We start from the raw sequence: 72,089 nt of genomic DNA on the forward strand, positions 1-72,089 counted from the left end.
ATACGGTGGATTCAAGGGAAAACTCAAACAGTGTAATTCCTTAAAAAGGCAAAGTCAAAACCCAACAAATGAACACCAGGAATTGGGTACTTGCAAGGGGAGAGGAATAGATAAATGAAGAGAAGGAGGTGGCGGGGAGAGAATACAGTCAAGAATTCAACGTGTATCCTATAGAATTAGAAAAATAAGGGAAGGAGTGGGTCAGGATCGATGGGTAAGAATGTTGAAAGGGGTGACACTGATCAAGATTCATAAACTGTTCTGTTAAGTAGTAACTCCTTTGTACAACTACTTAAAGATAATGCAAAATTTTTAAAAAGAAATTTTAATTAGTATGTAATGAGTCAACAGTCACTATACTTTTTCCATTGAAATATTGGATTTTTCTTAATAGGGCCATTTATGTTCTGCCCTCAGTCTTTATGTGCACCAAGTAAAAGTATCATTCATCAACTTGAAAAAAAAAAGTCTGAAAACTGGGAGAAGATCTTTACCGGACATTCAACAGACAAAGGCCTCATCTCTAAAATATATGCAGACCTAAAAAAATTACCTTCTTCCAAAACAAAACCACAAAGAACCAATAGCCCCCTCATCAAGTGGGCTAAAGACTTACAAAGAGACTTCTCTGATGAGGAAATGAGAATGGCCAAGAGACATATGAAAAAATGCTCTACATCACTGGCCATAAAAGAAATGCAAATCAAAACAACATTGAGATTCCATCTCACCCCAGTAAGAATGTCATATATCAAGAAAACTAACAATAACAATTGTTGGAAGGGATGTAGCCAAAAGGGAACCCTACTTCATTGTTGGTGGGAATGTAAACTGGTTCAGCCACTCTGGCAAGCAGTATGGAGATTCCTCAGAAGGCTAAATATAGAACTCCCCTATGACCCAGCAGCCCCACTTTTGGGTATCTATCCAAAAGACCACAAACAAAATCAGAGTAATGCCACCAGCACAACAATGTTCATTGCAGCACAATTTGTCATAGCGAGAATCTGGAACTAACCCAGATGCCCCTCAGTAGACGAATGGATCAGGAAAATGTGGTACATATACACAATGGAATTTTATGCCTCTATCAGAAAGAATGACATTGTCCCATTTGTAAGGAAATGGAAGGACTTGGAAAAAATTATACTAAGTGAAGTGAGCCAGACCCAAAGAAACATGGACTCTATGGTCTCCCTTATTGGGAATAATTAGTACAGGTTTAGGCAAGTCATAGCAGAGCATCACAAGGCCCAATAGGTATACCCTTATGAACACATAAGATAATGCTAAGTGAAATGAACTCCATGTTATGGAAACAATTGTTATATCACAGTTGTAACTACTTTCAACGTCCCATGTGTATCTGTAGCTTCTATTATTGATGATGTTCTTGTATCACCTTCCTGTGGTTGTACCTACACTATCTCTGTAATCTTATCTGTGTATACTGGTATTGGAAGTAGGAAATTGAAAGGGAATACCAAATTTGAGAGACACAGGGTAAAAAAAGAGAAACAACTACAAAAGCAATACTTGCAAAACTGTTTGGTGTAAGTGAACTGAACACCTCCGGGGGGCGGGGGGAAGGGAAAGGGGGAGGAGGGATGGGGGTATGAGGGACAAGGCAACAAACAGTACAAGAAATGTATCCAATGCCTAACGTATGAAACTGTAACCTCTCTGTACATCAATTTGATAATAAAAATTTGAAAAAAAAGAAAAAAAAAGTCTGAAAACCTAAATTTTAAATCATGACACGAAAATTGAGGTAAAAGCTAGCATGATGTTGCATGCCTGCACTCCTGGCACTTAGAAGGCAGTGGGGGTTGTTTATGAGCAACCAAGGCTAGGAAGTGACACTCAATTGCAAGTAAACAAATAAATAAATAGTTGGTACATTTATCTGTACCAAATGAAATTAGTTTCATAGAACAGCCTGACGATTTTTATAATAAATATTTTAGTATTTTCAAAGGCATAAAAAAAGGAACAATTTCCATTGAAATCAACAAACACTTACTTAAAAAATAAGTAAAATAGCTGGGTACCAGTGGCCCAAGTCTATAATCCTAGCTACTCAGGAGACTGAGATCTGAGTATCAAGGCTCAAAGCCTTACCAGGTAGGAAAGTTAATGACATTATCTCCAACAAACTACTAAAAGAAAAGGCTGGAAGTGGAGCTGTGACCCAAGTGGTAGAATGCTAGCCTTGAGCAAAAGAAGTTCAGAGACAGTGCTCAGGCCCTGAGTTCAAACACCAGGACCAACACAAAACAGACAAACAAACAAGTAACATTAAGACCACTGAGGTTTTAAAAATGAAAAAACTTGAAGCCAATTGAATTTAAAATTTTTATATGGCCATTGAAAAATTAATTAATAGACTAAATTCTAGGTACTGCTGAAGAGTGCCTTTCTAAATTGAGACACAGTGCATAGATGTATCTAGGCTACAATAGAGAAAGTCAAAAAGATTATGTGTATAATTACAAAAAGATCTCACATATGATGTTAGTTGAGAGATATGGAAGACAGATTGAGAGGCTCCAATCTGAATGCAATAAATTTTTATTTGACAAACAGCAATTCACAAATTTGTCTTTCCAGTGAACCGTTTCTCCAAAGCATATGGTACCACACTGGATAAAGATAGACATTCTCCTTACGTTGATGGTTCTAACCCTTTCCCCCTCTTTTCTTTCATCAAACCTTCTGTTTTGATTAACATGTCATCTTCTTGTACCACTCACTTTGGCTCCTTGCTGTACTCATCCGATCATGAGACACTTGTTTATTTTTCCTGGAAAATTTTAGCTGGTGGTTCACTGTTACTTTTCACTCTTTGAAAGTGTTCCAATCTACCTGCAATAAAGTTCTATTGAAAAGCACTGCTCTAGATCTTGTCATTACCAGTAACTTTAACTCCTCCATGTCATTATTGAGCATCAGACTCTCCATTTAAAACATTCTACTTTTAAGGCTTATTCCTTTTTTCAGATTTCCCTGAATTTACAAGCCATTGATTCTTCAGTCATTCTATTTGCCATAACCCATTTCATGTCCCAACTTCTGTTTACTATCTGATCTAAATTTCCACGCTCAATAATTATGACCTTTCATACATCATGCAAACTTCCTTGGTCAGTCCCTCTTGCTTGTTTTCCCCCCACTCCCTTCTTTTAGCTTAGAAATACTGGTTTGATCTAACTTTCTTCCTTACTCAGAAAATCTAATTGTCCAGCTAACATACAGTTGGAGGGGGAAAAAAACACAGCAGTCACAGACCTCTCGTGATTCCTTAATGCTACCACCAATCACAATTGTTCCCAGTTCACTCACGTTTTTGCTCTTTTCCACTTTTCATATTTTCTCCTATCAAACCTCTCCCCACCCTTAGACATGGCTAGTGACTTGTATCTTATTTTGACTAAGTAATAGAAGCAATCAGAAAAGTATCTGCACATGTTCCCACAATTACATCGACTTACCTAGCTTACTGTCTGCTCTATCTCATGCTCCTTTGTTACTTAGCCTTATCTCCATGAACTCTGAACACTGGGGTATCTCAGACTTTGGATTTCTTCTCTTTAATCTTTACACACACTTTGGTAGATTAATGATGGTTTACAACTCTTTGCTCCCTCTCCTCTATGAAGATTGTATAGCTATACTCTTTGGATTTGCCTTAAAAATCCCTCTTCTAAGAAGAATGTATGTCCTTGCCCTATTGCAGGGCTGACCTATGTGGTTATTTTTGTCAATAGAGAAGAAGTATGTGACATATGGTACATGAATGTACCACATGTAGCAAGTCTGCATTGTTTAGTTTGGTTCCTTGCTTCCATGAATATAGCATGTATTTGAGAGCAGCAGCTGTTACTTCAGTAAAGGCCTTCACTGAAAGCAATTGAATTGGGCCTACAGCTGACATACACACTACAGTAGAACCAGAAGCCATTTTAGCCCATATATAACAAATGCTTATAGATGTAAGCAATTTCAGGGTTCCTTGTTACCCCAACAAAGTTAATTAATAAAACTCTTTTAAACTCTCTTTAATTCGAGCTCATATATCTAGTTGCCAACAGTATCTACAAGGCTTATTAAACTCTATTGACCAAATATAAGCTCCTACCAAGGTTAAATATGATCTTTCCTCCCAAGTATGGTCTTTGTGTCTTTTTGTACTGGAAACTCCCAACATTCTAAGACAAAAAAACTGCAGTCACCCCAATTTTTCACGTTTTCTCATATTACATGCCAATTTATCAATGCATCTTTGTTGGTTCTATTGTTGGAAGTTTTGCTTTCTTCATTATAGTCTCAGTTCTTTGCTCAGTTTGTTGCTTGAGAAGGAGAACGAAAGTTAATCAACAACTATGCAATGAATGCTACTCAACTTCAACAAGGTCATAGACAGGGGTCTTTTAGCTATCTCTAATCACTTTTACCACCTCCATCACTATCACTTTAGTTCCAACCACTATTGTTTATTTTGAAAGCCATTGAGTTTCTTCCTGGTTGTCCCTCCCAGTGGGCTTTTCAGAATAGTAGGTTGGTTATGCCACTCATTTGCTCAAATTTTCATCAAATAGCTTCTTACCTCACCAAGCAAGGGAAAAAATGTGTGTGTGTCTATTATAATAATACAGACCACTAGTACTTTCCAGAAGAGTCTTTACATTTTGCTTATACCCACTCCTACTTCACTGTTCAAATCTGTTATCTCTGTTATTTTTCCCCATTTGGTTGGGCCACAAAGGTGTCATTGCTGTTTCTTAAACATATCATATATGTAGCCAGTTCAGGGTCTTTGAAATTGATGTTCCCTCTAGTTAAGATGCTTTGCCACCAAATATTTCCATTGTTTTCTTCCGGATTTTACTTAGAGTCACCTTGCCAGTGAGGCCTTTCTTTTTTCTTTTTTGGTGCTGGTCCTAGGGCTTGAACTCAGAGCCTGGGCACTGTCCCTGAGCTTTTGTGCTCAAGGCTAGCTCTACTACTCTACCACTTTGATCTGCAGCTCCATTTCCAGCTTTTGAGTAGTTAAATGGAGACAAGAGTCTCACAGACCTTGAGATCGCCTTGAACCTCGATTCTCAAATCCCAGCCTCCTGAGTAGCTAGGATCACAGGCCTGAGCCACTGACACCCAGCTAGTGAGGCCTTTCTTGATCACTGTTTCAAATTGTTCTAAATTTTTTATTCTACTTCCGTATTTTATTTTTCTTTGTGGTATTATCATCAAGTATGTAAATGTAACACACAATAAATTTTGCTTGTCAATTGTGCTTATTCTTTCTCTCCCTACACAAGGATGCATACTTTATGAATTTAGACATGCTCTGGGTCTGTTTTATGATTGTTATGTACTCCAAGCATGCTATATACTGAAGTAATGTTTCTTGGAAAAAATCAACATAATAATCTCATTTTAGGTATCAAGAAACCAACATCAGGGGCTGGGGATATGGCCTAGCGGCAAGAGTGCCTGCCTCATATACATGAGGCCCTGGGTTTGATTCCCCAGCACCACATATACAGAAAATGGTCAGAGGTGGTGCTGTGGCTCAAGTGGCAGAGCGCTAGCCTTGAGCGGGAAGAAGCCAGGGACAGTGCTCAGGCCCTGAGTCCAAGGCCCAGGACTGGCCAAAAAAAAAAAAAAAAAAAAGAAACCAACAGACATGATAAAGTATACAGGACTCTAGGTATTCACACACACATTGAGACCACAGGAAGTTATTCTTAGGGGAAGAACACAAAGGATCAATGTCTATGTGCTTCTGATCATAAGAAATAATACTTATTGAAAGAACTCCAGGAAATGAAAACAAACAAACAAAAGAAATCAACAAGCTGCGCTCCAGTGGCTAATGCCCGTAAGCCTAGCTACTCAGGAGGCTGAGATCTGAGGATAGCACTTCAAAACCAGTTTGGGCAGTGATGTCTGTGAGTCTCTCATCTCCAATTAACTACAAGAAAAACTGGAAGTGGCACTGTGGCTCAAAGTGGTAGAATACTAGCCATGAGCAAAATAGCCAATGGACAGTGCCCAGGCCCTGAGTTTAAGCCCCACAACTCCCTCCCCCCGCCCACAAAAAACCTAAAGAACAAAAAACCAACCAGTTCAGGAAAGAGCTAAAGGCATGAATTAGCAGTAAAGCACTCCACCTAGCAAACATGAGGCCCTGAGTTCACATTCTAGTACTACCCCTGAAAAAGTGAATGAAAGGTGAAAGTTGTCAAAGTCAAAATGCAGTCACTGTGTTAACCTTACCACCACCAACAACCAATGTAAGTAAAACCAAGAATTTATGAAGAAAGAGTTGTTATGTATGTATAACATATATATGTATGACTGGTTTTATAATAATTCTCAAAAGATTCTGCTACATCACAACCTTGTACATGAATCCCTGTAGCCTTACACAAAAAGTACTTTTAGGGGGCTGGGAATATGGCCTAGTGGTAGAGTGCTTGCCTTGCATACATGAAGCCCCAGAGTTTGATTCCTCAGAATTAGTGCCAGAAGTGGCACTGCAGCTCAAGTGGTAGAGTCCTAGCCTTGAGCAAAAAGAAGCCAAGGACAGTGCTCAGGCCCTGAGTTCAAGCCCCAGGACTGGCAAAAATAAAAAATAAAAAGTACTTTTTTAAGGACACCTCCCAGTAATTTTCTGTATACCTTGGGCTTATGATACTCATGTTATTAATTGCTGCAACCAAGGAGATATTGTTAATCAAAATATCTGATGTAACCTTGGTCAGTTTTGCCTAATTCTTTAAATGTGTCCATAATTTACTATGGCATGCATATTCCCAGTGCAATACTGTTCCCATTTCAAATAAACATCAAAGGCACCAGTATCAATTTTCTAGTTGTTATAAAAATATTATTTTTTAAAGAGATGCATTCTAAAATATTTGTGGAGAAGGGCACCAGTGGCTCATACTAGAATCCTCATCTCAGTTAACAGGCTGAGGTCTGAGGATACCAGTTTAAAGCTAGCTTGGGCAGTCAATTTGAGAAACTGGCATTATTAGATGATAGAAGGCAGAAAGGAGCAAGTAGGCATGTTTGTTGTCATTTCTGGATCAGTGGAGGGGGTGTAGTGGGTAGAAAGTATGGAGGGTAAAAGTTTGGCTTTTGGAAAGTGAGGTTGAAATCCCAGGTATGGACGTGGAGGCAAGTAACAAGTAGAAACTAGACAGCCAAGTTATTGGATGTTCCTAGTGGACATGGATGTAGTATTTACTAATGAAAGCTGTATGTAGCCTCTAAAACCACAATGAACCCCACCTCCTTTGATCATACACTTGTATTATCCCTTCTACTTGAGGATAGGCTAGGCCTATAGACTTCTGTTTCTGTTTAAAATGTGTGCGTGTGTGTGTGTGTGTGTGTGTGTGTGTGTGTGTGTGTGTGTGTACCTATAGTAGGGCTTGAACTCAGGGCTTTGAGCTCTTAGGTTTTTTTTTTTTTTGTTCTTTTTTACTCAAGGCTGGTGCCCTACCTCTTAAGCCATGCCCTCACTTCTGGCTCTTTTCTGGTTACTTAGGGATAAGAGTCTCACCAATTTGTCTGATTGGCTGGCTTTGAACTGTAATCCTCAGATCTCAGCCACTTAAGTAGTTGGGATGACAGGTATGACAAAAAAAAAAAAAGACAGCAACAATGATAGGCCTTCACTTTTGGAGATTAAGTTACAAAATGATACTGTGTGCTCTACTGAAGCCAGCTGCCATGTTCTGAGCTGCCTAATAGTGAGACCCACTAGGCAAGGATCAGAGGGAAGTCTCTGCTAGTGTGGAATTAAAACCTTACAACAAACACAGACACCCACGCTTGATTAGAGGACAACCACAGAGTGCAAGAGAGCTCCTCCCCAGCAGGGTTTTAGGTGACTGCAGCCCCAGCCAACACCCTAATTGTAATCTTCGGAGAGACCCTAAACCAGCCAATCCAGACAAGTCTCGCCCACATTCCTGACTCACAGAAACTGTGAGATAATAAATATTTACTGTTTTAAACACCAAGTTAGGATGATCTTATACACAGAAGTTATAACAGACATCGATGTCTTAAGAATAGTAAGAGTCAGGAGCCTGTGGTTTATGCTTGAAGTCCCAGGTACTAAGGAGATTGAGACCTGAAGGATCGTGGTTTGAAGCCAATCCAGGCAAAAAAGTTCGCAATATTCCGTCCTCAAAATAACTAGCAAAGAGAGCACTAGCCATGAGCAAGAAAGACTAGCAAGAACATGAGACCATGACTTCAAGCCCCAATATAAGCATGGACACACATGCACGCATGCACACATGCAGGAGAGAGCTGGAGGTAGAGCTCAGAGGTAAAGTACCTGATTAATAAACAGGAGGCCTTGATTCTAAACCCCAATACCTCAAAAATTATATATGTAATATATATGAATATATGTATATATTGTGATATTATATGATATATAATGAAACAAGGGAGAGGGGGAAAACAGTGGTGTCATTGAAGGTTTATATCAGGGCTTCTTCCTCAACTTCACTGTGTTTATGGACCAATTAGGTTTCTTATCAGAAGGCAGATTTAGATTTGTTAGACCTGAGGACTGATACTCTACATTTCTACTTGATTCTCAAAGGGCTAGCTAGAAATCTGAGAAGATTCTATAGTACTTGGATAGCAGAGAAGAGCAAAGAAGAGTTAATAGAATCTAAATCAATACATTTGAGAAAGGGGTCCTTTAAAAAAAATATTATTTAAACAAGGAAGCAGTCTAAGGCACACATAAGCCGGGTCCTAAAATGAGGCCAGGGAATTTTAGAAATTGTGTCAACAAGCAGATAAGCGTGGGTGAAAACTTAAAAGCACTGAGTGTTGCCACAACTGGCTTTTATAGGTTCCCCATAATAATGTTGGTTAGGAAACAAAGATTGCTTTCTATTTCTCTCTCTCTCTCTCTCTCTCTCTCTGTCCATATATCTTAATATCAATTTACATTCATTTAATAAAACTTGATTTTAAATTTTAAAACAGATATTACAACAGATGGAGAGATCGCTTCATTCATTCAACAATGGTCTACTGCTCATTTATTATGGGCTTGGTAGGTAGAAATGCCCCAGCCCCAATTACTGTGGCAGAGACAAATGTATGAGTAACTCTAGGAATACAGGGTAATGGGTGCTATAGCAGAGGTATGAACATTGCAATAGGCCTGTAGGATAGTGATTCAGGAAGAAAGTTCATAGAGTAAGTAAGGTGAAAACCAGGTTTTTATAGAAATAGGCATTGAAAGGATATCAGGGTATTCTAGGTGAATCAATTTCTAAATAAATATCCAAACCTCTTCCTTGTACTAGTCATTATGTGTACATAGCAATAAATTTCTAATTTATATTTCCTTGGGAAAGAGAAGTCACAAACAGGCCAATATAAACAACACGCCACTCTCTGCAATGTTTCTCATTGCAAATGATTAAATGGACTTTCTGATTATTTACATGAGTTCAAATGCATGAACCAGTATTTTATTTGTTTGTTTGTTTTTGTTTTGGGTATTAGTACTAGGGCTTAAACTCAGGGCCTTCTGCTCTTGCTTAGCTTTTCTTCCTCAAGGCTGGAATTCAACCACTTGAGCCACATTTCCATTTCTGGCTTTTTACTGGCTAATTAGAGATCAGAGTGTCATGGGCTTTTCTGCCAGGGCTGGCTTTGAACCTTAAGCCTAAGATCATGGACTCCTGAGTAGCCACCAATATCCAGAAAGCCAGTGTTTTTTAGGGCCTGATCAACCCCAGGTAAGTCAAGATTGAGGTTACAGATTTACAAACAGAAGATTCAGAATCTAGTGGGCCAACATGTTACTGGACTAGCAATCTACTCCACATCTTTGCACAGTGAAACAATAAGTCTACAGAGCATACTATTGTGGAACAATAACTAGAAAAGACTTAAAAAAAAACACATTTGAATTGCTGCTGAAGTTTGGGTGCTTGGGCTATTTGTATTACCAGTGAGCTTTCGGTCCTTCAGCCACACAAATTATGAATAAAGGAAAGAGCTGGGGCCTGTTTGAAATCATAGAGTCAAGGTGACATTACACATCCATGTTCTGTTTGATCAAGTCAGAACAGTTTTTTCAAGGTGAATAGAGCTGTTCTTTTCCTGCTGAGGCTTCTTACTGGTCTTGAAGTACGGCAGTGGTTGTAACTGATAGAACCCTGGCCCACTGTGCCTGAAATCAACACACTAAGTCATGCAGGGTGCCCTATCCTGTTCTGACTTGAATAGACCTAAACATGGACATTCCCTACAGAAAACTGTCACTGTATCCTTAGCCAACTATGCAACATTGTGATTTAATGGTGTTTTATTATTTATTTATTTAGTGCTGATTCTAAAGTTTGAAGTCAGGGGCTGGGTGCTGTCCCTTAGGTTTTTTTGTTCCAGGTTTTTGCTTGATCATTACAGCCATGCCTCTCTTTCTGGCTTTTAGGTGGTTCCCTATTTGAATTCTTAAGTTTATACTTAAATGGAAGATCTTATTCACAAACAGCATCAAATACCTTCCCACTTTTTGAATGTCATCTTTGTCGGTGTGTAATGTAAAGTTTGGCAGAATTCAAATCAGATTGTTCACAGAGTTGGGAATATGGCCTAGTGGTAAAGTACTTGTCTTGTATACATGAAGCCCTGGGTTCTATTCCTCAGTACCAGATATATAGAAAAAGCCAGAAGTGGTGCTGTGGCTCAGGTGGTAGAGTGCTAGCCTTGAGCAAAAAGAAGCCAGCGATAGTGCTCAGGCCCTGAGTTCAAGCCCCAAGACTGGCAAAAAACAAAACAAATCAAGTTGTTCATTACTCTATTAAGTTTACCCTGCACTTAAAACACCTTCAGACACACTCATGCCACAGTGAAGACTCAATTCTTATCATTTCAGGTAGCTACATACGATTCCAGGGAATTGATAGAACAGGGTTTGCTTAACTCTGCCCATGATTGTTGGGAATTGGTTTGTTTCCAAATTTTTAAAATGGTAACTAAAACTGCTGTGTACCAATCCTTGTACCAACCACCCCTTTTCTTAAGGAAGGATTAATGAGCCATCAAGTAGAGACAAATCATCAAGAATTATTAAAAATCAAAATAAGTTAACGATCATGTTTTTATCTTTAAATTATCTGGCCAGTTTATTGTGAATATTGTCACAAGAAGGTGACAGTGCAATAAAGAAGTATGCATATCTAAGTCTGTGAAAGTGTAATGATGGAAGAATCACAATTAATTGAAGTATATTCATTCATTTTTAAACACATGCAAAGTGTGTTTGTTTCTTTGGTTTGGGTCCTTATTTTATTTGATTTTTGTGCCAGGACTGAAGCTTGAACTCAGGACCTGGGCACTGCCCCTTAGCATTGAGGCTACCACTTGAGACACAGCTCCACTTCTGGCCTTTTAGTAATTAATTGGAGACAAGAGTCTCATGGTCTTCTGTACCCCAACTGGCTTAGAAACCGTTATCTTCAGATCTCAGTCTCCTTCCTGAGATCTGGCACCCAGCCCCGTTTTTTCTTTAAACAGCAAGTATAATACAGAAAAAAATGACCCCCAACAAATGACCATTCAGAAATGACCCATCCTTCATCCTGTGAGTAAAACATGAGGCAGGGGCCTAGGTCTTGTCTTCTCTCAGAGTGTGGCAACATTATCTAGTCTAGACATTGGCTTACAAGACAGCATCTCACATTTCTCTTCCCTATTTTCATTTGATCCATTGTAATCCTCTTAGTATAGTTAAGTCCTGTTTTTGCTTCTTTCTCTGCTCTTAAGTTCTCAAAATGCCCTAGCTTTACCAATATTAGTTTCTGTCTGACCTAGAGAATAAAGAGGTGATTTTGACAGATTTGTGGTCTCATAGTCTCTGTGGCCCTGGAAGCTCTGTCACACAGGTTCTACGGTCCTAGTATCTTGTTGCTCCACATTTCCCACACTATAAATTACTAGCACCTTAGGGAAATCTTTGTCAAAGTATGACATCAGAATCACCTGAAGGCATGCTAAAAATGCAGATCCCGGGGCCTGGGCCTCAGAATCAGAATCCCAGGAGTGAAGCTGTTTATATACTATAAAATATAGAAGTGTGCCAAGTGCCAGTGTTTCACAACTGTAATGCTAGCTATGCAGGAGATTTAGACCTGGCAGATCATGGTTCAAGCCAGCCCAGGCAGATCATGACAGTCCATCTCCAATTAACCAGCAAAATCCTAGACTAGGGGCTGAGAATGTGGCTCAGTGACAGAGTGCATGCCCAGCATGCATGAAGCCCTGGGTTCAGTTCCTCAGTACCACGTAAACAGAAGAAGCCGGAAGTGGCACTGTGGCTCAAGTGGTAGAGCTCTAGACTTGAGATAGAGAGGCTCAGGGGCAGAGCCCAGGCCCTGAGTTCAAGCCCCAGGACTGGCAAAAAATCCTAGACTAGAAGTTTGGTTCCATTGGTAGAATGCTAGCTGTGAGTGAAAGAGCTGGGAAAAACAAGAGGCCCTAAGTTCAAAACCTAGTACTCTGTGTGTGTGTGTGTGTGTGTGTGTCCCTCCCTTCTTCTCTCTCTCTCTCTCTCTCTCTCTCTCTCTCTCTCTCTCTCTTTCCAATAGATTCAGGATGGAAGTAGAACGATTGAGAGGGTTGGAGAGAGTAAATATAACCCCAGTTCTTTATATGTATACATGAAGGAACAATGAAAAATGATTACATTATTTAAAAGGGGGATATAAAAGAGTACTTGGTACATTATATTTATGCATGGGAATATCACAATAAAGCCACTTATATAATTAATATAAGCTAACTTAAAAAAAACAAGGTCACTGGGTTAAAATGATAGAATGCTAGAATGAAACACAAAGACACATTTTTAATGCCACTGATGCTCAAATCTTACTTGGTTGCAGTTGCTTCAATTGTTACCTTTTTGGCTGAAATTAAACTAGGTACCACTGGCTCATGCCTATAATCCTAGCTACTCAGGAAGTTGAAATCTGAGAATCATGGTTCAAGCCATCCTGAGCATGAAAGTCAGCCACACTCTTATGTCCAATTGACCACCACAAAGCCGAAAGTAGAGTTGTGTGGTCAAGTGGTAGAGTGCCAGCCTTGAGCAAGGAGCTAAGGTATAGAATTCAAACCATCATTACTCGCAAAAAAAAAGGGGGGGGGGGAGATGGTTATAGATTGAATTACATCTCTCTCCAAAATCACATGTTGAAGTCCTAAATCCCCAGCATCTCAGACGTGACCTCATTTGGAAATATCGCTGCCCATGTGATTAGTTAGGAAGAGGTCACACAGGTATGAGGTGAACCCTTATTTCAACCCTTAAGGTGACCAATGGCCTTATAAAAAGATGGATGGCTACAAATAGCTGGGCAATCAGGAAGAGCACCATGTGAACATGAAGGCAGAGGTGAGGATGACATATCCACAAGCCAAAGAACACCAAAGATTACCAGCAAAGCACCAGACACTGGAAAGAGGCACAGAACAGATTCTCCATCACAACTCTCAAAGAAACCAACATCTATCTCAGACCTCTAATTCCTAGAACCAAAAGAAGAAAATTCTATGGCTTAGGCCATCTGATTACATTAGCCTATGCTAGTGAACACAGAAGCCCTTGTTACAATCCAGCCATGGTAATGACCACAGAAGGCTCTCCTTCCAGCTACTTTCAGCTGCTCTGTGCCATCGTATTGGAAGGACAGAAATGTACTGCACTCATTAGGAGATGAGTCTTGGATGAGATTCTTTTTTTTTTTTTTTTTGGCCAGTCCTGGGGCTTGGACTCAGGGCCTGAGCACTGTCCCTGGCTTCTTTTTGCTCAAGGCTAGCACTCTGCCACTTGAGCCAAAGCGCCACTTCTGGCCATTTTCTGTATATGTGGTGCTGGGGAACTGAACCCAGGGCCTCACGTATATGAGGCAAGCACTCTTACCACTAGGCCATATCTCCAGCCCCATGGATGAGATTCTTGTCAACACTCTTGTGAAGTGTTTGTTATTAGTGAGATCATTATTCCTCAAGGAACCAACAGGGAATGGTCATGAAAAGATCATGAAGGAATTCTTTGGAACCAAGGAAGACAGCAGACTTAATTTATATACAATGTATGGAATCCCCTGTGCTCTGTGCTCCTTTCAAAGCCAAGCCCTTTACCAGTACACCCGAACACACCTCTCTCTCTACCCAGTAATCAGTAGTCTCTCTTTTCTCTCATACATCTTCAGTTACCTGTCTCCCTCAGGGTATAAATATCCCATTTATTTCCCTAGCTCTCTCTCTTTTTTACATAGACTGGGGTTTGAACAGGAGCCTGGGACCCCATCCTTTAGCTTTCCTGCTCAAAGCTGGCACTCTAACACAGCTTAACTTCTGGCTTTTTGGTGATTAATTGGAGATAAGAGTCTCACAAACTTTTCTGCTCAGGCTAGCTTCAAACTGCAAGCCTCAGAACTCAGCTTGGATGTTTCCCTTTTAAGTTAATTAATTAATTAATTAATTGAACTCTTGGCCTGGACATTGTCCCTGAGCTCTTCAGCTCAAGGCCAGTGCTTTACCACTTGCCACAGAGCCACTTCTGGTGGTTCATTGGAGATAAGAGTCTCACAGACTTTCCGGCCCAGGCTGACTTTTAACCAAGATCCTCAGATCTCAGCCTCCTGAGTAGCTAGAATTACAGATGTGAGCCACCGGCACCCCGCCACAGTTTTCTTTTTTAAAAAAGCCTTCTTTAGCTGTGTTTTCCCTGTGAAGTAACCTTCATGTCTTTCTTCCCCTCTCTAGCAAAATGTCATGAAAGAATTACTATAGAAATTTGTTCTCCAGTTTTTCTCTTAGTATTATTTTTCGCTTTTGCTAAACTTTATGGAAACATTTATCAGTGTGTACAAAATCCTAAGTGCTCAGTTAATTTTCACAAAGTGAACATTCCCGGTAACCACCGCCCAGATGAAGAAATAGAATCTTATCAGCATTCCAGAAGCTCCCCTCCTGACCCTGCTCAGTCATTAACCCCAAGAGAAGCACTTCTAGCATGGGAAGCTCATTTTTGTTTTAGAATTTTGTACAAAATGGTTTCAGACAGCATGTATTCTGTCATATATGACTTCATTCTCTCAACAATAGACTTGGGAAATTGACTCATTTGTTATAGATTGTGGTATTTGATTAATTCTGATTGTTCTGATTCACAAGCTTTGTCTGTAAAAATAAGATAGTAAATACTATAGGCTTTGCAGGCCATAACATTTATCATAACCAGTCACTTCTGTCACTGGAGTTCACAAAGCCTTCAGACAATACTTAAGCAAATGTCCATGAAATGAATTCACTGTAATTGTTGTATACATTCTCATATTGATGAATATTTGTGTTATCTCTAAGTCATGGTTATCCTAAATCACAACCACAAATGCTCTCTCTCTCTCACACACACACACACATACACACACACACACACCTTTGAAGCTTTTTTTTTTTTTTTTTTTGCCAGTCCTGGGCCTTGGACTCAGGGCCTGAGCACCAACCCTGCTCAAGGCTAGCACTCTACCACCTGAGCCACAGCGCCCCATCTGGCTGTTTTCCATATATGTGGTGCTGGGGAATTGAACCCAGAGCTTCATGTGTAGGAGGCAAGCACTCTTGCCACTAGGCCATATTCCCAGCCCCACCTTTGAAGCTTTTAAGTCAACTTTATACAGGGATAATTTACATATAATTACTTGTATTCATTAACTTTAAATGTCAATGTATCCATTCATACCTGTTCTGATCTGGAATATCCTCCATCATTCTAATAAAAACTCTGGATAGCAAAATCACCAGTGATTTGTGTGTATGTGTGTGCGTGTGTCCTAGTATTGGGGCTTGAACTCAGGGCCTTGTGCTCTTGGTTGGCTGTTTTGCTCAATGTTAATACTCTACTACTTGAGCCGTACCTCTACTTCTGACGTTTTTTGGTTAATTGAAGATAAGAGTCTCTCAGATTTCTCTGTCTGGGTTGACTTTGAACCATGATCCTCAGATCTCAGCCTCGTGATTAGCTAGGGTTATAGGTGTGAGCCATGGACTCACCAGCCTGAGCCGGACCTCATCAATGATCTTCATGTGGCCAAATCCAATGGACATCTCAATCATCTTTGACTTCTCAATGGCATTTGATATCGTTGCTATTTGCCTTCTCCTTTATACTTTCTTCATTTGGTTTCCAGAATTGAGAATGTAAGTTTTCCTTCTATCTCACCGACTACTATATTTTGGTCTCCTTTGCTGATCTCTGCTCTTTTCCTAAACCCTTATTGTTGGAGTGCTTAAAGATTTGTTCTTTCTCTCTTCTCTATCCACATTTCCTTGCTTGGTGATGTCATCTAGCATGTGGCTTTAAATACTGTGTGCCAACCACTTCTACATGTATATCTTCAACCCAGACTTTTCTCCTGGTCTCCAGACTTACATATCCAACAACCCACAGCCATTGCATTCTGTTTTCCTGTTTCCACTCTTTACAGAAAGTCAGCTTGCAAAACAGCAGTTACTCTTCTACTCAAAACTCTCTAATAATGAACCTGCTTCTTTGAATGTAAAAGTTGAAGTCCATACAAGTCCACATGACTGGGTCCTTCTTACCTTTTTTTAAAAAAAAAAAAATCTCTGTTCTAGTCACCTTCTTCAAACATACCAGGCACACCCTTGCCTTACTGTTTCTTTGGTCTGGTCTATCTTTCCTCAGATGTTCCCTTAGCTAATCCTCTCAACATCTTTCGAATCCCTGCTTAAATACTACCTTATCAAAGTCCTCTGTAGACAATTCTGTTTAAAATTGCAACTTGCCTCCCTGGAATCCTGCTTATTTTAGGTTCTTTTTTTTTGACAGTCCTGAGGCTTGGACTCGGCTTGACCACTGTCCCTGGCTTCTTTTTGCTCAGGGCTAACACTGCCTCTTGAGCCACAGCACCAGTTCCTGCTTTTTCTGTATATGTGGTGCTGAGGAATTCAACCAGGGCTTCATGCATGCTAGGCAAGCACTCTACTGCTAAGCCTCATCCACAGCCCAATTCTGATTATTTTACTCTACATTTTTCTTTTTTCCCTAATTCTTATCACCTTCTAGTATTCACTACATTTGTCTATTGCTAATCATCTCTCCTTTCCCCACACTTGGGTACAATGTCACTCAGGGGACATTTATCACATAATGAACACTCAATAAATATTTAGTGAATAAAACACTTATGAAACAGAAATTTATATTTCTCTTTAAAAAGGAACTGATCTCCCTTTCTGGGTACATACCCTTGCCTTGAATTGAAAGCTAAAGGACTCATCTGTCAAGTTCCCAGAGAGTGGTTTGGCAATTATATCAACTCAAAGCAGGTCCTCTTAGGTCGATGGACACCTGAGCTATTTATTTTCTTGTTGAAAGCTTGGAGTCAGAGCATTTTGGTCCAGTTCACGAAAACAGCAGTGTTCTAACAAGCAGCTCCAATAAATCTTACACATTCTTGAGCCCATAAGTCCTGGCCCGTTGCCTCTCTACACATCTATTCATCCGACTAAGAAGAACCTCTTGTTGGAGCACACAGGAGCACTTGATCAGTAAGAGCAATGGAGAAGAACACAATCTGCTTCCATTTCTGCCCCGAGGACAAACCCTCAGAGCAACCAAATCTTTGCTTGGGAAGGCTGACTCAATTTCTTCGACTTTACAACTCTTTCCAGAAATACCAAATCATTTTGCCCACAGTCCAGAGACAGATAAAGTTAACCCATGGTGCCAAGCACGGACACAGACTTATTCCAAGGCAAATTATGTGTACTTCTGGGACTCAGTGGTTATATGGTCATCAAAGTTCATAGAGATGAATGGGATGACAGATGGCTCACACAAAGAACGTATGTCAAATAATGATGTTCTGTTTTTATATCTTTGCACATAATGTGGATCATAGTACTTTTCACATTTTGTGCTGCGATTGTATTTGTATATACACAATTTCTGTGTGTGTGTGTGCGCGCGCGCGAGTGCGCCAGTTCTGGGGCTTGAACTCAGGGCTGGGCACTGTCCCTGTGCTTTTTTCCCCTTCAAAGCTAGCATTCTACAACTTGAGCTGCAGCTCCATTTGTATTAGGGTGGTTAATTGTAGGTAAGAGTCTCAAAGACTTTTTTCCCATGCTGGCTTTGGACCAGGATCTTCAGATCTCAACCTCCTGAGTAGCTAGGTAGGTATAAACCACCAGAACCCAGAGGTTTATTTATAGTTTTAACTTCCATCTCATTCACTTGTCCCTTGGGCTAACCTCTATACTACCAGTTTCTTGAGGCAGGCTCCATGGTCTATTAATTCAGTAGCAAGTTAACTCTGATACCGTATTGGGTGGGTTGAGTCCCATCTTTAGCATTTTCTAGCTGTATGAATTTGAGCAATTTAACCTCTCTGCCTCAATTTTCTTGCCTGTTAAATGAGTTAATAACTTGCCTCATGAGGTTATTGTAAGGATGAAGTGAACATGAATATATGTGTGTGTATGTGTGTGTGTATCACTTAGCATAATACCTGGCACATATGAAGTGCGTGTGTGTATGTGTGTGTGTGTGTCACTTGGCATAATACATGGCACATATGAAGTGAGTGTGTGTGTGTGTGTGTGTGTGTGCAATTAGAAGCACTTTGTGTCTATGAAGTGATAGAAGTTCTTCCAGTGTGACCCTTGCATCATGGAAAAGCTACCTATTTTTCTGGAGAAAAGATTCTAACAAAATGCTAAGGAAAAAGTAAATGGAGCCCTGTGCACATATGTCCAGAATGTATCTTGTTTTCAGCAGAGCTGGGCCAATTCTGTAAAGGAAGCTCCTGGCAGACTTTCTGCACAGGAGAACTCCAGCCCCAGGAGCTCATGGGAAACCACCAGGATGTAGAAGAGGAGAAAGTAGTGGCACAGGTTCAGATTAGCTTTATTTGCTTCCTCCCTAGCCCTTTAATACATATTAAATATCAGTATTTTATTACATACACTTGTTCTAGCTTATGTTAACTAGATACTTGAAGGCTTCCTATGGACTAGTGTCCTCTCCTCCCACCACCACATTCGCACACAGAGGCCCTAGTCCCCAATATGATTATAGTTGGAGTTTTTAGGATGGAATCAAGCTGAAGTAATATGATAAGGGTGGGATCCCTAATCTAATAAGATTAGTGGCCTTCTAAGAAAAGGATGAGAGAGCAATCTTCCCACTTCAGGGCAAGAAAAACTCATAAAACAATATAGTGAGAAGGTAGCTTCTTGCATACCAGAAAGAGTGCCTTTGACAGGAATTGGCTGGCACTTCACCTTGGACTTCCCAGGCTCTGAAATTTTTTTCTTTTTTCTTTTTATTTTCCAGTCCTGGGGCTTGAACTCAGGGCCTGGGCACTGTCCCTGAGCTTCTTTTGCTAGCACTCTATCACTTGAGCCACAGCACCACTTCCGGCTTTTTTTGTTTATGTGGTATTGAGAAATCAAACTCAGGGCTTTATGCATGCTAGGCAAGCACTCTACCACTAAGCCACTTTCCCAGCCCTAGAAATTCTTTCCTTTAATATTTGTATTTCCTAGTTGAGTTGATTTGCTGCTGTCCAACACAGTGTCTTCATTAGATAGTTTGATGTCAATTTCTTTTTGGTGTGCTTCTACTAGGTCATCTAGGGACCCTGGTTCTAACCAAGGGTTGCTAGACAGTGCTAGTTTTACATGACAAAAACAGATGATAACAGAGTGTGGTGTAGTATGCCCGAAATCTCAGCACTCAGGAGGCTGACAGAAGAAAATTTCAATTTAAGTCTAGTATTGGCTACATGGTAAGAGGAGACTCTTTCAAAAAACAAATGAAAGCCAAGTGCCAGGTGGCTTATGTCTGTAATCCTAGGTAGTCAGGAGGCTGAGATCTGAGGATCATGTGATGATTCAAAGCCAGCCAGGGCAGGAAAGTCTGTGAGACTCTTATCTCCAGTAAGCCACCAGAAAACTGGAAGTGGCGGGCTGGGATGTAGCTCAGTGGCAAAGAGCTTGCCTAGCAAGTGCAATGTCCTGGGTTTGATCCCCAGTACCAAAAAAGAAAAGACCAAAAAAAAAAAAATACAGTTAAAAAAGAAAACTGGAAGTGGTACTGTGGCTCAAAGTGGTAGAGTACTAGCTTTGAGCTAAAGAGCTTAGAGACAGCGCCTAGGCCCTGAGTTCAAGCCCCATGCCAGTAACAATAACAACAAATCCCCCCAAAATAAACAAATAATAACAGACGCCTGTTTCGCAGAGTGCAACTTTAGGCCTAGCAGGAAGTAAGAATAGCAAGGATTATTCTTTTGTTGTTCCTGACTATTCCCTGGTTTTTGTGACTGCTGTAACTTAAAAGTTTTTGAAACTGAATTGCTTCAAATAAATTGAAGGTTTGTTATTAAAAAAAAAAAAAAAGAATATCAAGGATTTCTCCTCAGTGTAGAGTCTATACTGATTCCTTCCTATGACAACAAAGCTTGAAAGCCAGTATATTCTGAGACAACTTCTTATTTAACATTAGTACTAGATTCCTAAGGCCGCTGTAACAAGTACTACAAACTAGTTGCCTTAGAACAATGCATAGTTCTGGAGGCCAGAAGTCTGAAATCAAGATGTCCACACAGGGTTTTCTGCTCTGTTCCGTGGCCAGGTATGTGTTTCCAGGCAGAAAGCCAAGTTAATCTTTGTGTCACCTTCTCTCTGGGATGTCAGTACCATACTACCCATTGTCCACATCTGAAAACTGTTCTCTCCTGTTTGTCACATCTTCTGTCCTTTTTCCTAATTGTTGGGAGATTCATTGCAGATCTAGTTACTACATGAAAGCCAGAAACTGGAGTGTCTGAACCTGTCCTTCTGAGAAACAGCTAAGTGATTCCAAAAGCTTTTCCTCATTCTTTTTCTCCTTAGGGAAATATTTGGCTGGGCTCCTTTGAAACATCCTATCCCTGAAGCTGTTCCTTCCTATAAGTTATTATCTTTTCAGGGCACCTACCTGGTGAAAGGGCTCCATTAAAATGCAGGTCACAGATGATGCCGGCCATTTCCAGTTTGATCAGGAAACACAGTTGCAGGAACCTAGGCAATGGTCTAAAGACCATTGTTTACGCAATAAACAATACAAAAGTCTCTTTAATTCTATTTGCACTTAACAACTGTGTGTGTGTGTGTGTGTGTATGTGTGTGTGCACTAGGGCTTGAACTCAAGATCTTGTACCCTGTTGGCTTTTTTTGCTCAAGGATGGAATTCTACCATGTGAGCTACAGCGTCACTTCTGGCTTTTTGCTGGTTAATTGGAGTTAAGAGTCTCACACACTTTTCTGCTTGGCTCAGACCTCAGCCTCCTGAATAGCTAAGGTTATGGTGTAAGCCACCAGTGTCTGGCTGCATTTAGCAATGTTTTTGCTGACTGATTTGATTGTGGACCACTATCCTCTCACCCATTAGTAGGATAGGTGAGAGTTGGCTGTTTCACAGGGATATAGTTAATCTGAAATGCTATTTTCCCCCACCTCAGTCAGAAGCATTTTGTTCTATGCTCAGGAAAGGAGGGTTGAATAATTTCCAAGGTAAATGTTCAAGAGTGTCATCTTTACTGAAATGACTGTATTACATTTTTTTCCTTGGTAGGTCCCTCTCAGCATAGCAGTTCTCCTACTGGGCTTTCTCAGAGCAGACACAATGCTTCCCCTGTTGCTTTTTCAGTTGACTTATAAGATTCTGTTCTGGGTAATGTAGCAACATACTAAAAGTTTAAGTCTTTTTCTTATGTCAGACAAGAGTATGTAGGTTAGTCTTTTTTCTTGTAAGTTATGTTTTTCATTCATCTTGGCTAATGATCCCACACCTCCATGTACAGAGGCTGCCAGAAAGTCAACATGATTGTGCTTCTCCTGACATTCAAGCCTCATTTTCCCTCCCCTGAGGATTTTTTCTACTAATTACATATAACTCCTAAGTGTAGGCAACGTAAAATAAACCCAACTGCATCAAAAAGATGTCTGTGACAAACAGAAGAATGCCTAAATGTAATGTGGTACTCACATCTGGCAAATGAAAATAAGTTAGACACTCCTCTTTGCTTTTATTGATATTAGATGGCATTAAGATAACCAAACATCAAGCAAATGATAATTATGTGTCAATTATTCTTTTATCGCCCTCTTTCAAGAAACTTGTCAACACAGGCTTGATGCATTGAGACATAATGCCACTTTAAAGGAATCATTATCAAGCTCAAAGACAATTAAATGTTTGTTTCTTCTTGTCCTTAACTGACTGCAGTTAAGACTTCTTTAAGACTAAGGGTGTTTAAACAACTTCTGGGTTCAAGTGACCCTCCCACCTCAGCCTACGGACAAGCTCAGACTACAAGCACACACTAGTACCCCTGACGTGTGTGTGTGTGTGTGTGTGTGCGCCAGTCTTGAACTCAGGGGCCTGGGCACAGGCTCTGAGTATTTTTGCTCACCTGAGCCACAGTTCCACTTCTGGCTTTTTGATGGTTAGTTCTGGATGAGTATTTTTTTTAATTTATTTATTAATTAAACAAAATTTTTTTGACAAGGTGTTGTGCAAAAAGGGTATTGTTACATAGTAGGGCAGTGTGTACATTTCTTGTGATATCTTACACCCTGTTTTTCTTTCCCTTCCATAGGTCAGGTAGACATATATACAATACACAATGTACCAAGAACATATACAGTAGCCACGTGGCCTACGCCAAAGAAAATTCGCCTAGGGCTTTAAATGTAATGTCAACATTAGACAATATGTTGACAATAGTCCTGGATAAGAGTCTTAACGGACTTTCCTACACTGGCTTGCTCTGAACCACAATCCTCAGACCTCAGCCTTCTTGAGTAGCTAAGGATTACTGATGTGAACCACCCACACTTAGCCCCTGATGATTTTTTTTAACAGATTATCTCTATAGATCATGTAATAAATAAACTAAAAACTTAGTTCTGCCATTTTAGCAGCCCTGGCTGCTTTTTTTTTTAATAAGACTATTTTTATGAGTTTATTTAGGTATTTATTTGTCTAGAGACAGCTATTTCTGTGTAGCTCAGGCTGGCCTCAACCTTATAGCCCTCTTTCCTCATCTTCCTCAGGGCTGGGATTACAGGCATGTGCTGCCACTGCCAGTTTGATAGAGAATTTCAACTGAAGTAACACCCACAAAAACATAATTTAAAAAACAACAACATTGTGAATCATAGCTGTAATGCTTTGCTCTAGCCGCAATAACAAAGGCTTAGGCAAGGTCTGTGCTAATGGTTTATTAGAAAGGGAGGTTACAATTCCACGGGCAGAAGGAAGTCAGTGGGGAATAGAGAAAAAACTGCCCAAGGAGGAGCTAAAGTCCAGGCACCTCCTGCCTCTTTGTTGGTGCAAGTGGGCTCCACAGGGTGGTGACTTCCTTACATTCCGGAGCCCTGAAATCCCAAGACCCCTCAGGCAGCCGCTGGGGAAGCCACAGCCTGCAGTGCACAGGCGCTGCTCCTTCTTGAAGGTGATAAGAGCCCAAGGTTCCACCAGTCAGGTCCGGCTGCCTTGGGAACCGGTTCTGCAGCTGCTCTGGCTGTGTGGGTGCGTGCAAGGCAGGCCCTGCTCTTCACATTGGAGCCGTCAACACCACCAGCCCCCACAGCAAGCAGCTTTAGGGCCAGAGAGGCTCTGAGCAAGCTCACTGCAAAGCCCACTCTTGAGGGTGGAGCTTAGAATTAGAAGTCCTTACCTAGCATGCTTCAACTGTGTTTTTGATCCCCTGCACCAGAAGACAAACTCAAATGCTTTCTTATTGTTTTTCAGGAGCTCTGTCTCAAATTCCTGTGTGTGTGTGCGGGGGGGGGGGGGGGGGGGGGGGGGTTGGCCAGTCCTGGGCCTTGGACTCAGGGCCTGAGCACTGTCCCTGGCTTCTTCCCGCTCAAGGCTAGCACTCTGCCACTTGAGCCACAGCGCCGCTTCTGGTCATTTTCTGTATATGTGGTGCTGGGGAATCGAACCTAGGGCCTCGTGTATCCGAGGCAGGCACTCTTGCCACTAGGCTATATCCCCAGCCCGAGTGTGTGTGGTTTTAATTCAGCACCTTGCACTCTCTCACTCTCACACACGCATGAATCCTCTAAAAGAACTACTATATGGTATTTCTATACTACTCCTCCATATATAGTCAGAGGATCAAAGCCAATGTACCATACAGATACCTAAACACCCAGGTTTACAGCAGCACCGCTGACAATAAACAACCAATGGAAACCAACAGATGAATAGGTAAAAAAAAAAAAAAAAAAAAAAAAATGTGATGGGGCTGGGGATATGGCCTAGTGGCAAGAGTGCTTGCCTCGTATACATGAGGCCCTGGGTTCGATTCCCCAGCACCACATATACAGAAAATGGCCGGAAGGGGCACTGTGGCTCAAGTGGCAGAGTACTAGCCTTGAGCAAGAAGAAGCCAGGGACAGTGCTCAGGCCCTGAGTCCAAGCCCCAGGACTGGCCAAAAAAAAAAAAAAAAAATGTGATATGTATACACACACACACACACAAATGGAATATTGTTTAGCCATAAATATGAATAAAAACCATGTCATTTGTAGGTACATGAACTGAACTGGTAATCATCATGTTAAAAAAAAATAAGCCAAACACAGAAAGACAAATAACACTTTTTTTTCTCATATAAAGAAGATAGACTTTTTTAAAAGGAAAGCAAGCAATCAAGAAAGTAAAAGGAAGAGACTATTTGGGAAGAGAAAGAGGAGCAGCAAAAGGAGGAGGGAGACAAGAGGATAATGGAGAAGTGAATATGATCAGACTGCATTGTATATGTACATGAAAATGTCATAATGAAATTCATTATTTTGAACTCAGTCTATGGTAGGAAAAAGAAAAGGCTTGGCCTCCTTAATATTCTTGCTCCTAGCTTCTGCACCTGATGACATTACTGTCATGCTCTTCCCTGACTATAGGGAAAGTCCAAGTTTCCTGACCATTTACGCTTCTTCGTGAATTCACTTCATTCTCTCCCACTCTGCCAAGAGCACTCTTTGAAATACATGGGAATTAGCAGCAATTCCTAGAATGCACCATGCTTTGTGTATATTGTTCCCTGGGCTTGCCCCACATCTTCACAATGACAACTCATCTTTCCCACAGAAACTCAACTATCTCCTCAGAAAGCTTTCCAGACTGGTTCTTTGCTTTCTCAAGAATGCCCTGTTGTTTAGTAACCCTTTTATGACAGCTATAGCTCTTTGGCAATCATTTATTTCTACATCTTTTTCACTGCATTGGAGATCCCTAGGGCTTAGCCGAGTACCCAGAATGCAGAAGTCTCTTAAAAGATGCTGATAACACTGAGCTGGGATGTGCACTCCTGTAATCTCAACATTCAGGAAACTGAGACAGGAGAATTGTGAGTCTGAAGTGAGACTGTATTATGCAGTGAGTTTGAGGCTAGCCTATGTCATACAGAGGAAGACCTTGTCTGAAAAAAAAACCCACTCCAATTAATTAATAAAATACTAATAAAAATGTTAAAAGCTGATTAAATGGAGAGTTCCCTGAGATATATTCTTTCTCATCCTTCCTTCCTTCCTTCCTTCCTTCCTTCCTGGGCCTTGAACTCTGTCACTTAACTTTTTTTTTTTTGCCAGTCCTGGGGCTTGGACTCAGGGCCTGAGCACTGTCCCTGGCTTCTTTTTGCTCAAGGCTAGCACTCTGCCACTTGAGCCACAGCACCACTTCTGGCCATTTTCTATATATGTGGTGCTGGGGACCCAGCACCCACATGAACCCAGGGCTTCATGTATGGGAGGCAAGAGCTCTTGCCACTAGGCAATATTCCCAGCCCTCACTTAGCTTTTTTGCTCAAGGCTGACATTCTACCACTTGAGACACAGCTCAACTTCTGGCTTTTTGTTGATTAATTGGAAATGAAGTCTCATGGACTTTTCTGCTGGGGCTGGCTTTGAACTTTGATCTTCAGATTTCAGCCTCCTGAGTAGTTAGGATTATAGGTGTGAGCCACCAGTACCTGGGATGAGTGTTTCAACTCAATCAGGCCTTTGTTATTTTGTCACGTACTGAACCATTCTTTTCCTTGTTCTTTTCTTTGCTATTTTTCTTAGAGGTACTGAAAATTGAAAACTTAGAATCTTAATGTTTTTTGTGGTCTTGGGATAGAACTAAGGGCCTCATGAATAGTAGGCATTTTCTCTATCACTGAACTATATCTATGCCCCTCTCTTGACCATTTTTTTAAGGGTCCAAGTGTTATCTCAATGTCAAATTTTCTGGCTGTTTTCCTCTTGTCCCCCACACGAAGCGTATTTTTGTCCCCTAAGTTGCATTCACTATATGGGCTGAGTAGAGCCACGAGGCCTTTGACATCCATTCCTTTATGTGAAGAGCTGCCAAATCTTCTGTGTCCCTAATTGTCACTCCTTCTTGTTCTTGTCACACATTTTCTTGTGGATATACCCTATGGATGTGTTTCTAATACCTCAGACTTAATATATTGGAAACATATCTCAGCACCTTGTTTTCCAGATCTACCACCTGACCAGAACTGGTCTCTACCAACTAAGCAACTATTCTGAGTTCTCACAGCCGGGCTGCAAATCACTGCCGACCCCTTTCCTTTGACTGCCAAAGCATTTCTTAGGATGTCATAATTCCTGCACTTCCAATTTGTTGCTCTGCTCCTGTCTTGCATTTAAATCTTATTTCTTGCATCCTGATAAAATAATCTTTCTAAAACACTGTGATGATAAGTCTTTCTCCTGCTCCCAATTCAGTAGCTGAGGGAATAAGGCAATGAGTCAAAATTCTTGTCCACTTTCTTCTCAGCAATCTAGTTCTACTAAAATCTTGAGGCAATGACAGCTTATTTTCCTACCTCATTCTTCACAGATAAAGACTCTTAGGGCTTTTCTATCACAGAAGAAAAATCCAAAACTCAGACTCTTCAACCATCCAGGCCCAACCACAATTTCAACCTGAACTCCTAACATTTCCTGATACCACAGAACTTTTAAAGCTCACCAGATTACATTTTTCTTTGGCTGACACAATTTCATGCTTTGGAAGGTGCTCCCGCATTCTCGAGGCCCATTTCAAAGATGCTATTAATGCCATCTTTCACCTACATTCTTGACTGTATTCATGGTCAGGTCTACTCTGGCTACTACATCATATGTCCCTTCAGAATCAGAACTCTTTCTCCACTCTTTATCCCTTAAGACAGCCCAGCAACCTTTCTTTCATCAAGCACTTAGTTCAACCTTCCATAATGGTAGACACTGAGCCAAGTCCACGCAGTTGCTCTGATAGAGTTCTCCTTCACATTGGTGAGAAGGGTACACAAACATGTAACAATAGTCTGATGAGCACAGCCAAGGTATACATAGAGTATACAGAGGATTTATTCATGGACATTTATATGGGCAAGTGAGACCTAAGAGGACATGATATCTGGGTTGGGCACTGAGGAAGAATGACCAGAAAGGTGAATAAGGAATGATTGAAGTCATTGTGCTGGCTATATTTGTAACTCACTGGCAGTGATACCAGTAGTACAGTAGCAACATGAAATGATTAGTATTTAAATCATATAGATTTTATTTTGGTATGAGACACATATGTGCGAGTTAACTCCAATATATAGAGATGGAACTATGGGGAAAAGAACCTGAGCTATTCTAATTCTTGGCTGTTCATTTCCTCCAATACATACATCTCTTTGTTAAAGGTGACTGTTTTAAGTAAGTCTTTGTTTAGTACAGACTTTTTAAAATAATTTATTTATTAATTAAACAAAAGTTTTTGACAAGGTGTTGTGCACAAGGGGTACAGTTACACAGTAGGGCAGTGTGTACATTTCTTGTGATATCTTACACCCTGTTTTTCTTTCCCTTCCCTAGGTCAGGTAGATAGTACAGACATTTTGAAAATTGGGATAGAGGATTGGAGGGTTTGGAGCTACTATCTACTGAACATAAAAAGTGTTATTGCCTGTTAAAGCTGAACGCTCTGATAAAGCTTCACTGAACCCCGGGCAATCCTCAGAAACCACCTCCATCAGAAGAATGACCTTTGAGTTCATCTCAAAAACACACAGCTCTATTTGGCTAAGATAAATAAGAAAGCCAGAAGCTTTAAATATGACTTATTTCATCTTTATGATCATCTCAACTGAAAATCTGTTTTCTCATGAGAAAAGATTTCACCGTCACCAATTTTTTAAGGGACATTTGGCTTCAAAACATTGCTCTTTGTTTTGTTTTGTTTTTTTCTATTGTAAAAAATATCAAGTCAGACATTTCTAGGGAGGCATGAAATGAAAATGCCAGCATCAAACTAAGTCCTGCTGATTTCCAGGAGACTGTTTCTACAAGTGGCTGCCATTGGTTTTTGTCTTTTTATTTTTTAAGAAGCACCAATAAACAGTCCTAAAAATACAGCACATAGACATCCATCGTTAAAATTAGGTATGTCTTAATTTGCAAACTAACTCTAAAAACATCACAGACATTTTAGTAGAAAACGCAGACAACCAGACTTGAAAAGCAAAGACTTATAGTTTCAGGATTTGCCTCCCTCACCACTGCCCCCACACCTAGGTAGCTTTTGTGCAACCTTTCTCATCTGCTCAGAAGTTTCAGATTAGTTCATCCAAGAATCTTGATTTTGCACAGAACAACCTAAATACGAATAATCCATCTCTCATCCAAATACATTTTTATTAAAACTGGAGTATTGGTACGTTTTACTCATTGACTTCTGAGGGAACTGAACGGTCATTAAGGCCTGTAATGTCAAATTTAAACCCTAGTAAAGCCAGCCTGATCATGTTGGAGGAGGGCTGCAGATTAAGGAGCAGGCAGTGTCGACCCAGTGTTGCTTCTTCAACTGCCCTTTGAACCAAATCAATGGCAAACTCAACTTGTTAGAGATAAGAGCCTCCAGACTCAGATAAGCACCATTTGGAAATCTTCAGTCTCTTGATAACCACCAGTAGGCCAAAGTGAGTGTATTTGTTCTGAGTTTTCTCTGACCCAATTACTTTGTTGTATGTCTCTTGGACAGATTCCAGTTCCTAGCTAGAAAGGACTATAAACAGTATTAAATGTCAGGAGAATTTCTTTTTCTTGAACACACCAGAGGACTGAAAAGTGTCTAGGTTGTTTGGTGTTGATGTCGTGTTGATTGACTAATTGATTAATCAGATTGAATTATTTGGATCTGTTTGCCCTTGGTATTTGTGTAGTGTTTGACTAATTGATTAATCAGGTTGAATTATTTGGATCTGTTTGCTCTTTGAAGCACAGTTTGCAGGTGTGTTGGTGGCCATAGCAGAGACCCAGAGCTGAGGCTGGGATGCATCAGCATTTTCCAAGCTTGTTTGTTCCCAGTGAAGTAAAAGGTGCCAGGTCTGAAGAATCAGGCTGCTGAGGCCAGTGTAATGGCTCTGTTCTCACAGAAGTGCTGACAGAACCTGACAAATCAAAAACAGATGTGAACTGACCTTCCTGAATTATTACAAGATTTCTTAAGTCTTCCTGGAGTTCTTCAGCGAGACACCACCTTCAGGCAACCATGCTCATAGCATCTGAAAGGAAAATATTTATGCTTGTGGTTCCTGGCCAGTTTGCTCCCGCATTAACTCCTCAGACTTCTTCCCCTCAGCATTTGTGTCTCACATGATCTTCTCCCTGCACGCACACTCCCTTCCACTGTCTTCACAAATCTTAGCTTTTAAAGCTGTTGCCACTTACTAAGCAATGAGGTGCCACATCTCCAATTGGTACCACTGGGTCCATTTCTAGCTCCAAATATAGTCATGTGTGACATAATCATAAAGGTTTGTTAGTTGAGATTTCCTCCTGCAAACAGCACAGCTTGCTCACACAAACACACAAACCTAAAGTAGAAGTTCATCACTTAGCCTTATTTTTTTTTTTTGGAGACAGGGTCTAGCTTTGTAGTACTGAATCTTGCTATGTAGCTCAGGCTGTCCTCTTGTTGCAGCCTCCTGAATATTAGAATCAGAGGTATGTGCTACCAAGACCACCTTCAAACAACTTCTTTTTTCTTTTTTCTTTTTCCTTTTTTTTTTTTTTTTGGCCAGTCCTGGGGCTTGGACTCAGGGCCTGAGCACTGTCCCTGGCTTCTTTTTGCTCCAGGCTAGCACTCTACCACTTGAGCCACAGCGCCACTTCCGGATTTTTGTATATATGTGGTGCTGAAGAATTGAACCCAGGGCTTCATGTATACGAGGCCAGCACTTTACCACTAGGCCATATTCCCAGCCTTCCAAACAGCTTCTTGATGCAAACAAAGGACACAGTAAGAGATGGGATCTATCAGGTTGCTGATGCTATGTGGCATAATGGTGTATTAATTGGCTATTTGACAATAGTGTCTCAGTATATAGCCCAAATTGGCTTTGAGTTTATGATCCTCCTGCCTCAACATCCTGAGTGCTGGAGGTATAGGATGTGCCAGCAGTAAATTTTCTTTAATACATAGAGTGCACTCTAAAACAACGATAAAAGATGTTGTCTAGTAAACTAGGGACATAGCCATTTATTATCATCCAATATTATAAAGTGTGTGTAATTGTATATATTATCCCTTTTCTACTACTGGAAGTGCAGGAGTTTTATTTAAACCAGAATCACTACAGGGGCAGGGATATGGCCTAGTGGCAAGAGTTCTTGCCTCATATACATGATTCCTCAGCACCACATATACAGAAAAGGCCAGAAGTGGCGCTGTGGCTCAAGTTGGCAGAGTGCTAGCCTTGAGCAAAAAGAAGCCAGGGCCAGTGCTCAGGCCCTGAGTTCAAGGCCCAGGACTGGCAAAACAACAACAACAACAAAAACCAGAATCACTACAAACGTGTAATGATATTATAATGGGTATGTCCACATTAGGTGATAGGAGTTTTTAGCTCTATTATAATATCATGGGATACTGTAGTATATATGGTATATTGGTAACAGAAAGTGTTATATGGCTCATAACTATACTTTTTGAACACTAAATGGTTTGGAGCCACTGAAGAGTCTGAGTTTGTGCCCAATTACATTAGAAATATCAAGTAGAGAGCTGCTAAGCCAGCCTGGAAAACAAGTTTCCATGTTCCCCTCTTCTTGCCTTCCTAATTCCTGGTCACTATACTCAAGTTCTGCTTTTTCTGTTTATGTGTATGAGTGTGTGTTGGGCCAGGCAGGAGTTTATGTCTTTTGAATTACTCAGTTTATATACTTTGTGACTTCAGGTGGAATTTCTCAGTTTTGCACCCTTCATGACTAAAATACTTTGTTGGTGCTATTCTTTCTTGCCAACTTGTTGAAATCCCCCACAAACTGATAGCAAACATTTTCTTTGAAAAAGAAAGCAGGATAAATGCACTCCCAATGCCAATGAAAACCAACATCACCTGTGTTAACCTCCGATCAGTCTAATGCCAATGTTTGTGCCCATCTCAATGAGCTAAGCTAGTGCTCACTTTGGAAATTGAGAGGATTCTCTCATTAAAAAGTCATGCAAGCTGGGCTGGGATTCCTCCGCACCACATATCTAGAAAAAGCCGGAAGTTGCACTGTGGTTCAAGTGGTAGAGTACTCCCCTTGAACAAAAAGAAGCCAGGGATAGTGCTCAGGCCCTGAGTTCAAGCCCCAGGACTGGAAAACAAAACAAAAACAATAAAAAAAAGTGATGCTAGCCAGGCACAAGTGGCTCACACCTTTAATTCTAGCTACTCAGGAGCTGAGATCTGAAGATCTTAATAAGATGTCAGTTCCGACAGACAAATCTGAGATTCTTATATCCAATTAACCAGCAAAACACTGGAAGTGGAGCAGTGGCTTAAGTGGTAAAGTGTCAGTCTTGAGTAAAAAGCTAAGGGACAGTACTGTACTGGCACAAGCCCCAGTACCGCCACCCTGTCCCCCAAGAAGTGGGCTAAGCTAGTCCCATCTTCTTAGTTTGAAGTAACCCAAAGTGCAAGTTCTGGAATGAAGAGGATAAAATTTAAGCATTTGAACTTTTTCTATTCCTGTCCCACTTCAGACTAATTTGTTCGGCTTGAGTTTTGCAAACAAGTAAGTGTCAAATATGCAAACCTGTATGTCCAGTTGAAAGTGATGAGCCATATCATGTCCACTTTACTAAGCATATAAATAAAGCTGATAGTGTATTATTTCAAAGGTCATAAATGGGAGAGCAAGCAGGATTCGGGTAGAATTGACTTTAGCAGAGGCATCAAGAGTTCTGTACTGGGCAAGTTAGGGACTTGTCTTGAAGGTGTGTTTGCATATCTAGATCACTGTTTTACTTACGGCATCTATTTGGATTAGAATGAGGTGGTGATGAAGATAAGGACTTAGGCTCCCCACTGCAGGGTCCTCTTGGGGTTGCCATTGCTTCTTTGTCTTAAAGATATCCTTTCTTTCAGGGGACATATTACACAATGTGAAATCCCAAAGAAGAAACGTGTAAAGACACATTTATAATCAGCATTTGATCAAATATACCTTTGCTATGTACATTTGAATCCATTTGCATTTATCAAGACCAAGTTCTAGTCTCTGCCAGTTTTATAATTGATTCATTACCACTTTTCATACATTGAAGACTCAACCACATTGTGGTTTTTATGGTTGGCACTGGTGGTTGAATGTTTTTGTTTCTATGGGTATTCTGGTTGGTCTATTTGAGTCAGGAAATCTCACTATGTTGCCCAGGCTGGCCTCGAACTCCTGCCCTCAAGCAATATTCCTGGTTTAGCTTCCCAAGTAGCTGGACTGCAGTAGCATATACCAAACCCAGATCCCAAGTGCCAGCTTTTCAGCCTTTCCAGTGTCCTGTCTTCTTACTTAGAGGCCTTTCTTTGTGTTTGCTTTTCCCTCCCTAGAGTACTCCCTCTTCCACTCCTGCTTTTTCTTTTTCCATTCTTCTCCTGGCTAATTTTAGTTAAGCCTCAGCTTCAGTGTCCTCTCCTCCAGGTGGCCCTATTTTAAATGATATATCCATATATATATATAGTCCCTGTATATTCTCCCTATTATTATCCTAGTATAACTCCCATCACACTCACTGGCACTGGCTCTGTGCCCTTGACTCCTAACTTCACTTTGTACAGCTTCGGCTGCTAACTCAGTATTTGACTTTCCTCACTTTGAATGGGAACAAAAATGGTATGCCAGCTACATACATTCGAATACATTTGCATTTATTAAGCCCAAGTCCTGGAGATGGATTCAAGTTCATAGAGAGACTGCCTTTCAAATAGCCCAGCTGACTTGTGGCAAGCCACAAGTTAACCCTTTAGCTAGGTGTGCTGTTACACACCTATAAACCCTAGCACTGGGGAGGCCGGGTTAAGAAGATCGCCAGTATGAAGCTAGCTTGGGCTCCACAGTGAGACACTATCTCAAAAGACACAAGACACAAACCAAACCCCAAACTTGCAACTCTTCCTTTATTTACAGTAGTAGGGGAGGGTGTGCAACTAGGCTGGTCACCACAGCATCTCAACTCATGGCATAGTGCCTATGAGCATTTGCTGAGTAGATGAATCTGCAATTGTGCAAGCCACACATGCTGCTCCTCACTGAAGTAGGCTTCCAGCAGGGTGCTCCTAGCAGGGCTCCTTGTTGTAGGGAGCACAGCTGACTCCATCGTGACTAGGGAAACATGGTAGAAAATGTTGGGGGGAATAGAGAGAGCTGACTCCATCTTGTTAGGTCAACTTGACCCCAAAATTCTGCTGCTATAAATGGCTTGTTTGTTGCTTGTTCTACCCGCTGCGTCAAGCCCCTACATCTGTGCTATGCTTTGACCTTTATAAACCCCAATTTGAGGACTGCTGGGGGACACGGTGTCAGCTCCCGAGTCTACACTGTGTCCCTGGCCAATCAGCCTGCTTTTCAGGGGTGTAGTTTCAGCCCCTGCCGGGCAGTTTGCTTTTTGCTTCCCCAATAAACCCATCTTTTTGCTCGAGACTGTCTCTGAGTGGTGGACTCTTGGGGAAATGTGGAACACCCCATCCCCCGGTCCCCGTAACATTCCTTTCCTCTTGTTGTCTTGGTTCTGGCCCCAGTGGCCCTTTGAGTGTTCCTCAAACACATCATGAATGCTTTTGTGCAGGTGGTTTACTCTCACTGTTCCTTCCCCACACGACTGCTCGCTCTCTCCTTTACTTCCTTCAAATCTTGTTGAAATGCCTACTTCTCAATAAAGCCTAGACTCCATTTAAAGTTCTAACCTTGTCCATGTTCTCTCCTAGTATTATCCTATCATCTGTCTGTCTATTATTCTATTATCTATCTATCTGGCTTCAACTTAGGGGCCTAGCACACTCCCTTGACACGCTTGATCTGCTGATATACTACCTCTTAAACCACACACGTAGTCTTGCATTTTGCTGCTTAATGGGAGATGGAGTCTCAAGAACTTTTTCTACCAGGACTGACTTTGAACCTCTTGATCCTTATGATTGTAAGTGTGAACCATCAACACCCAGTTTAACATTTTCTAATTTAAATCTATGATTAGTTTATTTACTGTTAGATATATTTAAACATTTTCTGACTCTGCCTTCTCAGTATCACAATGGCGGAGACTTTTATTCACTGGCAATGCTTTTTAACAATGTCTGGGACACACAAAGAACTCAATTAACACTGCTGAGTAAATGGTTAACTATTGTTATGGTTTGGATGTGAAGTCTCTTCCAAAAAAGGCTCATGTTAAAGGCTGGTCCCTAGCTTGTGGTGCTACTGAGAGGTGAGTGGATTATGAGGCCTTTGACCTAACCAATGGATGAATTCACTGATGTACTAATGAATAATTTGATCGGATTACCGAGACATGGCAGAACCTAGGAGATGAAACTTCCTTGGAAGTGTGAGAAAAACCTGTCTTTTCTATCAAACCAAAGTACCTCTATCTTGTATACTGATATTTCCTGGAATTATTTTTCGTCAGTCCTAGGGCTTGAACTCAGGGTCTGGGTGCTACCCCTGAGCCTCTCTGTGCTCAAGGCTAGCTCTCTACGACTTGAGCTACAGCACTACTTCTGGCTTTTTCTGAGTAGTTTGTTAAAGATATGAGTCTCACAGACTTTGCTACCCAGAGTGGCTTTGAACTTCAATGTTCAGATCTCAGCCTCCTGAGTAGCTAGGATTACAGATGTGAGTCACCAGTGCCTGGTTTTTTTCTTTAAAACGTCAATCATAACTATTACCTGTTTGCTACCAGACAGCCATGTTAGATATATGAATCTTGTGTTGAGTTAAAAAAATAAACTATAATTACCAGGTGTGTTGCTTGTGACCAGCTAGCCAGCCATGTTAGGGAGATAAGACTTTATCAAGGGAGTTAAAAATGAACAAAAGTGCAACTACCAGGTGTGTGTGTGTGTGTGTGTGTGTGTGTGTTCTCTGCTCTGATGCTCTGCCTCACCACAGGCCAACAGCAATAGACCTTAAGTTGATTCTCTCAAGTATTTCATCATAGTGATAATAAAGGATTCACATACCTATGAGACACAGATTAATGCATGCATATGTCAACTACACGATTTCAATTTATAGTTCCTATGTTGAATATACTATGGAGGCTACTTTTTCTGGGTGAGAAAAGCAGAGATGTTCAGAGTTGTTTGTTGACATAAAGCCTTAGGATAATTTCACTTAAATGAATCTTTTCAACAAAAGGGATGCTACACAAAGCCCTTCTTTGTGTGGTCTCAGTACTTGCTTTGGCAGTTGAGGACTGCGCTGTCCAGGTTGTGGCCTTGCACAAGTAGTCTTGATGGAATGTCCTGATTAGTTATCAATGGCCTAGAGCATCTTAGGAAATAACTTGTCAGTTCAAGTCTGACCATAGAGCAGCTTTTCATCTGCAGTGCTATTGAAATTCTTCTTGGGCCTCCATCCTCTGGCAACTCAAAAAAGCCCACACCCTCATGGTCGCTTTTGCCAACCTTTTACCATATTGATTGCTAAAAATACGTAACTTTTTCTTAAATGATGATGGCAATGATCACTCTGGTAATTTCCATCTTCATCCCAGTTTTTCAATCCTCATTCCACTTCCAGCTTTTTAGTTGTCAATTGGAAATAAGAACCTCACTTGCTTTCTTTCCTTCTCTGATCCAGCTTCCAACCTCAATCCTCCTGAGTAGCTAAGATTGCAGGCTTGGGTCACTGGCACCCAACCGAGGCACAAGTTTTAAATGAAGATGTCAAATGGATCCATTTTTCCTTTTGTTCCTTGCATTGTTTGTTTCTAAACCTTTTTATTCTTTTTAATGCTATTATAAATGGAATTGTTTTCAGACTGTCCATTCCAAGTACAGAGAAACTTGACTTTTGTATGCTGATCTTACCTCCTGCAGCCCTGCTGAACCCATTTATTATCTCTGTTTGTGTGCAGGCATGCGTACACACGTAGGTGTGTGTCTGATATATCTGTATAGATTCCTTAGGATTTTCTCTGGAGAAGGACAGATAATCTGTAACTGGAGATTATTTTACTTCTTTTCTTATCGGGATGGCTTTTATTCCTTTGCCTTGCTTAGTTGCCCTAGCCAAAACCTTGAGTGCAGTTTTGGATGCAGCAAACATGTCATTGCTGATTTTATGGGGAAAGGATCCAAGCTTTCATCATTATGTATGTTTCAGGTTGAGGAAATTCCTTTATATTATTAACTTATTGAGTGTTATCATAAAAGAGTACTGGATATGCTTTTGTGTGTGTGCAAGTCCTGGGGCTTGAACTCAGGGCCTGGGTGCTGTCCCTGAGCATTTTTGCTCAAGGCTAGCACTCTGCTATCTAAGCCACAGCTCCACTTCTGGCTTTGTAAGTGCATAATTGGACTTTCCTGCCTGGCTGGCTTTGAACCATTATCCTCAGATCTCAGACTCCTAAGTAGCTAGGATTACAGGCATGAGCCACCAGTATCCAGCTGGGTGTTCTTTTCTGCATCTATTCTGAAGACCATGGTTTTCTTTCTTATCCTGTATTCTACTTAATAATGATGTATTTATTGGCTAACTAAGGCTACTACAACTATCACACACAGGGTGGTTCAGTCAATATATATAATTTTCTTATAATTCTGCAGGCTTGAGTCTGAAGTCAAGGTTTGGACAGGATTCACTGCTCAGAGAAAGCTCTCCGGCTTTATGGCATTCTTTGGTATTATGATCTTCAGTGCTCCACTGTGCATTTCAGGGAAACTGAATGAGGGCTCCCTCTTGTGGCTCTTTTATTAATTACTTCTTTAAGGACATTGTAAATTCAATCATATTTTAAGATATTAGTGTTTTTGAGCTCCAACATGAATTCTAAAATCCATAGTACATTACTTTGACTAGATTGATATGTTGCGTCTTATATCCCTTGACATTGGAATCACTTAATCCATTTCATATGTGATTGGATTTGGTTTGCTAGAACTTTGTGGGAGGACTCTTTGCAAGTGGCCAGAATGTTAACCTTCTTCAGTAATATACTATACTATATATACTATATATATTATATGCTACATAATATATACTATATATACTATATATTCAGCACTATAATATACTATATATATATCAAAGTGTTTCACATTTGCTCCTTTATTCACTCATAAGCAGAATTCCACGAGATAGGTAGCATATCATTCACAGGGCAAAATGAAGTTCAGCAAAGTCTTACCCTAATTATAAATTTTCTACAGTACATAGTGTAAATTGGAATTTAAAACTACAAACAGGGGCTGGGGATATAGCCTAGTGGCAAGAGTGCCTGCCTCGGATACACGAGGCCCTAGGTTCGATTCCCCAGCACCACATATACAGAAAACGGCCAGAAGCGGCGCTGTGGCTCAAGTGGCAGAGTGCTAGCCTTGAGCGGGAAGAAGCCAGGAACAGTGCTCAGGCCCTGAGTCCAAGGCCCAGGACTGGCCAAAAAAAAAAAAAAAAAAACTACAAACAGGGATAACATTTAGGGAGAAGAAATAAAGCAAGACTGGTGAGAACAAAGCAACTTGGATAAGCTGGAAATTTAGAGTCAACTGAATGACAGTGATGCCAATGATGTAAGAAATAACAGCATCATCTGATCTGCAAAATGAGTAGAGATTTGAGGTTCGGTTCATGAATATAATTAAATCAAGGAGAGGAAATAATTCTCATTTATTTTGAGAACATGAGTTGACCATATTAACTGGAGGAGAATAAACCAAAAATCTGATGACAGGAATTTGGTTGGCTATATCAATAATAGTAAATCTCACCTTACAGATGCTTGGAACACTGGTTTCCTGAAAAGTGAATTTCCAAGCAGATTTCTAACTTTTTCACTAAGGCCAGCCTCAGACCAACACTAGTGACTCTTATCCTCATAGGCCTGGCAGACACTGAGGTGAGGGAAGGCTGCATGATGGCTGACACAGGTGTGCCAATCTCAAATCCCAGAGCATCCAGCTAGAAATTCTCTACCACAGAGACCTTCCCACACCCCCAAGGTACTTATAAATGCCACAACTTAAAAAGACATGAAGGATTTTCTTGAATAAAGCTATAATGTCACAATCTAGGAAGATAGGTTGTCTTGATGGAGTTCCAGAAAGACATCAGACAGAAACAGTCTAACAAGTCAAAACCATCTAAACCAGATCTATAAACTACATTTATTGAATATTTATGGGGCACATCATCTTATACAAATGAGGTAGAATGGGGGTGGACAACAACTTGAGAAGAAATTAAGTATATACACGAAATGGAAGTACAAAATTTGTACAAGTTACATTTTACAAAAAAATTTTCGATGCCTATTAAAAGGAAAATAAGCTTCATACATATTCCAATAAAAAATTTTAAAATTGTGCTCAACATCATAAAATGCCTACACACCATCCACTCTTGTATTGTATACATCTGTTTTCCATGAAACATTTCTTGAACAGTATGAATACTTTTGACTCTACTGCTGGAAAAAAATCCATGGTTGATCATTATACATATGCAGTTCTTTAAAAAACACCATAGCATTTGCAATAAGCCCATTTCTTCAGTTGTCAATGTTCACCTTATTTTCAGTTTAGCTTACTACCAATTTCGCTTCAGAATTGTTTATATGTCCTTTGTCTGATCATCTTCTTCAAGTTTCCTAATTTCATTTTTTAAACAATTTATAGTTTCACGACTTGCTTTTAATCGTTCCTTAAGCTCTGCAATTTCAAAGCTTGTTTTTTTCTTGGCAGCTTCTAATTTTTCTCTGGTTTTCACTTCCAGTTCTGCAACTAAGGAAGACAAATAAATGCTTCTAGTGAATGATTTCCTCTTTCTCACATTTCTTTCCCTCCCTCCCTTTCTTCCTCCCCCCCCCTTTTGTTTGTTAGTAGTGGGGCTTGAACTCAGAGCCTGGGCACTGTCTCTGACCTATTCTGTTCTATCACTTTGAGCCACAGCACCACTTCTGTTTTTCTGGTGGTTAACTGGAGAGAAGAGTTTCATAGACTTTCCTGCCTGGGCTGACTTTGAAGCACAATCCTCAGATCTCAGCCTCCTAAGTAGAGGAGGTGTTGAGCCACCAGCACCCAGCTCTTTCTCACATTTATAAGCTATGTCATTGAGTAATAAAAGAAGCATTTCCTTAGGTCAGTGCTGCCAGGATGAATTGTAGACAAGGTACAATATATACAGGTGGGTGGGAAAAGGTCTAACTTTAGAAAGTTTAAATTTCTAACAGAAGATCTATCTAAGCTGTTCCTACAACTAAGAATGAAATTCTGGCCATTAATTCACAGTTAAGTTCTTTTTTTTTTCTTTTCTCTATGTTCATATTACTTTGGAGATAGAGGGTTTTGCAGGCTCAAGAGACATGAGCTAATGGAAAATTATTTCTAACTTAAGTAAATTAGAACGCAGAGAAGCCCATGTCCTTTTTTCTTTTTCCAGTCCTGGGCCTTGAACTCAGGGTCTGAGCACTGTCCCTGGCTTCTTTTTGCTCAAGGCTACACTCTGCCACTTGAGCCACTTCTGGCAGTTTTCTATATATGTGATGCTGAGGAATCTAACCCAGGGCTTCATGTATCCGAGGCAAGCACTCTTGCCACTAGGCCATATTCCCAGACTTCCCCCCCCACCCCCCGCCCAATGTCCTTTTTTCAAAAGTATCAGCAACTGTCAAGATTTGAATTCCAGATCTACCACTTATTGACTGTGATACTCTATGGATTATTTCAACTTCACACTATGATTTCAACACTTATAAAACAGAAATCTCAATGGCATTACTCCCATACTATTTCTTGAGAAGATTTTATATGAAATATCTACAATATTGTCTGGTAAATTAAATGCCCTATCGACCATTATGATGACACAGGAGAACAAAGGAACATTAAATTATATTTGCAAATTTCTGGGTGCTGGCTATATACAATAGTAGATCACTTGTATGAGGCTCTGGATTCAATCCTCAGCACAGTTTTAAAAAAAGCAAACACAATAGCTGGATATATCAAAAAATTACTCAAGAAAATGTCATTTTTGTAAAATATACATCTATAAGAATATGCAATTGGCTAGTATTGGTTTAGAAAGAAATGCCTACTTGCACCCAATAGCACCATCTTGTGCCATTTTAGGTAATTACTGCTGAAGTACAATGGCAATTTACAAAATAACAAGACAGTCACTAATCAGAAGCAAAATGGTGAAAAAACCCAATTTTGAAATCAGAAAGATTTAAGCCAAATTCAGTAAGGTAGAAAATGTGGACAACTCTCAGTATCCTTCAATTTTTTTTTCTATATGATACAGTTAAAATGAGGTGTTTCTAAAAGGATTTATGTGGACTAAGTGAATTTTATCAAAAACATTCAGCACTTAAAAACTACGCAGCAAGGGGCTGGGAATATGGCCTAGTGGTAGAGTGCCTGCCTTATATACATGGGTTCGATTCCTCAGCACCACATATATAGAAAAAGCCAGAAGTGGCGCTGTGGCTCAAGTGGTAGAGTGCTAGCCTTGAGCAAAAAAGAAGCTAGGGACAGTGCTCAGGCCCTGAGTTCAAGCCCCACGACTGGCAAAAAAAAAAAAAAAGGGACATGTCCCCCTTTCCCCCCCAAAATACACAGCAAACAAAAATATTTTCCTTATTGTTCTCATTGTTATTAATTTGGTTTTGTGACATTTTTAGCACAAGCACATTTTTTATACTGTCAAAATAATCTGTTTTGGGCCTTTGTTTTTTTTTTTTTTTTTTAATGATATTGGGGTTTGAACTCAGTCATGTACTTACTTGCTAAGTGAGTGCCCTACCACTTTAGTCATGCCCCAGACTTAATTTCCTTCCTTGCTTTTTTGTTATTGCTGTCGGAAACAAGGTCATTGCTGGGCTATGTAGGTCAGGCTGGCCCTGAACTCCTGATTCTCCTACCTCAGCCTCCTAAATGTTGGGGCTGCAGGGACATACCACCAACACCTAGCCCCACAGTGCCTTTGACTAAGCAGAAGTTTTTATTCCCTACTTCAGTCAAAATAAACAAATAGAACAAAACAAAGCAATATTTTCCAATCTATACTGAGTGACAGGTATTTTGTTAGATGTTGGGGTAAAGTAATAGAGAAGACAAAGGAAGCAAGTGTATGAATTAACATCTCAGTTGAGAAGAAACCAATCCAAAGAAGAATTGTGACTTTTGTATAGTAGTATGTATTACCAGTTAGGAGCATAGCCTAAGACATGAGGCTTTTATTCAAAGAGAAAAACTAGTTAATGTTTTGGGTTTAAATGCAGGCCCACTGGTAATTTGGGTTAAGGCATTAAATCTCTCTCTGCCTATAAAATGGGACTAATACTACTACCTTATTGTTAGGGTCCTTAAGAGTATTCAGTAAGTCAGGAAATGCAAAACACTTGTCTGATAGAATAAGTCCTCAGGTGACATTCATTATCATTTTTTTAAACTCCCTGTGGAGACAATTATTACACTAAAGTTAGACCATTAATCCTTAAATTAAAAAAATAGTGCCTTATGGTTATTTTTTTGTTGCCAGTAACAGAGCTTGTACCCAGAGGTCTCGTGCTTTTGATTGGCTTGTTTACTCAGTTCACTCTACCACTTTACCCACACTTCCACATTGGCTTTTTGCTGGTTAACTAAAGATGAAGTCTCATAGACTTTTCTGCCCCAGCTCTCTTCAAATTGGGATCCTCTAGGTCTCAGTCTCTTGAGTAGCTAAAATTAATAAGTACAAACCACTGGTGGCCAGGTAAAAATACCTTCTTGATCTGAGACTTTAAAATGCCAACACCCTTTTCATCAATATATCCAATTACAAGGTTTTCAGGCATCCTAAAGTTTAAAATCACTTCTGTATCTTTCCCCCCCAACTCGTTACTTCCCAGACTTTCCCTCTCTGTAAGAACCAATTATGTTTCTTAGGTGGGGAGGTATTTCTTAGGCCTTCACCATCCTTTGCTTATTTTTTCTCCTACACTTATTATAATTTAAACCATCAGCAAATTCTATAGTACCTATCTTCAAAGTAGGGAGAATCTGCCCCTTTCTCCCTGCCGCCATCACTCTGACCCAGACACTGTTACTTCTGGATTATTCAAACATCCTCCCAACTACTCTGCTTTAGAGTCTATTCTCAACACAGCAGTCAGGGGGATAGTTTGAAAATGCTAGTCTGATGTTCACACCCTAGCTTAATACCCACAAAACGACTTTACATCTCATTCAATCTAACAATCTTAATTCCTCAGTATGACCTGAGTCCCCTATGAACTTTCTGGTGTCTTCTCCCTTTCTCCTGTCCACTTTTCTTTGTTGGCACACCAGGCATGCTCTTGCCTTGTGCCCTTGATGCTCCTTATACATCTATTATTCTTTCCTCAGATCACTACTTTACTTTTCTAGGTCCTCAAATGCTATAGTTCCAGGAAGCATTTATTGACCCTAAATGTGAAACTCCAGCCATTTCCTTCCACCAAAGTTGCTTCCTGCTCTATTTTATTTTTTTCCAATCACTACTTTATATTTCAGTGTTCTATTTACTTAATGCCTGTCCTCACTACAATGTAAGCCACATGAAGGCAAGGCTTTTGTCAGATCTGGATGCTCCTCTATCCTTGGAACCTAGATGAATATTTGGCATCTAAGTGATGCTCAATAATACTATACAACTTTTTGTATATATTGTAAATTCAGTAAAGGAAATGACTGAAGGAGCTGTGACACAAACATTAACAGAGAGATGGAAAACAGGCTAATTCTTGAAGGCCAACTGCAAACAACTGGCAGTAAATAAATGGAGTGATGCACAGAGATTTTGAGACCATATTAGCCTAAAGGCAAGTATTACTACTTATCAATGTGGCATTCAGGTATCTAACACTCAAGCATGATCTGAACAACAGTGCACGAAAAGTATAATTATGTTTGGTAATGTATTTTTGTTAACAAAATAAAAATGGCTATGTAGGGGCTGGGAATATGGCCTAGTGGCAAGAGTGCTCGCCTCATATACATGAAGCCCTGGGTTCGATTCCCCAGCACCACACATATAGAAAATGGCCAGAAGTGGCGCTGTGGCTCAAGTGGCAGGGTGCTAGCCTTGAGCAAGAAGAAGCCAGGGATAGTGCTCAGGCCCTGAGTCCAAGACCCAGGACTGGCCAGGAAAAAAAAAAAAAAAAGGCTATGTAATAGGCTGGTTAAGTAAGAATAATGAAATTATTTTTGTTAACAAAAACTAGGAAACAGAAAGTGACTAAGTGATAGGCTGGTTACGTAAGGCTAAAGAAAAGCGTTCCTTAAACATAATTAGGAAGGAAAATAGAGAATCAGTATTTCAGAGAATATGAAAGGCTTTCACTTTTATGAAAGTAGGCCTATTACAGGATCAATTTAAAACATTCCTCTATTTGTTCTACAGTAGCATATGCCTTAATTTTAACTCCTAAGAAATATATAATTAAAAGATTAATGGCTGCTAACCCAACATCCTTTCACCAATGTAGAACACACTATTTTTCAGGATTGTGAATACATGGTACTTACATTCGGTTTCATGTTTATAGGCTCCTAATGTTAGCTGGCGAGATGTTGTTAGTAACTGCTGCATCATTGCTGTTGGGTCTTGAAATATCTTGAGATTAAAAAAAAAAAAAAGCCCAGTAACTTCAAAATTCTCCAACTTAAAATGCTTTCAAAACATATACTACAGAATCATACCATTTCATCATAGAACTCTGAAACCACTGTCTTTTTCCCCAGCATTGCATTGGTATCTGACTGGAACAGCTTTAATAGGTGATAAAGGGTTACCTGTAATATAAAAACATGTCACACCAATATAATTGCTTTCATCATCATGAAACACCGTCATTTCTTTTTTGTTTAAAAAAGCCTATCTCAAAATACTGTGCAAGGTAGTTTCAAATCCACATATCCACTTATGTGTATAATGCATCCTGGACAAAATTACCTTCTATTTTTTTTCCCCAATCCCATCTATCCCCACCCCTACCAATCCTATCAAGTTTCCTAGTTACACTTTTGTGCATTTACATTGAGTACTGTGACTGAAATCCCACCAATCCTCTTCTCACTAGCCTACACTATCATTTCTAGTTGAATTAGAGATTAGAATTGGTAAAAACATCAAATTCAGGATCTTGATTAAACTAAAACTTATTGTAGCAAGTCACTCCTTTCATTTTCATATTAGATACCACCATCCATCCATTTAGGTTAGCATGAACTTTTATTTTTTATATTTTTTTAGCATGAACTTTTAAAAATTATTTTGTATTGTTCTACAGAGGGATTATAGTTACATAAATTAGGTAATAGTACATTTCTTTTTGGACAATGTCACCCCTTCCCTCACTCTCTCCAGTTTTTCCCTCCTGTCCCTACCCACAAGTTGTATAGTTCATTTTCAACATAGTATCTACTGAGTATCACTGATACACCCGTTCACCCTTTGTCCCTCCATTTCTGTGACCCCTTGTCCTCCCAAAGACAGAGAAATGAATAAACAAGACAAACAGAAAACTAAAGTAGCAACAAAGAAAAAAACCTCGTTTCTATTCCCTGGAGTTCATTTCCATATTATTTTATGTTACCAGATGTACACAGGTGTTGTGTCTTTGTGTTCCTTTCCTAGTAATATTTTCCTTTGGGCTCATTGTGTGACTATCTGGAGTAACACAAATGGTTTGAGGAAAAATCCATTTAGGCTTCTAGAGAATAACTATACATAAAAATAACAAAAGATACAGTTACAGGAATTAAACCTGGAGGAGCTAGGAATATGGCCTAATGGTAGAGTGCTTGTCTCACATACATGAAGCTCTGGGTTCGATTCCTAAGCACCACATAAAAAGAAAAAGCAAGAAATGGCGCTGTGGCTCAAGTGGTAGAGTGCTAGCCTTGAGCAAAACGAAGCCAGAGACCATGCTCAGGCCCTGAGTCCAAGCCCCAGGACTGGCAAAAAAAAAAATCCTGGAAAACCACTAAGATATGAACTACTTTCTCTACAAAAGTAAAATTTGATTAACTATTATTACTGTCTATGAAGAGTCAAGTTTACAAATTTATTGGAAAAAAAGATTTCAAGCCAGATATCAGTGGCTCACATCTATAATCCTAGATACTCAGGAGGCTGAGATCTGAGGATCTTGGTTCCAAGCTAGCTTAGGCAGACAAATCTGCAAGATTCTTCCCCAGAAGAGCTGTGGCTCAAGTGGTAGATAGAGTGCCAGCTGCCAGCTTTGAGTGGAAAGGCTAAGAAAGCATTCAGGTCCTGAGTTCTGAAGTTAAGCCCTAGTATGGACGGAGACGGACACACACACACACACACATTCACACACAGAATATGGAAGGGGCTAGGCATGAGTGACTATTGTGGGTAATCCAAGCAATTCAGGAGGCTGAGATCTGAGGATCACTGTTGGAAGCCAGAATGGGTAGACAAATCCACCTAGTGATTACATATTCACAGTCACTAAAATAACTGTCTTTTACTTGCAAAGATTAACATTACTCACAGGTCTTTCATTAGGGTCAATGAAAAATATTTTGATGATTATTTCAAATTCACCCCATCCTGTTTCAGTAATTTCATATGGAGGCTTAGTAACAACTAAAGAGAAGGAGGAAAAACAACAAACAATTGTAAGTACAGATTTAATTTCATGGTACTTTTTAACTTTGTATATTGTGAATCAGAAGTTATACTATACCTCTTAAAGGATTACCATAGCTTTCATGTAATTTAAACTGGATTTTCTTCACATATGCTGACATATCCTAAAACATAGAAAAATTCATTAGTTCTACTATTTACCTATAAAAATCAGGATGGCAATACATTAAGAATATTATTCTGTTTTTATAAAATACATCCCTTTAAATTTTATGGAATCTAATTTAAAAAACAAACAAATATGAGTTAGATAAGTATAAGCATAAGCAAGCCAAAGAGGAGTATTGAAAATTTGAGGCCCATTTGAGCAACTTAGTATGACCCTGTAAAAATGTCTTTAAAGGGCCGGGGAACTGGGCACACCTGTAATCCCAGCCACTCAAGAGGTTCAGATCTAAGGACTGCGGTTTGAAGCCAGCCCAGGCAGGAAAGTCTGTGAGACTCTCATCTCTAATTATATTACAGAAAAAGCCAGAAATGGCACTGTGGCTGAAGTGGTGCAGTACTACCCTTGAACAAAAGAGCTTAGGAATAGCACCAGGTCCTGAGTTCAAGGCCAAGGAAAGCCAAAGGGGGAAAAAAGTGTAATTCAAACTATACTTCAGTGATACCTTATTACCTTAGATATGTCCCCTGTTACACTGTATTCTTTCTTTTTTTTTTTTAATTTTTTTTTTGGCCAGTCCTGGGCCTTGGACTCAGGGCCTGAGCACTGTCCCTGGCTTCCTTTTGCTCAAGGCTAGCACTCTGCCACTTGAGCCACAGCATCACTTCTGGCCGTTTTCTGTATATGTGGTGCTGGAGAATCGAACCCAGGGCCTCATGTATACAAGGCAAGCTCTCTTGCCACTAGGCCATATCTCCAGCCCCTGTAAGTATTCTTTCTGAGGAAGATTTACATAAGCACTTTTGACTTTCAGTAATACTTCCCTGATCATACAAATAGCTGGGCAAGTATCAAAACTGCTGTATCAGACACTAGTTATCAATACTAAGTTAACCTATTGCCTCAGGCAATGGGTTATTATAGAGTAGAAATTTACCTATAACCGAATGGTTTTTATATTCAAAGATTTGTAATCACCATAATCAATTTCACCGGCTGGGAATATGGCCTAGTGGCAAGAGTGCTTGCCTCATATACATGAGGCCCTGGGTTCGATTCCCCAGCACCACATATACAGAAAATGGCCAGAAGTGGCGCTGTGGCTCAAGTGGCAGAGTGCTAGCCTTGAGCAAAAAAGAAGCCAGGGGACAGTGCTCAGGCCCTGAGTTCACGGCCTAGGACTGGCCAAAAAAAACAACAACAAAAAAACATAATCAATTTCACCATCAATAAAACATTTCTTATCACACAAGAATAAATTTCTCTCTAGGAGCAACTTCTAACTTCCCTCTTACTTCCACTCACTGACAACCATTAATTTGTTTTCTGTGCCTATTAATGTGCCCTTTCAAGGCCTGGGAATATGGCCTAGTGGCAAAGTGCTCACCTCGTATACATGAAGCCCTGGGTTCGATTCCTCAGCACCATATATATAGAAAAAAGCTGGAAGTGGCACTGTGGCTCAAAAGGTAGAGTGCTAGCCTTGAGCAAAAAGAAGCCAGGGACAGTGCTCAAGCCCTGAGTCCATGCTCCAGGACTGGCAACAAAAACAAAAGAAAACAAAGAATGTGCCCTTTCAGAACATTTCCTATAAAGGGTGTCATATAATAGATAGCATTTTATGTCTGCCCTTTTTTGATTAGCATAATGTGTTCGATTTTCATCCACATGTTAGTTTATATTAGAACTTGATTTCCTTTTATGGCCTAATAATATTCCACTTCGTAGATATACATTTTATTTACCCACTCATCAGTGGAGAGACATGAGTTCTTTCTACTTTTTCATTATCTGAATTATGCTGCTACATTCACACACACACTGAATAATTTATTCAATTCAGTAAATATCTGTTAAATACTATGTACTGGCTGTTTTCCAGGCACCAGATTTAGCATCTGAAATAAGAGTACCAGTAATCAGATTACAGTACATCTGTTTTCTACACTCTCTGAAGGCTTATTATACATCATTACTGTATTAGCTGCTATTCCTTAAGTACCTGATTAAATACCATATTAAGATAAATGTGATATTTGGTAAATATATACCTGTCCTATCTTTGTAAAAGGTTAACTTGTTACCTTAATTTCGTTAGAAAACATTTTATTTATTTATTTATTGATTGCTCGATGCTAGCACTCTACCTCTTGAGTCACAGAGCCACTTCCAGCTTTTTTTTTTCTTATTATGTGGTGCTAAGGAATGGAACCTAGGGCTTCGTGCTTGCTAGGCAAGCACTCTACTACTAAGCCACATTCCCAGCCCCAGAAAGCATTTTTAGAAAACTGATTTGTTTGGTTTTTTGTTGCCAGTCCTGGGGCTTGAACTTAGGGCCTGAGCACTGTCCCTGGCTTCTTTCTGCTCAAGGCTAGCACTCTGCCACTTGAGCCACAGCGCCACTTCCGACTTTTTCTATATATGTGGTGCTAAGGAATCAAACCTAGGGCTTCATGTGTACAAGGCGAACACTTTACCACTAGGCCATATTCCCATCTCCTAGAAAACTGATTTCTAAAAGTACATGAAGATTAGAGTTCTCACTTTATTCTTTTTTTTTTTAATTTTTTTTTATTTTGGCCAGTCCTGGGCCTTGGACTCAGGGCCTGAGCACTGTCCCTGGCTTCCTTTTGCTCAAGGCTAGCACTCTGCCACTTGAGCCACAATGCCACTTCTGGCCATTTTCTGTATATGTGGTGCTGGGGAATCGAACCCAGGGCCTCACGTATACAAGGCAAGCTCTCTTGCCACTAGGCCATATCCCCAGCCCCCTCACTTTATTCTTGAAGAAAAAGTTTTGGGGCAGCATTCCTATAATGGGCCAATTACATAACTGTTACTACAAAAGAATAATACAATATATTTTCAAGCAAAACTACTTCAAAAAATGTTAGAAGAACAAGTGCCTACCTCATTTCTATATGGTTTTACATACACTGTCCACTGGTGGGTATGTCCATCTTCTTCTCTTTTCTTCCCAAAATATCGAGCAACATTACCATAAACTATTGGTTTAACAATAGTAACACCCTAAGAGAAAAATTACAATTTTGTTAACATAGATTTTTCTCAAATCTATTTCAGATATTCTAGTTTCATATAAACATAAGTAAACAGATTATATTATAATGCTCCCTATTTGAAAGTGTTTTAAATCACCATGTAAAGCACCTGAGAGTTTTATTGAATGAAACAAAAGGTCCTTTACTTAATAACCTGAAAGCAAGGTTCCAAAAAAAAAAAAAAAGGAAGGAAGAAAAACTGATGGTAACAACCTTATTAATTAGTTTACCGTAGTATTAACTAAAGCATAGGACAAAAGTTAAAAGCAGCCAGGTGCCAGTGCCTTACTCCTGTATCCTAGCTACTCAAGAGGCTAAGATCTGATCTGAGGATCACGGTTCAAAGCCAGCCTGGGCAGGAAAGTCTCCAATTATCTCCAATTAACCACCAGAAAAACAGAAGTGGCTCTGTGGCAAGTGGTAGAGCGCTAGCCTTTTGCTGAAGAGCTTGGGGGACAGTGCCCAGGCCCAGAGTTCAAGCCCCATGACTGACCAAAAAAAAAGTTAAAGGCAGGTAAGACTGACTGGAATACACTGTATACATGTGTGGAAATGCAAACTTGAAACCCCTCCTCATTCAACTACTGTATACTAACAACAACAAAAAAACAAAACCCAAAAAAATCAGAAGCAGTATATGTGAGAAACTCAGGTAGAAGAAAGGGCAAGGGCTGGGAATATGGCCTCGTGGCAAGAGTGCTTGCCTCCTACACATGAAGCTCTCGGTTCGATTCCCCAGCACAACACATATGGAAAATGGCCAGAAGGGGCGCTGTGGCTCAGGTGGCAGAGTGCTAGCCTTGAGCGGGAAGAAGCCAGGGACAGTGCTCAGGCCCTGAGTCCAAGGCCCAGGACTGGCCAAAAAAAAAAAAAAAAGAAAGGGCAAACACTTTCTGTTCTATTCCTAAGTATGTTATGGTTTGGATATGATATTCACCCTCAAAAGGCTCAGGTATTGAAAACTCGGTCCCCAGGCTGGTGGAACTATGAAGAGGTGATTTTTGAGATACCAATGTTATTATCCAAGTTAAAAGCTGAATGGCTGGTTAGGAAGGTGAGGCCTCATTGGAGAAAGTAAGTCATTGGGGTTACCTTAAGAGGATATATCTTGTCCCTGGCTCCTATCTCTCTCTGTCCCCCTTTTCCCTCCTCATTCTTCTCTCTGCACTCCCTCCCCCCCACTCCCTGCTTCTGTCCACAGTGAGGTAAGCAGCTTTGTTTAGCATTCCTACCAAGATGTTCAGCCTTGTCTGGGGCATGTAGAAATGGGACTAAATGACCCTGAACTGAAACCTCTGAAGCATGAGCTAACACAAGTCTTTACTCCTTCAAAATTGGTTCTTTCAAGTATTTTGTCATAGCGAGCTGTTTGCTAACACATAACTGTATTTACTTTGGTCCTGTAAGAAAAAGAAGTAACTAGAACTAGAACTTCAAACCCATAATTTAAAATGCTAAGAGGCTTTTAAAAACTGAAATCATTGCTTTTTCGGCCATTGCTGAAGCAGGAGCGGCCAAAATGAAGTTCAATCCCTTTGTCACTTCTGACCGAAGCAAGAACCAGAAAAGGCATTTCAATGCATTTTCCCACATTCACAGGAAGACATTTTCCCCTCTTTCCAAAGAGCTGAGACAGAAGTACAATGTGCAGTCTATGCCCATCCGGAAGGATGATGAAGTGCAGGTTGTATGGGGACACTACAAAGGTCAGCAGATTGGCAAAGTAGTCCAGGTTTACAGGAAGAAGTATGTCATCTACCCCGAACAGGTACAACAGGAAAAGGTCAATAGCACCTCTGACCATGTGGGCATTCACTCCAGCAAGGTGGTGATCACCAGGCTGAAACTAGACAAAAGACTAGAACGTCGCATTCCTGGAACAGAACGCCAAATCCTGCCAAGTAGGAAAAGAAAAGGGCAAATATAAGGAAGAAACAATTGAAAAGATGTAGGAATGAAGTAATTTTATATACAACTTTCATTAAAATAATATAGAAAAAAATGAAATCATTTAAATATAAGTAATCATTTAAATATAAACAAGGGGGTGTTTCTTTGTTGCTGTTTTTGTTCTTTCCTTTTTGTTCTGTTTATTCCTTTATATGTCTTTGGGAGTGTAAAGGGAAACATAGAAATGGAGGGACAACAGGCGAACAAATGCAGCAATGGTACTCACTGGAACTATGTCAAAAATGAACTGTACAGGGGCTGGGAATATGGCCTAGTGGCAAGAGTGCTTGCCTCCAACACATGAAACTCTCGGTTCGATTCCCCAGCACCACATAAATGGAAAACGGCCAGAAGGGGCGCTGTGGCTCAGGTGGCAGAGTGCTAGCCTTGAGCGGGAAGAAGCCAGGGACAGTGCTCAGGCCCTGAGTCCAAGGCCCAGGACTGGCCAAAAAAAAAAAAAAAATGAACTGTACAACTTGTATGGGGATGGGAGGGAAAAACTGGGAAAGAACTAGAAAGGAAGGAGTGATGTTGTACAATAAGAAATGTACTCTTTACATGGCTTATGTAACTGTAACCCCTCTGTACACCACCTTGATAATAACAACACAAAATTGAAAATAAATAAATGCTATACTAAGTATTGCAATTGGGATTCAGATATGGCAAAGATGGTAACACTCATCCAATGGCTACAACTATTCCTAGTTCTGGAACAACCTACAAGTTTCTCTTCATATCTGATTAGCATTAAGGCAATGAATTTTGAAAGAAGATGGAAAGAAGAGATTAAAAGTTTCAAGTGAGCCGGGAATCAATGGCTCACACCTGTAATTTTAGCTACTCAGGAGGCTGAGATCTGAGGATTGCAGTCCAAAGGCAACCCAGATAAGTCTGTGAGACTTTTACCTCCAATCAACTACCAGAAAACCAGAAGTGGTGCTATGGCTCAGATTGGTAGAACACTAGTCTTGAGTAAAAAGCTCAGGGGCAGCACTCAGGCCCTGAGTTCAAGGCCACAACCAACAATAACAACAAAAAAGTTTCAAGTGAAAAGAACATAGGGGTTGCACAGGGATCTGAAACCAACTGTCCAACAGTAGTAATGCATCTGAAGCACTGTGTCAATATAATCAATAACTAATAAGTAGTAAAACAATGGGAAACTTTTTTAAGAGTGATTTTAATTTTTTATTGTTATTATAAAGGTAATGTTCAGAGGGGTTACAGTTACATAAGTCAGGTAAAGAATACATTTCTTTTTGGACAATGTCACCCCTTCCCTCTAGCTGTCTCCCAGCTTTTCCCTCCAATCCCCACCCACCAACTGTAGAGTTCATTTTCAACATAGTATCTAGTAGTTACCACTGCTGCATTTGTTTATCATTTGTCCCTCCATCTCTGTGTCTCTCCTTACACTCTCAAAGACATAAATGAACAAACAAGACAAAAAAAAAAGAACAGCAACAAAGAAAAAAAACGTTTCCATTTCCTAGAGGTCATTTCAATAAATACTATTTTGTATGATCAGATGCACATAGATGAGAGTGATTTTAGTAATACCTCTAAGATAGGCTACACTAAGAGACTAAGCTACAAGATGTATCAACATAGTCTTTTCCTTCACTTTCCTAGATTTTCTCATCCTTACTTATAAATTCCCAATGTTTCTCTTTTTGAGCTTTCTATTCTGACCTATCTTCATATTCATTAATCTACCATAACATGTACTAAGCATCATAGCCCAATTCAATTGTACAAGAATGAACTTTTAACTATTAGTTGAACAATTGGTGACAAGACTTCTCAGCCTATCTGGTTTCATACAGTTTTGTTTTTGTGACTTTGTTGATGTGTTCAGGTTAGTGTAAATAATACATGAAGTGACTGCTGATCCATGTTGCATTTGGAAAAATATTGCAGACAGCCTGGTTTAATTATTCTGGTGCTTTCTATAAAGCTTTGGAACGGTCTTAGAAGCATGCAAGCTGCTTAAGTAGCTTTCTATTTCAACCGATCACATCAGATTTTTTTCTGTATAAATACATCTTTTTTATTTTGCTATTATTAATCTTTTTTTAAATTTTTTATTGTCAAACTGATTTAGAGAGGTTATAGTTTCATACATTAGGCATTGGATACATTTCTTGTACTGTTCGTTAACTCCTCCCTCATTTCCCCCCTCCTTTCCTCCCCCTTTCCCTTTGCCCCCCATGCGTTGTTCAGTTCATTTACACCAAACAGTTTTGCAAGTATTGCTTTTGTAGTCATTTGTCTTTTTTTTTTTTTTTTTTTTTTTTTGGCCAGTCCTGGGGCTTGGACTCAGGGCTCTGAGCACTGTCCCTGGCTTGTTTTTGCTCAAGGCTAGCACTCTGCCACTTGAGCCACAGCGCCACTTCTGGCCGTTTTCTGTATATGTGGTGCTGGGGAATCGAACCCAGGGCCTCATGTATACGAGGCAAGCTCTCTTGCCACTAGGCCATATCCCCAGCCCCTCATTTGACTTTTTTTACCCTGTGTCTCTTGATTTTGGTATTCCCTCTCAGTTTCCTAGTTCTAATATCAGTATACACGGTTTCCAATGTACTCAGATAAGATACAGAGATAGTGCAGGTACACCACAGGAAGGGGATACACATAGCACGTTGAAAGTAGTTACAACAGTGATATAACAATGGGAAACTTTTAAATTATGGCTGGATAGCTAAATCCAAAAGCCACAAATCTTAAGTTGCTTTAGAAAAAGGCAAGCAATTTTTATGTATGAGTAAGTACTACAGAAGACACTGGCTGATAACCATCAACAGGGCCTCAAGTTCAAGGCTTGATTGAAGGAGTATACAATGTGCTAACCTAAGTCCCATAACTGCTATACGTTGTTAGGCAATTGCAGAGTTCATCAATGACAAAGATAAAATTTATCTAAATTGGAAAAGATATCCATAAGATCACGTAGCAATCATCAGGGAGAAATAAATCGTTAATTTTAAAGCTTTATGTAACTATTTTTGGTGGAAAACCATTAGCGGATTGCAGGCTTAACTTCTTTAAATCATCTGAAACTTACAGGCTTGTAAAGCCTAACAGTATAAAAAGGCCTATTCCTTCTTCCCCAAAATCTCATGTTTCAATCCTTCTTTTCTTTGTACTAGTTTTCTGGTTCCAGAACCTTGCCTAAAGTTTAAGGCAAAATGTTCATGTTTCTGAAGCCTCTGGTACTATGAACTTTTGACCAGGCATCTTTCCCCTCCTATTAAATCTCAGCTGCTTCTGGAATTTTCAAAGAATTTCCATTTTACATGTGCTATTAAAACAGGAATAGCTGTATATACACTAGAAATACATGTAAAAATATGATACAGATTAGACCTCAAAAATAACTATTAGTAGACTTGTGCAAACATGGAAAATTCCTTTTGAAAGAAAAATTCCTTTCCGTAGTAAAATTTAGAATCAGAAGGAACATAAAAATTGATCAGGAACCAGTATGTCCCTTATTAAAAAAAAAAATCAACAAACCTAGCAAGTCACCTACCTTGTTAACTGTAATCCTAGCTATTTAGAAGGTTGAGATCTGAAGATCGAAGTGCAAAGCCAGACCAGGCAGAAAAGACCAGGAGACACATCTCCATTTAATGAGCATAAAAAGCTGGAAGTGGAGGCGCGGCTCCAGTGGTAGAGCTGCAGCCTTGACAGGAAAAAGCTAATTGAGAGCTTGAAGGCTTGAGATCAAGCCCTAGTACTGACACAATAAATGAAGAGCGTGTGCAAGAAGGTGGGTGGAAATAAAGCAGTGTCCAACATTACGACAGGATCTATGACAAAATACTACATAGGACAAAGCTAACATTTACTCCGGGTTCCCTAAGTGCGGGGCTCACTGTGAAGTTCTTGGCTTGACAGAAGGCTTTGTAAACCGGCAGTCGAGCAAGTCTGTGTGTAAATCCTCGATTTATGATTCATGGCCAGCATCTGGAAACCCTGTAAGCGCTCAGGACCTACACGGGGCTGCCGCTATCCGCCCGACCCCGGCGGGTGGCACCCCTCACTTCACCGAAGACCTGGGCTGGCAGCTAAGGGGCAGTAGCCAATACAGCCGGACCCTCCAAGCGTCCACTCGGTCCCGCGCCAACCCAGCTACTTCCGGTCACGTGAGAGAGTTGGGGGCGGGAGAGAGGCGGTGACCACGGAAGTCGGGATTCCAACGCTGAGTTTTTACTCAATCGTTCGGTTCCAGCCTGAGTAGAAACGGCGCGGAAGGGACCCGAGCACTGACCTTTACTCTCCCGCCAGAGTCAGGCCCAAATTCGGCCATTCTCTTGAACATATTGTCCCACGGAAGAAGCCGCCGCCGCCTGGAAAGAGACTGGGGCCGCCGGGGTCGCCGCTCCCCTCAGAGGCCCCGCTCCTCCCGCGCGGGCCCAGACACTAGGGGATCCGGATGAGTGAGGGCGGCTCACGGAAGCTCGTGGCGCTGAGCAGAGGCCAACTCCTCTGGGCCGGCGGCATCCGGGTAGGCCATTCAGTCAGGTGCGGACCAGGAGAGGAATGGAAGGCGGGACAACGGCAGCAGCGGAGACGCCGCCGTGCGCCGGCGCAATGAGATCTCGCGCACACTGCGCACGCGCCTTGGCGCTGCTATGCCAACAGGACCGCGCTCCAGGAGTTCCAGACTAGATGAGGAGGATGGAAGGAAGGAAGGTTATTAATATTATCAATCAATGATTTCGGAAACTTCACCCAAGCAGAAAGATATGGCATTTCACACTGAAAGATCCTACCAGGCAGCAAGTGCACAAATGAAAACCGATCCATGTGGGAGCATGTGGAATTGAAACCCCTTTATACAATTAAAAGATAGATTTTTTTAATACCCGTATAAACAGTAACCAGGGTATTCGGATGAGATATAGTGGTAGCGGGGGTACAACCACAGGAAGGGAATATAAGAGAAACAAAACTAAACAAAACAAATAGACAAGAAAAAAATATGGGGAAGGCAAAGGGAATATCAAAATTGAGAGACAAAGGACAAAAAGACAAACCATTCCAAAAGCAATACTTACAAATCCATTTGGTGTAAATCAACTGCACAACACTTGGAGGGGAGAAGGATAGGGGGAAATAAGGGAGGAGGTAACAAGTTGCACAAGAAATGTACTCACTGCCTTACATATGAATCTGTAACCCCTCTGTAACACACTTTGACAGTACAGAAAAAAAAGATTAAAAAAAAAATATAATGAAAAGAACAGAAGACCTCACACACACTTTAATGTACACTGGAATCAATAGCTTCAGATTGCTCAAGATCATCGGAATTTGGCAAATGTAGTGCTACTTAACATTCTGAAGGAAAACACTTCTAGTCTTCAGTACTCATCCATTTACCAAGTGTGGTTATGACCTAGTGGCGAAGTGCTCACCTCGTATACATGAAGCCCTGGGTTTGATTCCTCAGCACCACATATACAGAAAAAGCCAGAAGTGGTGCCATGACTCAAGTGGTAGAGTGCCAGCCTTGAGCAAAAAGAAGTCAGGGACAGTGCTCAGGCCCTGAGTTTAAGCCCCAGGACTGGAAAAAAACAAAAAACAAACAAACAAAAAAAACTCATGCAATCTTTTTCAGCAAAGTCCCAGAGTTTGGTACACCCCAACAAGGGCATTTTCCAAGATAGAGAAAACTATGAAATACAAGAAACACAGTAGAAATAAAATATACAGAGAAAAAGTTCCATTATGATGCTGAAAGAGCCCAGGATGATCATTATATACAAGCATATGCAGCAACGTCCAGATTAGAAGTTAAAAACTTTTGAGAGATACCACTTGAGATGGATGGGATGGACAGAATTTCAGTTGTGCTTGAAACTTTAAGGAGAGATTTAAGTATTTGGGAGGTGAAATAATAACAGATACACAGAAACACCAACAGATTAAGCCTCACTTGGTCTTGTACAAGAAAAATGTTACTGAGATCTAGCAAATATGCAATCACATTAACTTTACATATAGTTACGTTTACATTTGAAAGATGGATTTCAAAGAAGGATGCTGTGTGTGATGGATATTGAGAAGAAGAATGAGAGCGTAACATTTAGCTTCTATCCTAGGACATCAGTATCCAAAATGCAAAAGCCAACATGAAGCAATAGAAGCTTAATATTTAAACACTATGAAAGTAAAATATTAACATTAAGCTAAGTGTAGAAAGTTCCTACTGATTATAATTTTTAGTAGTTCACTTAGTAACTTTAAAATTTTCTATTATCATAAAAGTGATGTGTGGAAGGGTTACAGTTGCATAAGTCAGGTAAAGAGTACATTTTTAAATTTTTTTTGGCCAGTCCTGGGCCTTGGACTCAGGGCCTGAGCACTGTCCCAGGCTTCTTTTTGCTCAAGGCTAGCACTCTGCCGCTTGAGCCACAGCACCACTTCTGGCCGTTTTCTGTATATGTGGTGCTGGGGAATCGAACCCAGGGCCTCATGTATACGAGGCAAGCTCTCTTGCCACTAGGCCATATCCCCAGCCCCAAGAGTACATTTCTTTTTGGGTGCTGTCACCCCTTCTCTTGCTCTCTCCCAGTTTTTCCCTTGCATCCCCACCCACAAGTTGTATAGTGCTTTTTCTTTAGTTTATTATTATAACGGTGATGTACAGAGGGGTTCACATGTGTCAGGTAATGAGTACATTTCCTTTCATACAGTATCTTCTGTTCTCTCACTTTCTCACTCTCCCAGGTATAATTCATTTTCAACACAGGTTTTAGTAACAAAATAATGTTAAGTGAGTTCATTAAATAGAAATATGTCAAGGGCTTAGCTATAATTAATGCCACATGGACACCTCACAGGAACATAAAAACTGAATTTCTTCTGAAAATTATCACTGATACTGGTTTTAATTTTGTTCTCAGAGTAAGAACCTTTTGCTACTCTCTGGCAGTTTTTTTCCCCCCATCAGCCCGTTGGGCTCTCCTAACACTTCTTGGATATGTCCTATTGCAGCCTCTTTTCTGTTACAGGAAGTGCCTTTCCCCTACTCTGACTCATATTTTGTTCTCCATATATCTCAGAGTATGCTGATATAAAGACACTCCTGTTCTCCTTGGGTTTATTCTCATAACTGTGGATCAGGAATCTTGAAGCCTAAGGCTGCACTTGTGTTCAAGGCCCTCAGGCTGATCTCTGAACTACAGTTACATAGATCTGAGATAAGACTTGGAATCCCATAAACTGTTATACTGGAATCTTGTGGGAGGGTAAGGTGGGAAGGATTATGGTCCCAGGTCAGCTATGGCAGAAAAATCCACTAGACTTCATTTCAACAGAAGAAGGGGGTGTGATGCATGCAGCCTGTCATCCCATATATGGTGCAAACTATAAAAACAGATGGATGATGGCTCAGGCACGTGCCTGGGCAAAAAGCTAAGCCAAGACCCTATCTCAAAACTAACCATTGCAAAAGGGGGCTGAAAGCATGACTCAGCAGTTGAGCACCTGCCTAGCAAGTGTGAGGCCCTCGGTTCAAACCCCAGTACTGCCAAAACTTTTTTTTAAAGGAACGAGGATGGGGGAGAACAAAGGAAGGAATAATATTGACCAAGAATCATTATACTCATAACCTGAGTTATGGAATTGTAAGCCCTTTATTCATCTACTTAATAATGTTAATTAATTAATAAAACAGGAAAATTGTACTGACACATTCTACACATGGATGAAACTCATACACATTGTGCTAAGTAAGAGAAGCCAGACACCAAGATCACATGTTATATGATACAAATTGTATTATATGTCCAATAAAGGCAAATCTATAGAAATTAGTCACTCTGGGTCTGGGAATATGGCCTAGTGGCAAGAGTGCTTGTTGCCTCCTACACATGAAGCTCTCGGTTCGATTCCTCAGCGCCACATATATGGAAAACGGCCAGAAGGGGCGCTGTGGCTCAGGTGGCAGAGTGCTAGCCTTGAGCGGGAAGAAGCCAGGGACAGTGCTCAGGCCCTGAGTCCAAGGCCCAGGACTGGCCAAAAAAAAAAAAAATTAGTCACTCTGTATTCAGGATGGAAACAGAGAACTAGGGCACAAAGGCACAAAATAATCTTTCTGAAGTGATGAACTGTTGCAAAATTAGATTGCAGAAATAACAGCACAATTTGATAAATGTATTAAAATGGCAATTTGTACATTTAAAATAGACTTCATGGTGTATAAATTATACCTTAATAAAGCCATTCTTTCAGATTAAGCATAAAAACACTTCATTTACCCCAAAACCTCTCCAACCATAACTCTATCCTCTGCTTTCTTCACAGTAAGACTTATACCATTATACCATGTATTCAACTATTCCCATGTCTTCACCTCCCATTCTTTTTCCAGCTCTTTTTCTTTCTTTCTTTTTTTTTTTTTTTTGGCCAGTCCTGGGCCTTGGACTCAGGGCCTGAGCACTGTCCCTGGCTTCTTTTTGCTCAAGGCTAGCACTCTGCCACTTGAGCCACAGCGCCACTTCTGGCCATTTTCTGTATATGTGGTGCTGGGGAATTGAACCCAGGGCCTCATGTATACGAGGCAAGCACTCTTGCCACTAGGCCATATCCCCAGCATTTTTCCAGCTATTTCTAACGTGCCTCTGTCCTTGCTCATCTAAAACTACTTTTCTAGCTATTGAGAATGTTTCTCCAGTGTATGGTTGGGCTGGCCTTGACCAACAGTACTGACAATATCAGCCCCCCAAATTGCTAGCATGAGCCACCAGTGTCCTTCTACTTAGATCCTTGTTTCCAGGTAGAAGGCTCCTGGACAGTTTGAGGATGCAGGAGATGCATCAAGGAGGATAAAAGCCTAGCATTAGGACAGGCTATGGCTATGGCTATATGTGGAGACAGCAGCAAAGGTCATCACCTCAGAAATAGTGGGAAGAAGGTAGGATCAGCCAAGGGAAGGTGGGACTGCTGTTTTGGTAGCATGCAAGTAACAACTAGACATGAAGTTGTTTGTTTTATTTTGGGGCACTAGAAATCCAGATTATCTGCTGAGAGCAGAAGAGAACAGAAGATGAGACAGGCAGAAAGATGGCCAAAGCTGTGTGTTGGGGCTTTGAGCAGAGAAAAGAAGGCATATATAATAGTCATATAAAGACATACATATGGCATATAAGAGAAGTGAGTGAAGTGGCCAGGCCCACCCAAGGGCCCATCAGAGAACTGTGGCTATGGATTTCAAGGGAGATCTGTCGGTGTGCTTTTCTCCAGCAAAATCCAGATGTTTATGTGCAGATGATGCTATAGAAGAGACAAAGAATGTCAGGTATCACACCCACACATATACGCAAACACTTATTATATGTAGTTCATCATAAATGTGTATGTGATCTCTTTTCTAGAGAAGACAGTAGATAAACAAAGACAAGGTTTGCAAGGTTTTATTAAAGGGCCTTTAATAAAATTTTATTTTTGGGGTATTTGTTTTTTAATATTTATTGTATTATAGTATGCATAATTTCACTTCTCTGGTTAGTTAGTAATGCAAGCTCATCTGCCTAAGACTTACTTGAAATGATGAATATAACTTATTAATTAAGCATTAATTTAATTAGGCAGTAAGGAGCGGCAATAGCATTTAATCCTCTTAATGATTCATACTCAGAAAGGTGCCTACAAGCACTCTTTAACGAGTTAAAACAGGGAGACCTTCATTCCACTTTTATATGTGTTCCTTGACAATGTCAAGAGGCCTATTGAGGGTATCTTGCTTCTGGGATAACTGAGCACTCACAGTTGACCGTGAGAGTCCACAAGCTTAGGAAAGTTCTACCTCTCTAAAAGACCACCTTAGCCAAGGTAATCACTATTGTGTGAACGTCTGAAATGTGGCCATGACAGACTGAGGCACTGAGTTCTACCCAGCTTTTTCTGATTGTGTAGTTTTGTGAGACTCTTGGAAGCTCCTGAATACAGACTCCACTAAGGCAGTTTTGAAAAGATCATAACGTTCAGTCAAGGGGCAAGTGGGATTTAGTAAAATAAAGAAAACTGATGATAAATACATCTTGCATCTATCCATGGCCTAGCAAGTGTATTCACTAGACATTTGATGTAGCTATACTTCCTTTTATTTTATTTTTATTCATTTTTTATTTTTCCAGTCCTAGGACTTGGACTCGGGGCCTGAGTACTGTCCCTGGCTTCTTTTTGCTCAAGGCTAGCACTCTACCTCTTGAGCCACAGCGCCACTTCTTGATTCTTCTGTTTATGTGGTGCTGAGGACTTGAACCCAGGGCTTTGTGCATGCTAGGCAAGCACTCTAAAGCTAAGCCACATTGCTAGCCTCTCTTCTTTTTATTAGATGATTGTTAATTGGGAAATAAGATGATACATAGTAGTCCTAAGAATTAAACTATCTCCTTGAAAGCACCTTTTTGTTTATGGGATTCAGATTCTTCTTAACTCTAGAGGCAATCATAGGTGTTCTAGTTTTCATGACTCTGACTACAGGACAAATATCTCTGTCTTCATTATGTTGTTTTACTACACATTAACTTGTTGATGATAAAATCTTGTTTTCTCTATTTGTGTTTAAATAATTAACATCTACTTGGGTCATGAAAGATTTTATGAAAAAAATAACTTTGAAAAAACAACAATGCAGGTAAATTTAAGTTGTGATAATAAGTGGAAGTCCCACATGCATTTTACCAAAGAGTTACTTGTCAGTGGTGCAGTTTCTTCTTTCTAGCTGTTGAGGACCTTAAGACTGAGGATGGGGCAGGGGTGCTGCACTCAGTGCTCAGCAGTGCTCCCCTAGGGGTTTGGCAGAAGGCTGTAGGGGTCCTGGTTTCCTCTCTGTGCTGGAGAAGGTGCAGAGATGGAGACAGGACAGACCCTGAGGCCCTTCAGAGATCAGATGTCAAAAGGTTAAGGTAAAGTCTTTCCTTTCTGCACTGATGGAGCTGCTTGCTACACAGCTATGTCTTATGACACAGGGCCAGAACCCAGCACCACTGCTTCCTGCCTGGGTCCAAGGGACTACCTGTGGGCACAGCTCCCTTAGCAGTGTGTAAAACTCTGGTCTATGGGAGGCCTTTGGTAGCCCTGGAGGCTCATGGATTACTAGGAAATGTCACATGCTTTGGATTTGCCAAATCCAACCAGTGTGTTTCTTTCTTTCTTTCTTTCTTTCTTTCTTTCTTTCTTTCTTTCTTTCTTTCTTTCTTTCTTTCTTTCTTTCTTTCTTTCTTTCTTTCTTTTTTTGCCAGTCCTGGGCCTTGAACTCAGGGCCTGAGCACTGTCCCTGGCTTTTTTTTTTTCTCTCAAGGCTAACACTCTGCCACTTGCGCCACAGCACCACTTCTGGCCATTTTCTATATATGTGGGGCTGAGGAATTGAACCCAGGGCTTCCTGTATACAAGGCAGGCACTCTTGCCACTAGCCCATATTCCCAGCCCCAGTGTGTTTTTCTTCAAGATATAATGATCAATTGATGCATCATGCCTTATGTGGGAAGGACAGCAGTTCCAGGGAAAAGCTGCCAATGTTGAGAAGTTGTCTAGCCTTCTGTTCCAGAAAATCCAGCACAGTATCACTGCACAAGACCATCAGCCCACACCAGATAGCTGTATCATCAGTATGGTTGTGGGCCAGCTCAAGGCTGATGAAGACCCCATCATGGAGTTCCACCAGATGTTTCTATTAAAGAACATCAATGATGCTTGGGTTTGCACCAATGACATGTTCAGGCTTTGCACCAATGACATGTTCAGGCTTGCTCTGTACAACTTTGGCTGACCTCCTCCTGACCACTTACTTATTCACGCTGTTTCTTCCTCCCTCCTTTTTCCGATACTATCACACTCCTCCAGATGCTCCAAATATCATACACAAATAAGCAAGGCTGAGGTGGGAGTAGGTGCAGTGCTCTGCCCCCACCAAGGTGTATGATGTGTTTGGATGTTAGATTAGTTGCATCTGACAGGAGAAGTTTGTGTTGTACCAGCACATGCCTTGGAAAGACTTAAGTAATGCAACAGGTTGTCTTTTTTTTTTTTTTTTTTTGGCCAGTCCTGGGCCTTGGACTCAGGGCCTGAGCACTGTCCCTGGCTTCTTCCCGCTCAAGGCTAGCACTCTGCTACTTGAGCCACAGCACCGCTTCTGGCCGTTTTCTGTATATGTGGTGCTGGGGAATCGAACCTAGGGCCTCGTGTATCCGAGGCAGGCACTCTTGCCACTAGGCTATATCCCCAGCCCCTTTTTTTTTTTTTTTTTAATCTACTGAAAAGATGCTCTAGTAACCCAAAGAAGTGAAGGAGAAAGCAGCTGCCTCACCGCCCAGATATTGATTTGTTCAGATGTTTCAAATGCCTCATGATACAATAAAACCACAAAAATTTTCTTAACAGTTAAAAAAAAAAAAGATATAATGATCACTTTTTTTCTTCCAGAGACACTAGATGGGTCTAAATAATTACAGACAATGTATGCATTTCAAACCTTTAATGATAGTGATTTTAGTTTTTACAATATGCATAATATCACTATGGTTAACTACTAGTACAAGTTCATCTATCTTAGATTTCGTTGATATTCACCAATCTAAGATAACCAAATTAAGACCCAGCAGCAGCTCATTTAATCCCTCTTTAATTATTTTTAATTGTCAAGATGCACATAATCCAACACTTTTCAACGTTAAAGTGGATGTATCAGTTTGAATCTATTTTTAAAGATGTATAAATGAAACACTTCAAGTAATTAGTAAAACCAAAGGTGATACACTTTATGAAATTCTTAATTCGGTCTCCAATTTTAGCCATTTGGAATTCCACTTCTTTAAAATGTTGATGGCATACCAAGAGAGTGACTATTCTTACAGTTTTTAAATGATGCTATCAGATTCCTACATAGTTGGTTGTTTGTGTAAGACCAGTTTGTCTTAAGATAAACTTTTGTTGGATAATCTTCTGAAACTGTAGAATACTTCCATCAATTAGTATTAAATTTGATTGATTTCACTGAAAAAGAAGTGGATGTAAGTTTGGTGTGGTGGTGCATGCTGATCCTGCCAGCACTTGAGAGGCAGAGCCAAGAGGATTTGAGTTCAAGGCCAGAGTGGGATGTACAAGAGACCATGCCTCTTCCCTCAAAAAATAAAACCAAACAAAAAAGAAGAATGCACTGGAGTTGTACTTGATGATCAAAGTGAAAATAAATTTTCACCAACATAGATTCTTTAAGCAAACTGGAAAAAAATGTAGTGCTCATATCAAGTTATCACTATGTTAGTGAACACTAAGACTCCTTGGGGTTGGGGTGGGAAGGCTGTATTTTACTACTGCTTCTGTAAAATGCTGTTTGAAGGGGAAACAATAGCAGTATGACGTCTCATTTAACAACTACTTCTATAATGTGAAAGAGGGAAGGCATGAACTGAAGTGGAAAACTTTTGTGGTTACACACCACAGCCATGAACATACTCAGAGAGATCTCGGTTTTGACAATGACTTCTCCATGCCATCCTGTAGAGAGAGGGGAAACACACAGAGAAAAGGTTAGAATTGGTCTCATTATAATGTGCACCCTTCACATCCATTAGGGTGGTATTCAATCTGAGTAAAATACTGGTGATAGCTAGGCCCAAGCATTGCTAGTAATAAGTGAAGATATATATATATATATATATATATATATATATATATATATATATATATATATATGGAGCCCCAGTGGACCACTGCACATTAATTTATGCTGCAAATAGTCTCATGATATGAGGAACTTGTAGAGGTATGAAAATCTTAACATCTCTAGAAATCCTTTAGAATAAATTAAGGGTTTCTAGATGCTCATGGATCACACTTGCAATCCTAAATACTCAGGTAGCCGAGATCTGAGGATCATGGTTCCAAGTCAATCTGGGCAAATAAATCCAAGAGACACTTACCTCCAATTAACTAGCAAAAAGACAAAAGTGGAGAAGTGTCTCAAGAGGTAAGAGTACCAGTGTGGAGTGAAAAAAAAAAAAAAGCTAAGTAAGAGTGGGCGGTCTTGAGTTCAAATCCCAGTAGCAGCGCAAATAAATAAATTGAAAACCAAAAAATTAAGATTCTTGTTCAGTTCTGTAGATTATTGTTCTGGATGGAGGTAAAACGTTTTGTATAAGTCCCTAAACTACAATTTCTGTTCTCAGAGTGACACTTTGACCTTTGGAAGTCTGCCCTGACTGCATGTTATCAATTGTAGGGTAAGCACTTTCCTTTTTACACTTAATACATACCATGCTCTGATGCCTTGTGGATCACTGACAACCCTCTTTGCACAAGCTACAGCTTGAGAGATGTTATCTCGCAACAAAGCTGAAAGAGAGAGGTAAAGAATGAAAAAGACTGTCCTAGGAATCGGATTTCAATTTGGATTTAGCCAGCAGAATCTAATTTAGCCAGTTCTGTCTCATTTGATCCATTTTGCTTTTCATTTCCTAAACACATTAAATGTTTCGGAATTGTGAAGTCATATGATAAAAGATCTCTTTGTGTTCAACTACTATATTTGAATATAAGATCACTTTATATTAAAATATACTGTTTGGACGTGGTGCTGCGGCTCAAGTGGTAGAGTGCTAGCCTTAAACTGAAGAGCTCAAGGACAGCACCCAGGCCCAGAGTTCAAGCACCACGACTGACAACAAATAAAAATAAATTATACTTCTTTATTATACTGTTTATATTCAAACAACATAATAAAACTGTCAAGTAATGCTTGGCTTAACAATTCTACCATTTAAGATTTATCCAAAATAAATAATAAGAAATGTATACAAAATTTTATGCACAGAGCTGTTCACAGCAATTTATAAAAGGGACAAATGGAAATATCTATGTGCTTAATAAGAAGAATTGGATCAATAGATTAGAGAGTGTTTTGCAGTGGAATTCTTTTCATCCTTTACAGAGTGATAGGACAGACTTGTATTTGTTGATATAGAAAGAATTCTGTGTTACAAATTACAATAGAAAATTAAGTATTTGTAAACAAATCATTTACATATTTGTACAGGGTACATACATGGGTATATAGCTTTGTATTTACATACACAATTGATAAAAATATTCTGGAAGAATGTATGTGAAAAGTTGCCAATGGGTATAAATCTCTGGGAACTCATGGGTGGCATATTTTCTTACTTGCTTATTCTAATTTTTATTCACTAATCATAGATTATATGATATAATTATATTAATCCCAATAACAGGAGGTAGAGGTATGGGTCAAGTGGTACAGTGCCAGCCTGAGCACAAAAGCCAAGCAAGAGCATGGGACTCTCAGTTCAAGCCACAGTAGTGGCACAATAAATAAATCAATACCAATTACATAAGTCCAGAAGTTAATTTGTTAGGTGATAAAGTGCAGCCAAGCCAGCCAGCCATGCAAGCTTGAGGCCCTGAGTTTAAACTCCAGCACTGGCCAAACCAAATATAATAGAATACAGCTATATAGCTGTTTATTACAGTACAGACATTGCATAACAAAGGTAAAACAAGTTAAAAAGGACCACATTCAAATTATCTTTAAACTAAAAATAGAAGGAATGACATTGTTTTGGGGAAAAAAGATGGATAAGGGCATTTACAATAAATTCGTAGATTATTCAAAAACTTTTATATATTGAAAAAAATAACTTTTTTTTTTGTAGGTAGTTGGGCTTGAACTCAGGGCCTAGCAGCTGTCCCTGAGCTTTTTTGCTCAAAGCTACTGCTCTACTACTTTGAGCCACAGTGCCACTTAGGGTTTTCTGGGAGTTAATTGGAGATAAGAATGGACTGGGGCTGGGGATATGGCCCAGTGGCAAGAGTGCTTGTCTCATATACATGAGGCCCTGGGTTCAATTCCCCAGCACCACATATGCAGAAAATGGCCAGAAGTTGTGCTGTGGCTCAAGTGGCAGAGTACTAGCCTTGAGCAAAAAGGAACCAGGGACAGTGCTCAGGCCCTGAGTCTAAGCCCCAGGACTGGCCAAAAAAAAAGAATCTCATGGACTTTCCTGCCTGGGCTGGCTTTGAATAACAATCCTCACATCTTCTCCTGACTAGCTAGGATTATAGGTGTGAGCCACCAGCACCCAACAACATTTTTCTTTCTTAAAAATCATACCAGCTCTTTATTTATCTACTTTTTCTAGATTGGGGGTTGGAAACTGGAACTCCTGCATACTGAACAGGCACTATTTGTTTAAGCTATACCTTAGCCCAAATTTCTCATGGAGGAAAATTTGAGGAGGCTAACAGTCAATTCCTAGAAATAAGGAGGAAGGTTTTGAAGTCTCTGTTGTTCTCTTAAAGGTCATGTCCTATGTGGTGAATCTCTGCTCTTGCAAGTACAGCAAAGGGTCCCGTGCCATTCCTCAAATACTCTCTTATCTTACCATCGCAGGATATGTGACAGGCATTAACTGCTTTGGGAGTTTTGCCATTATTGCACCAGTAGCGGCTATTGATCTGAAATATCCCATAGTCAGTGCTTTTGTCTCCACGATTGTAGTTTGTAGCTCGTGTGTTATAACTGCTCTCCCATTTGGCCAAACACATCCCTGAAAGAAAGAATTTTACTAAAGAACAGCAATCCACCGTATACCTAGAATTTCATTAGTGCCTTATTTCACAAACACATATTTAACTGATAAAATACCTTACTACTTTAGCGTTTTCTGTGGTTTTGAGATGAGGTCTTACTATGTGGGCCAGGCTGTCTCCTGAGCTCAGGTGAAACTCTCACCCCAGCTGAGACTGCAAGTATAAGCAAACCTGCCTGTTTCAACATTAGTTTTAAGGGGTCCCCAAGGGATTCCTTTTTAAATAAATTTGTATTGCTGATGAAGTAAGATAAGCTACTTAAACACATTTTAATGTCAGTTCATTACATTTACCCCTTGCCTTCCTCATTCCTCAGAAAAGTCATTTTATGTGGGCTGGGGATGTGGCCTAGTGGCAAGAGAGCTTGCCTCGTATACATGAGGCCCTGGGTTCAATTCCCCAGCAACACATATACAGAAAACGACCAGAAGTGGTGCTGTGGCTCAAGTGGCAGAGTGCTAGCCTTGAGCAAAAGGAAGCCAGGGACAGTGCTCAGGCTCTGAGTTCAAGGCCCAGGACTGGCCAAAAAAAAAAAAAGAAAGAAAAGTTATTTTATGGCTGGGAATATGGCCTAGTGGTAGAGTGCTTGCCTCACATACATGAAGCCCTAGGTTCAATTCCTCAGCACCACATATATAGAAAACAGCCAGAAGTGGCGCTGTGGCTCAAGTGGCAGAGTGCTAGCCTTAAGCAAAAAGAAGCCAGGGACAGTGTTCGGGCCCTGAGTTCAAGCCCCAGGACTGGCAAAAAAAAAAAAAAATTTAAAGAAAGAAAAGTCATTTTATAATACAAAAATCAACAGCGTTGTTAAATGGATTTTGTAAATTGCTGGAGATATATAGGCAGATATTGTGAAAACAAAACAACCATATATATATATATATATATATATATATATATATATATAATGTTTTTCTTTTTTTTTTTCCTTCGGTTGGTCATAGGGCTTGAACTCAGGGCATATGGGCACTATCCCTGAGCACTTTTTGCTCAAGGCTAGCACTCTACCACTTTGAGCCACAGTGCTACTTCTGGTTTTGATGGTTGATTGGAGATAATAGTTTCTCGGACTTTCCTGCCTGGGCTGGCTTTAAAATGATATCCTCAGATCTCAGTGTTCTGATTAGTTACGATAATAGGTGTGAGCCACTGGTGCCAGGCCAGATATTTTCTTATAATACCGATAGGTAATATTTTCTCATCTAAATTTGGATGTGCAGTGAGAAAGCTGAAAACAAGAATTAGGGAATCAGAGGTTATTCTGTGATGTCACCCAACCATATCTGTACTCCAGGTATTTACCCAATCATTTCTTAAAAATTAGTTACTGAGGGGAAACAAGAAGGTAATCAAAAAGAGTCTATCAGATCTGGGCATGATGGTACGTGCTTGTAATCCCACCACTAGGGAGGCTAGGGCAAGAGTAATCTAGTTCAAGGCTAGGTTAGCCTTGAAGTTGGAAGCTAGCTTGTCCTATATAGTGAGATACTCTCCCCTTTACAACCTATGGAAAAAAAGAAGAGTATATTAGGGGCTGAGAAAGTGGACTAGTGGTAAAGTACTCGTCTCATATACATGAAGCCCTGGGTTCGATTCCTCAAGCACCACATATATAGAAAAAAGCCGGAAGTGGCACTGTGGCTCAAGAGGTAGAGTGCTAGCCTTGAGCAAAAAGAAGCCAGGGACAGTGCTCAGGCCCTGAGTCCATGCACCAGGACTGGCAACAAAAACAAACAAATAAAAAAAATATTGCCTAGAAACAAACTTCATAAAAAAAAAGAAGAGTATATTAGGTTCTGTTTTACCAGAATGGTATAGAATTTTCTCTCCCATTCCTTCAGGAGGTATACATAGTTCTGAAAGACAAAACTAATATTTTAAACTATGTAAGTAACAACTGATGAAGTTTGTTTGTTCAAAGCCTCTCTGATCATTCATTCTCTCCTAGTTTCTGTTGCAGACATGACTATCTGAAGGGTATGAAGGAGAGCAGACTTACAGTTTGCCAGGCTGATTCCCTTGTAGCCATCCATTCCAAGTTTCTTTAGCTTTCTGGCTAACTCACATTTTCCATAAATCTTTCCCTGGACAGCATTAGAAAGTAGAAAAAGGCCCAGAATAAAGAGAGCCTTCATGTTGACAGAATTGAAAAGCTAGACAACTAGAATGACTGGGATAAGCAGGCCCCAGTATTTAAGCATCTTTTAACTTCCTTCTGTTATGGTGATTTGGGAGCTCCACCTTTTGAGCTGTGTGCAAAGCAGGAAGTGCATGTTGACTCAATGACTTCGAAAGGGTTTTTTATTTAGTGTTTGAAGAGAGATATCCTTATATGCTGAGAATTAATCTAGAGAAAATAAAGAAATGATATTGTTGAAAAACTTGGCTAAGGCAGAACATGGAGAACTGTCATTTAGAGGGGAGGGGGGAATGAGGGAGGAGGTAACAAACAGTACAAGAAATGTATCCAATGCCTAACGTATGAAACTGTAACCTCTCTGTACATCAGTTTGACAATAAAAATTTAAAAAAAGAAAAAAAAGAACTGTCATTTATTTTACTATGAATTTTAACAATCATAAAGAAAGAAATATAATGATTTTGTATGGCTTAAATTTAGCTACAGTTTTTGACACACATTCACTTTTTTTTTTTTTTTTTGGCCAGTTCTGGGCCTTGAACTCAGGGCCTGAGCACTGTCCCTGGCTTTCTTTTGCTCAAGGCTAGCACTCTGCCACGTGAGCCACAGCGCCACTTCTGGCTGTTTTCTGTATATGTGGTGCTGTGGAATTGAACCCAGGGCCTCATGTATACAAGGCAAGCTCTCTTGCCACTAGGCCATATCCCCAGCCCCCCACACATTCATTTTTTTTACTTAGCTATTTTATGTGCATTCACTCTTTTATATCGATCCATTTCACTTATATATTTGTACACAAAATTGGCATGACACATATATCTACCTCTTTAAGGGGCATATAGTATTTATTATCCATATTACTGAGCCAGTTTTCTAATGCTAGACTTAAAAAATTACTATCATATGTTCTATATTGTTATAAACCATAGTTTGTTTTTTTTTTGTTGCTGTTATTTTTTGCCAGTCCTGGGCCTTGGACTCGGGGCCTGAGCACTGTCCCTGGCTTCTTTTTGCTCAAGGCTAGCACTCTGCCACTTGAGCCGCAGCACCACTTCTGGCCATTTTCTGTATATGTGGTGCTGGGGAATCGAACTGAGGGCTTCATGTATAAGAGGCAAACGCTCTTGCCACTAGGCCATATCCCCAGCCCATAAACCATTGTTTTATAAATAAGATTAATGTAAGGAAAATATCTAACTCCTTTTCTATAATATCTTTCCTCTTATATCCTGTTCAAATATAAAAGATTGTTAAAAAGCAGTAAGAGTTTAAATATCAAATTGATTCAAAAACATATACCCAGCTAACTAATACTTTTATTTATCTTTGCCTTTTCTGAAGCTTGGACTCAGGGTCTGGGAACTGTCCCTGAGCTTTTGTGTTCAAATTTAGCACTCTACTACCTGAGCCACAGCTTCACTGCTAGCTTTTTGTATTTAATTGGAGATGAGTCTCATGGACTTTCCTGCTCCAGTTGGCTTTGAAGTATAATTCTCAGATCTCCTGCAGCCCCCTGCAAAGCTAAGATTACAGGCATGAGCCACCAGTACCTGGCTAAGAGATGCCTTTAAAGAATCATCTGTAGAGGCTGTGCACCTCTCAAAAACTCACCACCTAATGCTCTCCTGGTTTCCTTGCTTATAGCTGGCAGTCTACCACACCTCCACATCTCCAGCAAGGATTTTTGCTGGTTATTTTGGAAATGGATATTCATGAACTTTCTTGCTCAGGAAAGATTTGAATTGAGATTCTCTGGATCTCAACCCTCTGAGTAGTTAGGATTACATGAATGAACCACTGGTACATATGCTTAAGTCTTCTATGTGACTAATCGAGTACTAAAGTCACTAATGTGAAAAACAGATGAAAGTAAACATTTAGAAC

The 72,089-nt window shown here is 40.2% G+C and overlaps 2 protein-coding genes and 1 pseudogene across 4 annotated transcripts; 1 reads left to right on the top strand and 2 right to left on the bottom strand.

Moving 5' to 3' along the window:
• Positions 1-38,751: 38,751 nt before the first annotated feature.
• On the bottom strand, positions 38,752-56,088 carry Yeats4 (YEATS domain containing 4). 2 transcript variants are annotated; one of them, XM_048359803.1, is made up of 7 exons: positions 55,896-56,088; positions 49,335-49,430; positions 46,356-46,422; positions 46,161-46,255; positions 44,341-44,433; positions 44,167-44,254; positions 38,752-39,393 (listed from the first exon to the last, which is right to left on the bottom strand). In XM_048359803.1, the coding sequence occupies exons 1-7, from the start codon at positions 55,956-55,958 to the stop codon at positions 39,224-39,226; spliced, it is 672 nt and encodes a 223-aa protein (XP_048215760.1). In that variant the 5' UTR covers positions 55,959-56,088; the 3' UTR covers positions 38,752-39,223. The 2 variants fall into 2 exon arrangements, with proteins under 2 accessions (XP_048215760.1, XP_048215751.1); XM_048359794.1 differs by having other exon boundaries at positions 49,335-49,454; positions 55,713-56,011.
• LOC125361395 lies at positions 50,647-51,456 on the top strand (annotated as a pseudogene).
• An 8,660-nt stretch (positions 56,089-64,748) lies between the features above and the next one.
• Positions 64,749-70,343, bottom strand: Lyz (lysozyme). 2 transcript variants are annotated; one of them, XM_048359824.1, is made up of 4 exons: positions 70,065-70,320; positions 67,858-68,022; positions 65,713-65,791; positions 64,749-64,954 (listed from the first exon to the last, which is right to left on the bottom strand). In XM_048359824.1, exons 1-4 carry the CDS (start codon positions 70,198-70,200, stop codon positions 64,888-64,890), a joined length of 447 nt encoding a protein of 148 aa, XP_048215781.1. In that variant the 5' UTR covers positions 70,201-70,320; the 3' UTR covers positions 64,749-64,887. The 2 variants fall into 2 exon arrangements, with proteins under 2 accessions (XP_048215781.1, XP_048215771.1); XM_048359814.1 differs by lacking the exon at positions 64,749-64,954 and having other exon boundaries at positions 65,607-65,791; positions 70,065-70,343.
• Between the last annotated feature and the right edge of the window lie 1,746 nt (positions 70,344-72,089).

The sequence above is a fragment of the Perognathus longimembris genome, chromosome 1, assembly GCF_023159225.1.
Source record: "Perognathus longimembris pacificus isolate PPM17 chromosome 1, ASM2315922v1, whole genome shotgun sequence".
NCBI lineage: Eukaryota > Metazoa > Chordata > Mammalia > Rodentia > Heteromyidae > Perognathus > Perognathus longimembris.

Excerpts from the sequence above, each read along its gene's own strand:
- Lyz (XM_048359814.1), bottom strand. The coding sequence starts at position 70,200 with ATGAAGGCTCTCTTTATTCTGGGCCTTTTTCTACTTTCTAATGCTGTC. Across the intron at positions 68,023-70,064 it reads GGGAATCAGCCTGGCAAACT|GGATGTGTTTGGCCAAATGG; the intron begins GTAAGTCTGCTC and ends TCTTTCTTTCAG. Across the intron at positions 65,792-67,857 it reads CTGTCACATATCCTGCGATG|CTTTGTTGCGAGATAACATC; the intron begins GTAAGATAAGAG and ends TCTCTCTTTCAG.
- Yeats4 (XM_048359794.1), bottom strand. The coding sequence starts at position 55,763 with ATGTTCAAGAGAATGGCCGAATTTGGGCCTGACTCTGGCGGGAGAGTA. Across the intron at positions 49,455-55,712 it reads ACTCTGGCGGGAGAGTAAAG|GGTGTTACTATTGTTAAACC; the intron begins GTCAGTGCTCGG and ends TTTTTCTCTTAG. Across the intron at positions 39,394-44,166 it reads CTATAAACATGAAACCGAAT|TTGCAGAACTGGAAGTGAAA; the intron begins GTAAGTACCATG and ends TGTCTTCCTTAG.